General features: G+C 41.6%; 2 protein-coding genes across 11 annotated transcripts in view; both read right to left on the bottom strand.

Moving 5' to 3' along the window:
• Nucleotides 1–5,160: 5,160 nt before the first annotated feature.
• Sh3glb1 (SH3 domain -containing GRB2-like endophilin B1) lies at nt 5,161–39,192 on the bottom strand. Of its 9 annotated transcripts, XM_017590681.3 has the most exons (12): nt 38,723–39,143; nt 31,579–31,720; nt 28,690–28,818; nt 26,142–26,275; nt 25,018–25,110; nt 21,774–21,860; nt 19,870–19,893; nt 17,530–17,619; nt 17,020–17,120; nt 12,046–12,274; nt 11,608–11,682; nt 5,161–5,406 (listed from the first exon to the last, which is right to left on the bottom strand). In XM_017590681.3, the coding sequence occupies exons 1-12, from the start codon at nt 38,792–38,794 to the stop codon at nt 5,404–5,406; spliced, it is 1,179 nt and encodes a 392-aa protein (XP_017446170.1). In that variant the 5' UTR covers nt 38,795–39,143; the 3' UTR covers nt 5,161–5,403. The 9 variants fall into 9 exon arrangements, with proteins under 9 accessions (XP_017446170.1, XP_017446171.1, XP_038957804.1 ...); XM_017590682.3 differs by lacking the exon at nt 11,608–11,682; XM_006233433.5 differs by lacking the exon at nt 5,161–5,406 and having other exon boundaries at nt 7,168–11,682; nt 21,822–21,860.
• Nucleotides 39,193–50,889: 11,697 nt separating this feature from the next.
• Nucleotides 50,890–72,089, bottom strand: part of Clca5 (chloride channel accessory 5) — a 22,298-nt gene continuing 1,098 nt past the window's right edge. Inside the window, 13 exon segments of one of the 2 annotated variants that reach the window (NM_001013202.2) lie at nt 50,890–51,809; nt 54,734–54,973; nt 55,705–55,872; nt 57,310–57,580; nt 57,928–58,152; nt 58,604–58,704; nt 60,130–60,307; nt 62,139–62,363; nt 65,972–66,199; nt 66,394–66,571; nt 69,648–69,756; nt 70,087–70,234; nt 70,855–70,995. In NM_001013202.2, coding sequence (NP_001013220.1) covers nt 51,469–51,809; nt 54,734–54,973; nt 55,705–55,872; nt 57,310–57,580; nt 57,928–58,152; nt 58,604–58,704; nt 60,130–60,307; nt 62,139–62,363; nt 65,972–66,199; nt 66,394–66,571; nt 69,648–69,756; nt 70,087–70,234; nt 70,855–70,995 — 2,553 coding nt within the window. In that variant the 3' untranslated portion in view covers nt 50,890–51,468. 2 annotated transcript variants of the gene reach the window in all.

Here is a 72,089-nt window from a genome sequence, read left to right on the forward strand (position 1 = left end):
ATATCATCAATGGTCCTTCCAGCCTGGAAGCAGTGAGCAGATGATTTCTCTAAGTTCAGCAAACTCTCTAGTACAGCATTGCTGGACTAGGAGGAAGTCCCTATTCCAACAAAACAAACCAACCACAGGGCCAGTGTGATGGCTCAGCGGGCAAAAGCACTGGCTATGCAGGACTGAGTTCAATGGCCTGGGAAGAATGTGAGAGGCAACTCCTGAAGGTTGTCCTCTGACCTCTACGAGTGCAGTGTGGCACTCATGCACACATGCCACACACATGTCTACATACACACACACACACACACACACACACACACACACACACTAAAATGAGGATTAAACTTTAAAAAATGATTCAAATCCACAAGGTCTGTCCAGCTCAAATTTAATAATTGAATGAGTTCTATGCTAACTGTTGTGTAGGTCAGTGGAGCAGAAACCTTAAGCTATTTGCACATCTGATCACAAGTAGCTAAAATTTCCTCTTGCCTGATCGTACTGAAAGACCCCAGCTTAGCAGCAGTAACGCCATTTTGCAAGGCTGTACTTAAGATGACTGGTTCAGGGAAAGGTTAGAACACTGAGTACACAGCGGCTGCCAAGCAGGATGTGTTTGGTTGAAGGCCTGGCAACAGGACGACTTCGGTTGAGCACCTGACAATGAGAAAAGCCCCGGGAGAGGTCCCACACCCTGGTGGGGGGGCCGAGTCAGCCGTTATGTTCCAAGAAGGTAGCTAAGAAACTTGCCCCCGGGCTGAACCCTTGGGGGGCCGAGTCAGTCCTTATGTTTCAGGAAGGTAGCTAGGAAACTTGCCCCCGGGCTAAACCCTTGCCATATTAGAATCCACCAATTATATCCCTGTAACCATGCATCTGCTTCTGTATGCTTGCTTCTGCTCCCCAAAATCCTATAAAAGCCCATCCTTGGTTCCGTGGGGTGCGCCAGTCCCCCGAGTGACTGTAGCGCCCGCAGGTGCCTGTGCCTGTGTATCCCGACAATAAACCAAATCCTCTTGCTGATTACATCCTGTGGTGTCTCAGTCTGGTCTTTGGAGTTAGAGGGTCTCCATCCCGAGGGAAAGTTCTCCCTGAGAGCTTTTCAGTACCTTCCACTGTCTTCTTTTCTAGGTGTTCTGGGCTCTGGTCAGTACTGCTGTTGAGCCTTTCCCATGTCTTATTAATCTTTCTTTCCTTCTCAGGGACATTTTTGTCCCTTAGTCCCCATGCATCCTCAAGTTTCAGCAATCTCCCCTTAGTTAAAGGAACAGTGAGAATAGGCCGTGACGTGAGTTCTAGAGCCATGACTAGCATCTGACAACCTATGGGAGAACAAGAAGTGTTAGCCTCCAGAGGAGAGGGAGGGATAGGAGAGACAGCCCAGGACACTGTAAGCACCAGGACACTCGAGCAGAGAGGCTCTTTATTAGCTTCAGGTTCTCATCTGAGCCAGAACTACAGTCTCCAGCCCACAGCGCTGTTACAGGATGTGGTTAGAAAACGTGTGTGAAGCAGTCCAGCAGTGGCTGGCACCCGGTTCATGCCATGGGGCTTGACTACTTTCTTTCTTTCTTTCTTTTTAAGATTTTATTTATTTAATGTATGTGAATACACTGTCACTGTCTTCAGACACCAGAAGAGGGCATCAGATTCCATTACAGATGGTTGTGAGCCACCATGTAGTTGCTGGGAGTTGAACTCAGGACCTCTGGAAGAAGAGTCAGTCCTCTTAACCACTGAGCCATCTCTCCAGCCCACAACTACTTTCTTTTAAATGACATACTCCTATTCCACTGTCTTAGTCAGGGTTCTCTAGAGTCACAGAACTTATGGGTAGTCTCTATATAGTAAGGGAATTTGTTGATGACTGACAGTCTGTAGTCCAACTCCCCTACAATGGTCAGCAGCAGCTGTGAATGGAAGTCCAAGGATCTAGTGGTGGCTCAGTCCCACAGGGCAGGCAGGTGAGGGACTCTTCCTTCTTCCAATGTCCTTATGTTGTTCTCCAGCAGAAGGTGTGTTCCAGATTAAAGGTGTGTACCACCATGCTGGGTCTGGGACTTCCTTTGTCCCAGATAACCTTGAACTCAGAGATCTCTTTGCCTTAGGCTTCTGGGATTCATAGCCCCTATGCCTCAAGATCTCCATGCCAAAATCCAAGTCAGAAACTTGTATCTCCTAGCCTCAGAATCAGGATTACAGATGAGTCTTTTAATTCTGGATTGTAGTTCATTCCAGATACAGTCAAGTTGACAACTAGGAATAGCCACTACGCCCACTAAATAGGGCAGAGCAGTGCTTTACTGAATACTGGCAATGAACAAACAGAATTCCCCCAACAAACAAAATCCCAGATTTCATGTTTTCATGAGAGGCAGAGAGAACACTTTTCTATTCGGGTTGACTGTTAGAATGAACTTTTTTTCTCTCTTCTGGGGAGATTGCATTGTGTGTAATCCTGCTTGCTGCTCAAGGTGCTCATTAGAGATTGGTCTAGAGAACTGATAGAGCTGGGACAATGGTGTAGCATTTCAGTTTATGGCTGGAAGCGGTTTTACAGGAGAGACAGAAAGGAAGCTTTACTTCTGTGAGCTTATTTAAACAAAATGTTCAAGTATATAAGCACATTCCAGCATTAAACATACCCTTATCCATTCATTGGCCTGTGGACTAATGATATCAACTCTGAAGTCCAGCTACATGGTAATTTGTTCTTCATGCCTTGACAGCTATGCCGAGTCACAGCATCCTAACAATGAATACCAGACATGTGACACCGAAGTTATGCTGGGCATGGGATGGTTAGACCAATGCCACCCAGATGTCTAATTTAAGGAGACTGTATGGGTGACAACACATTTAGTGGTCCTGAAGTGAGAACCAGATGTCCAATAAAGTTTCACATTAGCTGTCCCAAGTTTAATTGGCCAGGAGTGAGAAGGGGGCATGGGTAGGCCACTGGTTGGTTTCATGGAGAACAGTAAATGAATAGACTAATAAGGGGAGGGGATACTCCTAGAGATTTGATTAAAATGGTGTCTGTAAGATTATGTCTGAGTACATTCATATGTTGGCTTATAATAGTCCTGTTGTTTATGCTATTTTGTTGAATGTAGGGTTTAGTCTAGAATATTGAATTTATAGACATGCTTATATACTAGGGGAAGATACTCATGATCCTTTCTTTGATTTAAACCGACATTGCTCTTTCAGATGTGGCAGCTAATGAGGTCCCCTGTTGACTCAGTGGACTGTAGGTATTTTTAGTTTAGTTCATAGTTAAGAGCAACACATTTTTTGCCTTATAAAAAGTTCTAAGCCATCTGTATAGAAAATAGATATTGGCCATGTTTTAGGAGCATAGATAAAAACATTGTAAAAACATGAGCGAGGTGGCTCAGTGGGAGATGATGCTTGGTACCAGCCCAATGACCTGAGTGCCATCCCAAGGAACCACCTGGTAGGAGAGAATTGGCTCCTACAAATTGTCCTCTTACGTCCGCATGCATCACAGCATGCATCTTTCTTCACCTGTGCACACATGCAAATAAGTGTTAAAAAAAAAAAAAGGAGACAAGACTGTTGAGTGGGAAACAGCACTTGGCTCTGCTGCCCTCTCACAGAATGGCTCACAATTCTCCTGTCTGCAAAGCAGGGGCAGACATGCCTTCTTGTTGGGTTTAAAGAAGAGAGTGTTCTTTAACAGTAGGTCAAATGTTAGGAATACTGTGTATTATCAGTATTTTCAAAGGGAATACAGAAATATATGATCACTGCCACTGTTCATAAAGGCTCATTAGAACCACTACAGAGTCAGCATGGCGTGTGTCCAGTTCCTCTGAGGTGAAGTCTGGTCAGTCCTGGTTGAGAGGGATTTCCAAATGTCTACTGGTTACTTACCAGTCCAGATATTCTGACTGAACAGCTTTGAAGTTTAACATATGAGGAAAATAACTCCACCCAACAGCCAGCACAGTGCATACTGCTCAGGTGAGTAAGTTTGGTTTAGTTTAGTTATTACCAAAACCTGAAAAACTTGGGCTTTTCTCAAGTGTGTTGGGATACAAGAGCTAGAAAGATGTTAGTGATCTGAATTTTAATGTTTTCCTTTTATTGGTGAGAAATCCTAGGGCCCATGAGGTTAAGTGAATAATTTGCCTTATTAACCAGATTTAATTTCTGCTGGCCTCACTGTCCAGTGCTCTCTAAAAGAATGGGTTGTGACAAGCTGTTCTGAAGTCACCATTTAGTCTCCTGCATGTAATTGGTTTATATCCAAATACCCTGTGTTGAAGTAAATTCATTTAGTTTTCCAGGTTACATTATGAAATGAATTTGTTAGGCAGGTTCATGGGATACAGTTAGTCCTGGTATGCACATATAATGAGATTTCTTTAGAACACACCATGTAATAATGTGTGTTGTGAGCAATTCCAAACATGTTGAAGCTCAAACTCTCCCACTTATTCTTCCCCTGTGGTGGAGTCAATTCTGAACTGTTTTCTGAGCAAAGTCTCAACCCTCCACTAATATTTCTCTTTTATGGAGGTAGGATTGTTTTATATATAGATCTCTGTGGTGTTTTGAATAGGACTGGCCCTCAGAGGCTCATATATTCGAATATTTGGTCAAGAGGGAGTGATACTACCTGACAGGGATTAGAGTGGGTGTGGCCTTGGTGGAGGAAATGTGTTATTGGGGGGTGTTATTGGGTCTTTGGTGTTTCAAATGCTCTAGCTAGGCCCAGTCAGTCTCCCTCCTTCCCTCCCCCCCCGCCCCCCGCCAATTGAGATGTAGAACTCTCAGCTAACTCTCCAGCATCATGCCTGCCTAGGTGCTGTTATACTTAGTACAATAATGGACTAAACTTCTGAATATAAGCTAGCCCCAATTAAATGTTTTCCTTCATAAGAGTTGCTGTGGTTATGGTGTCTCTTCACAGCAATGGAACACTGACTAAGACCATCTCAATTACTAAAAATTGCCATTCTACCTATGGTGAAAGTGTAGGGATGTGTATTCCATAGGCTCATCAGAAATCTTAATCTCAAACTTTTGGCTGTCAAATTGGCAGTTATGAAAGGGACATAAAGAAATTTCCTTGTGAATGGTCCATTTCATTACTTTAGCAATTTTAGTAGTGTTATTTAGAAATTAACTATGATGTGAGAGTTGCATGAATTCTTTTAATTTGCACAACTGTGGTTCACCAGGTTCTACATGCATCATGTTCCCTGAGGGTTTGTTAAAACACACGTTGCTGTACTCCACCCTGGAGTTTCTTATTCAGCAGGGATCAGAGAGTTTGCATTTCTTATAAATTCTCAAGTGGTGCACTGCTGGCCAGCGAGCTGTTTCAGAAGTACTGCATGCTTCACATCAGGGAGGCGGTACACGTCAACCTGTGTATTACTTGTGAAAAAACAAACAAACAGGAATTAAGGTCATATAATTTGTCTAAGACATAGGGTGGTAATAGTGCTAGGTTTGAAAAAATTGCTTGATTCTATAATCTATATTGTATTCCAAAGTCTATAGTCTTAATTTCTGTGCTAAGTAGTTTTAGGACCTACCTATTCTGTCTAGACAGAATAGCAGTATGGCTGTGTTGTAGCAATAGCAGTTTGGGTGGATCCTAGTAATAAGGCAGGTCTCTACAACTCTCAGTATTATGGTCCAAATATATTAAAACATGGATGTTGTGATACGGTCCTAATCAAAGCCAGTGGAGGGGACAGTAATATACTCCCAAGAGAAACTTCCTTATGCAGATAGAAGTGAACAAGGGGAGCATCCTTCCAAAGGATATGGGACAAAAGGAACCCTGGCGACATGCCTGCAGTGTCCGCTTATGACATTTATCTTTTTGTTGTTGCTTACTTTTGAGACTGTTTTAATTATTCTTCTCTTTCTTTCCTTCCTCCAAACCCCTCCCTGCTCTTCCTCACTCATATCCTTAATCGTTATTGATGCAGTATATATGTACACTGGCACACACACACCTCCATATATTCCTAAGTATAACATGTTGACTCCATATAATGTTACTTGTATGTTTTCAGGGCTGACCATTTGGCAGGGAACCCCTACTAATGTGCTCCTTCCCGAGGCCCAGCTCTCCCTCTCCCAGCTTTGTTTAGTTGCCTTTAGTTCTTTGCACAGGGCTGAGGCCTAATGGGCTTTCTCCTCTGGCCTGTTTGCTGGTGTCCTCTGCTCATGCCTGGGCAGACACACTGGTAAGACTTTACGGATGCAGCTTCTGAGTTACTAGGAGACGCAGTCTCACAGCACACTTCCCGATCCTCTGGCTGCTACAGTCTTCCGGCCGTCATCGGCGATGTTCCCTGGGTCTCAGGTGTTCTCCTGGAGGACTAGGTTTGTGCAAGATTTAAGAGCTTCTGTGCTAGGACTTGAGTACAGCAGTCTAAGGCAGTAATGAACAGGCAGTGGGTGGTGGTGGTGTGCAGCGGTGGTGAAGGGATGGGTCAGGCCTCAGTAAGTAGTGTGCGGGCGAAGGTTCTGTCACTATGAGATTGCTAAGGCAGGGGGCTCTCATTAGTGCGTGTTCTTGTACGGGAGAGTATGAAGGAGGTGTGTCACAACGGCTGGGTGGAGCTCTGCGGACTTGACACTTCGGCTCAGGACAGGGCTCCTACTTTGGTCTTAGTTGCTGCACACGGCAGGTTGGCAGGCGAGCTAGGTTTTGGGGAAGTCTGTCTCCATCTTCCATGTCTCTGCAAAGACACTGGGATTCCAGATGATTGCTGCCATGGTTGGCTCTGAGTGATGCTGGGGATTCAAACTCAGGTCCTCAGGCTTGCACAGACATTTCACCAGCTCCTCTATTGCTCTTTCATCAGCTAGACAGAGTGTTACTAGGTAACGGAGGAAAGATTCTGAGTGACGATGACAAACATCTCGATTTCCACCAACAGTCATTAAAGGCACCTTCCACACCCACTTCTGTAAAACACGGAGGCCAGTAGTGCTCAGCTTTGCCCGTTCCTCAGCTTCAGTGCCAGGGGCCATAGGGAAGGACTGAGACGGATGGAGCAGCATCCCCACGAGCAGGTGGAGGGAAGTGGAGGGAAGGGAGGGTTTACTTGTGAGCCTAAGCACATACAAGGCTTCTAGCACATAAGGAAATAGGGACACAAAGAGCTAGCTGCACAGTGTTCTTCAAAGCAGTTTATTAGTGAAAAACTGGAAACCTAAAAATTCAACAGTAGTTTAACAAAATGTGGCACATATGAAGAAATATCATGCATCCATTAAAAAAGATGTAGAAATACATATGACACAGTAAGATAGGCATGGCACTGTTGAGTGAAAAAGTTACAAAACAGCATGTATAATTTGATCCCCATTAAAAAAAATCTGTAAGTGTACAGAGAATCTGGAGGCCACACCTCAGACAGCACTTCTTAGACGATGGAACTGTCGCCATGTTTTTATTTTTACCTCTAAAATTTTTTTGTCAGTTTATTATGACTTGTATTAATAAAAAAGTATTAATAATTCTTAAAAAGTCTACTGCCGTAGAAGTGAGCTTAGGGACTGAGGTACAGAGGTGTACATACATTAGTCTAATATGGCCTCACTGGCTTCTCAGGGTGTCTCGAGGCTAAACCCCAATTCAAAGGCACTGTGTGGAAGTATGGTGGTTAGAGCTCATCTTTGTTTAAGCTGCGGTTCTTAGCCTTCCTGGTGCTGTGGCCTCTAATCCAGTTCCTCATGTTGTGGTGACCCCAACCATAAAATTATTTTCATTGCTACTTCATAACTTATTTCGCTACTGTTATGAATCATAATGTAAATATGTGTTTTCTGATGGTTTCAGGCGAGAAAGGGGTTGAGAACCACTCACTGCTTTAGACGATGGGGCCACATTCCCAGAGACCTGTGTCACCCAGGTCCTGCTGTTCTAAGCAATACTTTCCTTACTGACACTAAATGTATCCTTCTACCTTCATACCCACTTCTTAGACTGGTCTGAAAGAACCTCAGCCAGTTACAGTGGTGGTAAGGCTTACAGAGGCAAGGGGAAATGTTCAAGTGTTGTCAAATTGTAGGCGCCTGAGGGTGAATGTCCACCTCTGTCAGCTCTGCAGTGCCTCTCACAACTGACTACTGCAGGACCATGCAAATGGCTTACTGTACAACTGAGGGGCCCTGCTTCCAGAATTTGGCTCAGTAGGTTTTGTGGGGGAAGACACGGGTATTAGCATTTTTCCCTTTTACCCAACAAGTATTTATTTAGCATATATAAGAGCTGAGTGCTAAGAGTAATTTATGATTAACAGAATTATAGTCTCTATCTTAGAAAGGCTACATTCCAAAGTGACAGTTACATGCTAAATAAATAAATTATAAAAATAACATAATTACAATTAATAGTTAGGACATAGTAACGAAAGTAAAATTAAGTTTTTGTCTTAAAATATTAAAAAGGGGGTTGGGGATTTAGCTCAGTGGTGGAGCGCTTGCCTAGCAAGCGCAAGGCCCTAGGTTCGGTCCCCAGCTCCGAAAAATAGAAAAAAAAATATTTAAAAGGCTGCCACAGGGGAGATTAATACTACTAATCCACAGGCCCGTGTAGACAGAAGTATAAATAAGGTAGAATATTTGAAAGCATCAATTAGCATTTTCAACAAGTTCCCAGCAGTGCCGAGACTGCTGGTTTGAAGTCTTGTACTTTGCCGACATTCCAATTAGGACAAAGTGAGGAAGGCAGGTGTGGAACTTTTTTAACATCAGAGTTTTATGGTGCAACAAGTGCACAGGGAAGCAGAGAGCTTGGAGCACACCTGCCTGTCAGCCATGCTCCCCTCCACAGCTCTGCACTCTGGCTTGTGCAGCTAGACAATTCATTTCAAAGTTTCAGGTGTTGGAATGGTGTGTGACAAAGCACAGCTGTCTTGAGACCTCTCTGCATAAGCAAGTCTGTCCGATCCTCTCACCTTCTCCCTGCTACTTCACCTCAGAACCATCCTTCCTAACTAATGCTGGCTTCCTTTTGCTCCTGTTTGGAAGGTACCCGATTGGGAGGATGGGCTGTAGCAATCTGGGGATGCTGGCCTTAGGCTTATTTTCCTTGTCTGTCAGTGTGAGGTACATTCTCATTTTAAGAACCTCATCTCTTGCAACGTGAATTTTTTTGATTAGCACCATGAAAAAATGTTTAACTATAACCTTGTAAGTTAGATTACTTTAAGGACAAAGGTGGCTAAATTTTACTTCTTTTTTAGTTTGTAGAGGGCCTATAAATATCTCCTTGTTTATTATTTCACAAATATACGCAACTTCCACTCATTACTGTGCTATTGAATTATGCTCAGGGGCTGAGGGTTGATTTAAATAACTGTGAATTGCACCATGAATTAATTGGCTTTCTAAGAGTTTTCTTCTATGCTTAACAATTTCCTTAGGTCTTTACCTGAGGGGAAACTAAACCCATAACTTTAAGTCAAAACCAAATAAACAAAACATCCAACCAAACAGTAAAGCTCATTAAAACAAAAATATTAAACAAAAGAACATGCCTAAACAATAGACAACGGTACAAGTAGCCTTTGCTCCTGTGAATATTACAGTGTGAATCCTCTTGTATCTAAGGGCATCCATCTTTAGTAGCAGCACTCTTGCTGGAAACAGAATACTGCATGGTGTCAGGGAATGAAAAGGGGCATCTGTGCTTACAAAATGTTTACTATATGCCAGGTCTTTGCCTAAATGCACAAAACACAAAGTAACACCTGTGGACTAGTCTCCTGTCAGGTGACATACTTATCCCCATTTTACTGATAAAAAAATGGCAGCTCTAAATCTGAGTTGAATTCCAGGAAGTCCAATATGTGAGGATACAAACACAGAATCAATTCAGCCCATATTTATATTTTCCCCTGTACTGCTCTAATTCCCTAAAACTTAATTTGATGAACCAAGCTGCTGTTTTAAGTCACCCACACTTTTACAGTCCCTTAAAAACTAAATATGGACAAATATAACAGATGGCATTTAGGCTATGAGACTTCCTTTCTGAGGGAGAAAAACACCACCAACAAAACTGCATTCACTTGATTCTCTAGAACACTAGCATCCCAAGCTGTTTTTGGAGTTCCTTAAGTATGTAACAAGTGTGAGTCAGAGCTTTACAGAACTAGGAAACTGCAGAGGAATTGATCTGACAGCAAAGAAATAAAGGGGTGTTAATGCTGGGACCAAGAACTAAATTTCTCCATGTTTACCAAGCTCTTAGGCACTCTTAACACAAATAGATGCTCTAAAGTGCTATTTAAATACTACTTCAGAGCTCAAGAGTTTACGATCCCAGAGTCTCTGAGTAAACACACTGCACTTTTGTACCTCATTGTTAAGCTACTCTGAACGGATTGATGCTCTCTTGGTTCTGGGCCCAACACAACTTTTCCTTCTACCTGGTCAACTTCTGACTTCTCAGATCCAAACTAGGTAATTCCTAACACAATGCTTCTATTTCCTCCATCACAACATCAGTCCTATTAGAGGTTAATGTTTGTCTTCTTTAAGAACATCTTGTTCACAGAAGTATACTTAGTTGATCAACAAAGTACCTGGTCCTCAATAAATGTCCTTTGAATGGATGGATGGATGATGAATGAATGAGACCTGAAGACCTAACCAAAGAATTCCTCACCTGGCAATGTATAGCAACTTGTGCTATGGATAGCACAGCCCTTACAGCACTTCTCCAGTTCCAACTGTGTCATTAGTCATCTCCAGGGAGCGACAGTATAACCGGAGACCCTGATGAGGACGGACTTCACCCACTGCATGCCTACTTGGCCTGTAAGGAATGCTGATGCACTACCCTGTGTTTTACACACTTCTTGCTCAACAACAAACCGTTACTGTAGTGTAGTATCTTCTCAATGTTCTGATTAAGCAGCCAATTTTAGCAACTGAATAATCTTAAAATTATTCTTAGTGAATGAATTTGTCCCCGGTGTTCTACAACCTTAACAAAATTATGAAATAAGGTAATACTTTTCAAGACTCAGGTTTAGAAGAAACTATCCAGTAGTGTATTAAACATCAATAAACTGAACCCAACCCAACCCAAACTCCAAAGCCAGGAGACCCTACTAAAGCCTAGCACTTAAGCCATCTGATTTCTACTGGGCAGCAAGGTGAAAAGGGGTTTTTATTCTTTGGCTATTGTACCTAATAAATGAGTCACTGGCATCATGCACAATAAATTTATTTTGCATAAAAGAAAAAGCTCGCCGTTAATGAAAAATTCAGTAGAAAAGAATCCTTTTGTTTTTAAGTTGGGACTCAAAAGTAGAACTTGTTTGTTAGTGAAACCTCAGTAGAAAGAGAATTGTTTAAGAAAACATTCTTGTCATGAAATCGCTAACATAAATTCTGTAATGAAGGATTAACCATGCAGGTTTATTGGCAAACAGCCAGTTTCTGATGGCTTGTAATTTTTCTTTTTCAGTCTCTTGTGACTTTAACATTGAAAGTATTTAAACCTGCTTTAGAGTTATTTATATAAATATGGTGTCATGATGGGCAACCTCTCATGGTCTCCCTGAATTAATTGAGAAGCTCTAAGTAGGTAATTGGCACCTTGCCCTTCTGATTTCCTCTCTCCCCCATTAGCCAGTCGGAGTCCATTCCAACGACACTGAACACAGTGATTACCTACAAAATAGAATATTTCCAATTATTAACTATATTAAAAATAGGCATATAGCAAATATAAGATTTGTATTAAACATTTATTCACTATTTAAAGACTTAAAATATCCATTTAGCTGAAAAATTATGGAATTTATCAGTGGCAATTCTATGTATAAATAAAAGTTTTACGTATAAACATTTAAAACATTATTTCTATTAATCTATTATATAAAATAAGAAGTTTGAGGTGTCAATATAACAACTGAAATTCATAAAGCCTTCATCATAAACTATTCCCATTAGCAGCGAGGGCTTTACACTTTGCTCTAATGGCAGACACGGTGTGCCTGGAGGTAACTTCCTTCCTACACAGCTCTCGCTCACCTCGTCTGCCAGGAGTGACAGCTCCGTACTGTTGGCAGCGTCATAATCGTACAGCACCCTGGCCTTCCTGGTGCTGCTGGAGTCTTTAAGGTCACTGAGGTTAGGAGGACAGGTGATTACCAGGCTACCTGTTGAAGCCACAGCAGAAGGACCAATGGTATTTGACAAAGTATACGGCACAGGTGTCCCAGAAGTCTGATTGTTGTTAGAAACATAATTGGATGGAAAACTGTTGGGAAAAAAAGAAGAAGAAGAAGAAAAAAAAGAAAGAAACTTCACTTATCTATTTTCAAGTGATTAGGTTCCTCACTATCACCACTTGGTGGCACCATTTACCAACCTTCCCATGGTAAAGATGCAGCTCAGTGAGGAAGGTCTGTCTTTCTCTTCCCTCTGAGGCAGCACTCAAATATGAAATCCTTGAAGGTTTACTTCAAAGCTGTCTCTCTCTGTTGACTTAAATTTAAAGAACACTTTGGCCAACATTCCTCTCTGGGGTATATATGTGTGGATGTTTATTCTTAACTACTGCCAAGAATATATATGCCATTTATATTTTTGTACACACATGCACGCACGCACGCATGTATATAAAATCAATGTCTTTTCCTCTGTGAATTGTTAAAACCAAGAAAAGCTAAACAGTAGGCAGTATTGTAAAAGTGTAGCCTCCTTATTATCATCATTATTATTACTATTGTTATCATTTAGAAATATTTGGTTGCCTGAGCTCTGTCAGGAAGCCAATACATCCCATTCCCCTACAGCTGAGTAACGAGTACGTACTGTCTAACACCTCAGCACTGCTACCTTAAGAAGAACCAATGTCATGACTACTTTAAGGGACATACAGACTGACAGAGAAAACATTCAACTTAATTTATTATGATTGATAATTATGACGAAATATAAAACTCAATAGGAGAATATAGCATATTTTACAAGGTAATTTTTCTATTAATTTTAAAGGAAAAATACAAGTCCTACTATAAACAAGTGACATAGTGTAGAGTTTCCAATGTGTTTAGAACTGCCTGTGCTTTACACTGAAACATGAAGCCCATGCATGCTAGGCAGCATGAACTCCATGCCTCGGGAAATAACAGCGTCCTCACAGCTTTCCTATTTATCTTACGTTATGCATGCATGCGTGTACGTGCACTACACACGCCTGTTGGATGCCCTGGACCTGAGGTTAGATGGTTCTGAGCTACCTACCATGTGCGTGTTGGGAATCAAACCCAGGTCTGATGCTCAAGAGCAAGTTCTCGTAACTACTGAGCCGTCCACAGCCTGAAGAAATTCTCCTATGACCACCATGCTGCCTAGAACCAGTCAGCCACCAGCACCAGGCCTATTACTCTTACCTCCTGCATCTGACTGCAGAGGCCAACAGTGCTCCCCAACAGTGCTCCCCTCCTCACCCTTCCCTAACCAGCTCTCCAGACCTGTACATCAGCCATACACTGTCCACCATCTTTTGTTGCAAATATCTGATGGTAGATATGTGGAATGATATAATATAATTCTTATTGATTTTAATAGCCATACAGACAATTTGCCTTAACCTTTAGCCTCTTACATGCATGGACTTCTTCTGTGTTGATTTTTGACTGGGTCCCCGCAGCTGTCTGTCCTCAGCCTCCCTCCCTCTAGACCTCACTAATCTCAGTAGACGTAAGGTGAGGAAGTGTCTTCTTTGATCACATTTCCTCTGGTAATCCCACCGAAGCAGCCTGCCAGTCCACACTTGTGTCCCTCATGTCCACTCAGTCACCCTGAAGCAGCCTGCTGGTCCATACTAGTGTCCTTCCTGTCCAGTCAGTCACGGTGCCCACGCTGTGCCCGCAGCCTGCACTCTTTCACATCACTACACTCACTTGGTACAATCTTCCCAACACTCCGACTCAGTACTAATGTAGCCACTGTGTGGGAAGAAGAAGGAAAACTCTGTGGCTTTGTCTTACATTTGTGAGCAGAGCCCCCTAACCTGGTCCACAGTGCTGCCTGGCACTGTTAATTAGATCTAGGCGATTCACTTGTTTTCCTGGTGACCATTTTGTAGTCTCTCATTTACCTTAAAAATGGTAGCCATTCTCCCCAAATCCTTGCAGCCGGCTGATGCTGACAGACTTACTCCTTTTTAATGAGGAGGAAGTCAAGGGAAGTATGCCTAGTCTCCTACTGCCAAGGGCTGACTGCACTTGGCGGCTGATCCTGCTCTAGGTACCCAGGACTGCGTCTTGAGGGAGAGGACTCTAGTGACCCCTCCCCTCTGTCCAATACAACTGCATGCTCTCAATCTGTTTTGTCATTCTCCTGGGAGGCCACTGTGATTTCTGAACTTAAGGAACATACCTGCAGATGCTCTTCCCTTTGGCTGTGCTTTACGGAGAACTACCTGGAACCTTTGCTCAGTCTGCTGTCCCAATTCCTCTTCCAGCCTCTCACACAACAACGCCGACGCCATGGCTAGCCAGCTGCTCTTGTTCACTCAACTGTCTTCGATGATTGAGACTCTAGAATTCTCTCTGGCTTGCCATCGCACCACAGAGCCCAGACTTACATATCTTTTATTTGTAAAAAAGTGCTGAATGGTTAAAGCCTTTTAATTACCAAAAAATTAATAAAAAAACCCACTAGCTTTGTGCCTGGTGTTTGTTTCCTTATGTATGGTTTCCTGACAGTGTCCATCCTGTGTGGTGGTGAAGACAGCAACGTCTATGCAAAACGCTCAGGAGGAGTCTGGAGAGCATGTGGGCACAACGAATGCCCTTACAGAAGTGACAGATGTTACTCAGCTACTCCGACCAACACTATCACAGCCTGGCTCTTCTCTCTAGGAACAGCTTTGGGTTGGTTAGTGTGGTCTGGAAGCTTTGTTACTTGTTACGGTCTGCATATCCAAACCTACAGTAAGTAAGTAAGTAAGTAAGTAAGTAAGTAAGTAAGTAACTAACTAACTAACTAACTAGGTGGTGTTTCTCTGTCAGGATGGCCCCCCGCCAGTCCTACACTTGCAGGCATGTGCCTTACATCCCATCCTTTCCTGAAAAAGGATCTTGGAATAAACGGAAGGGTTAACATCCCCTTTACTCCTAATCACAGCAATACAGTCTGTGAATGTAGAAAGGCAAGATTGACTTTCTTCTCTAGGACAGCACTGGTTCTACTCTGTAAGGTGCTTGAAGAGTACAGAGATGTGGCTGGGTTTCCATGGCTGAGTGCCAAGGACAGGGTAGCCTAAGTATGAATGACTAACAAACAGGAGCCGTCTGCTACACTGGCAGCCTCAGGGCAGGTAGGAAGAAGTGTTTAGGTTTCCTAGGTTTAAACTGTTCTGCATTCAGACATGAATACTACCACCAAAACACCAAGCATGTAGACATGTAAGCCAGGCAGATCCTCCAGGAGACTAACAGTAGGCCACTGTATTCTGAAGATCTAAATTACCTTTGTGATGCTGCCTAACGTTAAGTGTAGGCCTAAACCTGAAGGATAAATTTGCAGGATGAACACTGCAGCGGCTCTTTTAAAGCTGTTTTTCTTGAGACAATGCTCTGCTGTTTTTCCTTCACATGTAAAGTGTCACTGCTCTTGCTCAATGGTTGTACAGATACATGACTCCTTACCACAATTTACTTTTAAGGCCATTCATGCTACAACTCTGTCACACCTCTAGCTGCACAAACAACTCCTTACCCACTAAATCACTGCTCTCACTGGAGTGAAAGTATCGCGGTGTCCCAGACTCGCCGCCTCTCTCTTGCGTATCCTGGTTTGCCTGTAACATTTACCCTTGCCTTGTTCATCTAGATGACTCTCACTAAAATAACTCCATCTGGAAGCTCAGCTAGAATCAGCAAGGCCATAATTAGATGTCCTCACTGCACCCTGCTCCTACCATTTTACCGAGTATCCACGGCTGATACTCTTACACTCATGCACGCATTGCTAAAACGTTACCTTACACATGAGCGTCACCAAGCACCAAACACCTAGCTTGTTTGCTTTTAAGTCCAGAATATATTTGGGACCCAAGGCAGGGACACTGAATATTTGATAGATAAATGATTCAGTTATGTGCTTTATGTACCATTTGCTTTAAGTATATTACCATACTCAAAATAATTATATAAGGGGCTTGAGGTCTTCCAAAGTTACAAACATGAATTAGCTTACCTTTAAGAATAAAGTGTTAATGTGGCCTCTCTCTCTTCCTCAACAAACAGCAGGAAGTATTCAGTAGTAAAATAAAAGTTAAGCCTCAATATCTTTCTTTATATGGCATTAGAAAACTATTCTCCTAATTATCTTGTCATCTCAGGTAACATCCTTTTGTGCTAGAAGAGCTAAAAATGTTCCTCAGAAGTCTGCTAATGACAGTAAGGCAACTGTAGGCAGCCTAAGGGTCCTTATCTCTTCTAAGTCTCATTCCTGCTGTTGGGTTATACATAAAATCTTAAAGTTTTAAGATTAAATTTCATTTATTTTCTGTGGTATGTGTGCATGTGCCATGGTGGGCATGTGGAGGTCATGTGCAGGTCAGAGGAGACCTTTCAGGCGTTCTCTCCTTTCACCATGTGGGTCCAGGACATTAGGCTTGGGGCCCGAGACTTTACCCAATGACAGTCACAGCTCCCATATATAAGCAATCTGAACGCCTTTCATCAGGACTGAAACAAATGGTGTCTTCTGCTGTTGTCAGTGAGCAGAGCAGATGTAGGCACAGGGCGTGTCATGCTTTGTCTCAATCATTTCTCTCCCTACTGCCCTCCCTCATGACTGGCTGGCTGGCCTGCAGAGTGGACTCTCTTGCTTTGCCTCCCCTCTTGCTGCTGCAGTGCTGGGGTAATAGACCCATGCTGTGGTGTCTGATACCCTCAGGTCACCATGCTTCTGTGCCCAGTGCTCACACACTAAGCCTGTGCTCCACCTTAATCATGACTTTCATAAGTAAAAGGGAGATGCTACCTTCCCAGTTGTTTTTGTAGGTCTAACATGTACTGGTAACATTGTGCATAGTAAGTCATCTGGGCTTCTACAAAGTCATTCAGACAGCGGAGATGATGGGCCTGCAATGGAAAAGGTACAGTCAGTTCTCGGAAGGTCAAGAGGCAGGAGCCAAGGGGAACAACGGGAGAATAAGCTGTAGTAACCTACTGTAAAGTTTAGTAATTGGAATATTCCTATCAGGCCTATTAAGACGAAACTACTGGTGAACAGTATGTTGACAAACTTCATTCAGCCAATGGGAACCAGCAGGAGGATTTATGAAGTATGCAAATGCGTGGTTGAGAGGTAAGAGAAAATGAACACAATTCCTCAGATCCTTGTAAACTGTCTTTACCTTGCCTCGAGAGGTAACTGCTACAGGAAGCCCTCCTTAAACGCAGTACCTCAGGGCGCCTTCATCACATGAACTCCTCCTGAGCTGCCTGGCGCTATCTTAGCGTCTTTTGTTGGAAATGATTTAACACTCACGTGTGTACTGCTGATTCCTTCCAGCAGAAGACGGGTAATCTCTGCCTGACGATCAAATTCACTTTGAGTTATTCTTAATTCCTGTTCAGACTGAAATTTGAACATACTGTTAGGCTCTCATTAGAAGACTCAGTCCACTTTACATATACCAAAATGAAAAAAAGAAAAGAAAGAAATTTCCCCAATGTACTCCAAATTAGAATCTGATGATACAAACTCTTTTGTGTGTCTTAAGTGGTTTTGAGTTTCTAGACCTACCTGTGCCACCAAACACAACTGACACAACTGATTCCTTACCAACACTCGACTCATGCCAAAGCATTACATTAAAAACCTCCAAATTATTACTGTGTGCTTTCCCTTTGTACTTAAAGTTAACAACAGTCTTCAAGTTGGAGTAGACAATTACAGAGTAGAGCCCCAGGCTTCCCACCCCGTGTCAGGTACCCAACACTGATGAGCGCAGGCTCTCAGTTCCCTTTAGGATTCTCAGCCCTAACTTTCCTTTGCAGTGTTTCCCAAGCTGTGCATGATAGGCTTTACTCACTAGCATCATAAGGTCAGAGCTAAAGTCTTTCTCCAGTTATATCTAGTCTTGAGTGTTGTGCTAGTACACCCATTTCAAAGGGAAACGGAAGTGCTCTAACATCCTGATTTGCATGATATAAATACCCTCACTGGGGCTTGTTTCAAGTTACCAAGATGAAGTCACTGACTTTGGAAATGAGAAGCAGGTGCCATTATTGACTTCTGTTTAGTGCTGGAACAAAATCATTCACAGAAAAATCAACAAAATCTAAATATACTAAATACTGACATTAAACATCTCCAAACTGGTTAGAAGTAGTTCTTTAGAGTTCATCTGAATAATGACCTTAATCCCACAATCGGAAGTGATGGCAGGTGACAGACTCTCTACCATAAATAACCAGTCATATGCGGACACTCAACCTCATTCCCAAGATGTCATAAAGCAAGGTCAAACAGTCTCCTTGCACAGCCTTCTTTATCCCGGTGACCCTTGTGGCTCCATGAACCAGTTAACAATGAAGCACAGGGACAGTTGCTCCAGAGTCCTACCTCAGAGTCCCCCTGTCCTCTCTCTGCTTCCTATGACCGATGAACATGTGACCAGCCAGCTAAGACCACCAACTCTCCCTCCAGAATGATAAGCCACAGTTAACTTTCTACCTCAAGTTGCTTTTTTGCCATGGTGTTTTTATCTCTCCATCTTGATTCTATGTTCAGCTTATATTCTCTACACACTGTTCTGCTTTTTTTTCACGTTAGAGGTTCAAAGAAATGAGAAGTCAGGGTGGACCACAGTAAGTTAAGAGAGTCCACACAGGAGGATGAGACCTTAAGTCAAGCATTTCACACGTTGTGCTGACAAACCACACAGTCAATAGTTCAAGAAGCGATGACTGAAACACACTTGTAGTCAGCAGCTTTGTACACGATAGAAGTTAAGGCCCATAGAGCTATCTAAATACCTGGGGCCAAGCTCACACCTGTCCTCACTGCTAACACCTTTGTTTGGAATGCAGACTTTGTAGGCCTGAGAGTAAATGATGAGTCCACGACAAATTTCTGAAGACCTCAAATAACATTTGAAATGAATCACTAAAATTATAATTTTCTTCTTTAAATTATTGAGTTATAACTTGATTTCCCAGCTAGAGAAAGTAAAAGATAGTAACAGAGGCAGAGGGACATCTGACTATAGGTGGAGACAGCTGACCACAGGCAGAGGGACATCTGACCACAGGCAGAAGGACAGCTGAACAGAGGCGGAGGGACAGAAAATCAAAAGATCCAATTGTCACATAGTATAATGATGGGTATCTGTAGTTATGATATTAACTATAAAGAAAACATATGCTATGCTGTGTAGTATGCAGCTTTAAATTATACATTTTGTGGCTCTTCCTACAAAATGACAGAAAAATTCATTTTGGTGCTCAAGAGAACCACCTTTAGTTTCCCCAGTTCTCTGAAGACATGGGGTCACAATATTTAGTATTCTTTACATTTAAAATCATTGAAACATAACCGTCAATAGATTAGTCAGGTATTTCTCCTGTCTTCTGGCAAGGCACTATATGAATACCACTCGCTTGACTCCTGTCTAGGGCTGCTCGTGGTGCGGGACGCGTCGAGTGCCATATGAACTGCTACTGTAACAGACTCGCTCATTTCCATACTCTTGAGAGTCTTAAAAGCTTTGTACCACAGGTCATAATGAGGAGTGGCTCCAGGCTGGGGCTCACCTAGTATTTATTAAGTGAATGACAAATTACATTTTTGTTTCCTGACCCAGGAGTTTAAGGTTTTACTTACTTTTGTCACTTCCTCTGCCCAAATCTAGCCAGCATTAAAAATTAGAGAGAAATATACAACATGAAATAAAGTTGGAATTTAACATTTTCTACGACTTAGTATAGAGAAATGTGCTTTAATTTAAATGGCATATTCTCTCCCTTACAAACTTAACACAGTAGTAATCTAAATCGGTGTAGCGGATATATTATAAAGTCTGCCGTTTACGTATATCAACACTACCAGTGTAAACATCATATAACTCTACAAAGGAGAATGGCCACCTCCTCAGATTGAGGAGTCCGCCCTATCATAGAGAACCCAGTCTCTCATGTGAAATGAAAGGTCTGAACTATATGATTTCTGACTTCTCTTTGAGGTATAAATTCTAAAATTTTAGAAAATAAAAAATACATCAAAGATATATGGACCCTGAATGCTACTGATACAAATATTTTTTGGGAGAAACAATCCCTTTGAAATATAATCATCTAAGATTTCCAGTTTGTTAAATATCATTGTAGATAGATGATAAACAGCTATAAAACGAATGCTTTTAATAAATCAAGCACAGTCTTCCTAATTGTTTAGGTTTTTTTACCACGGACAAAAGGAAACTATGATTTTCATAAATTAAAAATGACTGAAATAGTCTCAGCCTTCTCAATTACCTACAGACAAGACAATGGGAATAAATAAGTGCATTCTCTTGCTATCTAAGGAAAGGTACAATTTTGTTAGGGCTCCAAAAAAATCAATAGGTTCAAACAATAGTTAATACCAAAACATCAGGTTTTTTCCCTGCTTTCAGCTCAATGCTAAAAGAATAAAAGTAATCAACAACGATCCATTAATTATTAAGTATACTGTTGCTTTCTTGCCACTTTTAATGGAAGTGATTTATTTAGAATATAATTTCAAAAATGTTTTTGTGTGTATTATATGCACTCATTTGTGCATGCGTGTGTGCCTGTGTGTGTGTGTGTGTGTGTGTGTGTGTGTGTGTGTGTGCGTGCGTGCGTGTTGGTACAGAGATGTAGCAGGTAGAGGTTGACTACATGTGCCTTCCTTGATGCTTTTTGCCTGATTCTCTGGTCTGTCACTGAAGCTGGAGCATCAGCCCCAGGGACCTCCACCCCTGCCTTCAGGGTTGGGGTTACTGACGGGTACTGCAATACCTGGCTTTTATGTGGGTGCTGGGGAATCCAACCTCAGCTCCTCATGCTTGCAGGCCAGCACTGAACTGACTGAGACATGTATCCAGCCCAAGGACTATCAATTGCTATAAGCTAACATGAATGAACTGTGTCTATATTCACAATTTTACTTCATTAAAGCAAACAAAATCTCAAAAGTGTCTTCAATTTGAGCTCAATTTGTATGAACATTAACTATTGTAAACAATTTCATTATCTCACTCCAGGCTATCCCCATGCTGAAATTTTAAGTGAGTTAGCACTGGGTATGGAACAGGCCTGGCCACTGGGATCTGTGTCACCCAGGAATGGCAGAAATAACAATTCTATGTTGAATTTCAACAGTAATACAGTAAATAATGAAGTTACTAAGCAAAACTGAAAACCCAAAAGACTTTAAAAAAAAAAAAAAAACCCAATTTGTCTATTTTCGCGTTTTTCTAAGTAAGGTAAATCTTACTAATTTTCATCACTAAAAGTAACTATGAAATTTCAGCCTAAACTAACACTAAATGAACATCTTTTACTAGATGAAAAGGTGCATTACCCATGGTAACGCCTCTGTTTGGCACGGCCCACACATCTGGCTGTTGTAATGTGCTAGCTGTTCTTCCAACTGGCATTTTTGCTTGGACATAATCAGTGCTAACACCAGCTACTTAGATACGCAGCTAATAGCAAGAGAAGGCATTTTATGTAAGATGTAGAAAACACAGTAGGCCAACAAACCTTCAGCCATTTTACATGCAGGAAGTTGAGCATGTAAGAGAAATTTACCATAATGTTATCTCCTTCAGGGCGGGCCGAGTTTAGTTGCTTAAGTGCATAGGTGAGAGACAAAGAACACATTATACCCAGGAACACACTGAAAGAGTTACTTCTGCACAATAAAACACAGGCTGAACAGGCAGTAAAGCTCTTTTACTTAAAAAGAAACAAACCATACTGTTTCCTGCACAGGTCATGTAATAGTGCCTACCCAGACACACACAATTTTCAAGGCAAAAGCCATTGATTTCAAATCACTCATTTATGGGAAATATACTCTTTAAAAATTACAAATTAACACCATTACATTTTCATCTATGAAAGCCTATTTCATACCACCACATTTCGTTTTTAAAGCTCATTTCTATTCTGTGAACTTTTGGCATTTGCAACCATGTTCTCAGCCAGACCTTGCTTATTTATACATAATAAGCAATCCCTGTATTTCTAGACGCTGTAACTGCAAACGTGCGCAGGTGAGGTTAAGGTTATGACGGGCATGACCTCCTGCGGTTATGGGCAAAGGTTAAGACTGCTGAGGGAATACTTAGGTCACAGACACAATCCATGCTATGGAATTATCTGAAGGGACACTTCCTCATAGAGTCCTTTACATGCTAAAAAACACTAAAACCAATTTCTCTCCCAATTAAACAAAAGACTTTTTAAAAAGCTAATATTATGATTAAGTCACCAAATATGGGTGTCTTATAATTTAAATGCACTAATTCAATTTTCTCCTCGATTCTCTGACATGAACGTTTACTGATGTTTTTGTTTTGTTTTGAAAGTTTCTCACTCACTCCACACTGGCCTCAACATCAGAAGGCAGCTGAGGGGCTCTCAAGGGCTGGGATTACAGGCCTACCTATGTCTGCTTTTCTTTATTTAGTGGTGATGGGAACGGAATCTGTGGCTGAGCCACGGTCTCAGTGGAAGTCTTACTGTAGCAACACTTTTCATATTCACTGTGAAACGCTTTTAGTCTTGCTGTGCTGGCACATTTTTTGAGAGATGCTTCTGATACCCTTTTACCACTTTTCAACCCACAAACTAGTAGAGAGAAGTTACTCATGCTGGAAAGCTGGAGACAGGTGGATTTCATTTGGCTTTTTGTTTTGTTTTTTACTGATATGGCTAAGTCTAATCTACTAATTTGTGAATTGAATGTTGCAGGAATTTTACAGTATTAATGAAAGTAGAATACATTTAACAAAATTAGCATTCAATACAAACAGAATTTAAAGAACAAGAACAGGAGAACAGTAAATGAAATATTTTAGAAAGCAGTGCTGAGCCTCCCTCCCCGACCTCCCTCATCCAACAGTGGGTAGTCACAAAGTAACCCATGTTAAAAAAAAACCAAACAAACCAAAATCCAAAAAAGCAGTGAAATTAAACAATATCTAAGCTAAAAAGACCCTCTTTACTTGCCAGCTAAAAACCAAGAAATATAGCAGGGCAGAGAGGTGCGGGGCGGTGGGGGAGGGGGGAATCTAAAGTCCCAGTGGTTCCTCGTTTTCATTTACTTGAAGGACAGGGGACAGAACACATCTTACTAGATTCCGCATGCCTCAAGACGACAAGCAGTAATCAAGTAAGAGGACTTTTCCTACCTAATGGGATTCAAATTTATGGCAATGTCTGAAGAAGAATGAGTCAAGTACGGAAGAAAAATAAAAACGGAATTTTTGTTTGAACTAATATTTTCATTATTTGGCTACAGATAAATTTTGTTTATGTAATGCAGTAATTCTAGAAACCTTAAATCAAATTGCTGGGCTATTACCACCTGTATCATCTTTTAATTTTGAACATATATTTTCATGGCTGTGATAACTGCCAACGACTTTCCAGAACTATGTCTTATTTTTCAGAAGGTGTCGATTACACTTAGTTCCTCTCCTAAGAGCAGTGCTACAGGACCTTAGCATCTGACCACCACGTCTGGGCTGCCTGGCACTTCCCTAGGTTACAAGCAGACCATCCTCATGCTTGGTTAACAAATGTTTCAGTTGGAACCTGGCAACTCTATTTACTCTTATCCCACAATCGTCACACTTTCTTTTCTACTCCAGGTATTTATTTTCCCCTTATTGAGGGAATAATGATCCTTGTTAAGATTATCCTAATTATAAAGTTAGAATCTTAAAAGTCAACCTACACTAACTTACATAACAGCCAGAAACTAATAAATTTATGTAGGGTCTCTTGGCATCTACTGCATTCATTTATAAAATTTTAATTTGTTAAAATTGGTTTGTTAATGGAAATTACACTGTGGTGATGACACTATGATAAACTGAGAAGTGAAAATGAAAGTGAATTACTGTCTTCTCAGAGCTAGCCCTTCCTAGCACTCACTAATACAAAGTATAAATTTCACGATACAGTAAATTACAACCTTCCTTTCTCCAAAGGAAACTACACAGGACATCCCTGGAACCGTGGCTGTGGGCTTACTAAGCACTGACTGGCTGTGGTGGCGAGTCCTGACAACATGCCTCTTAACAACACGCATCCATCCCTATGCTCAAACTAAAATATTTGTTTATATTATACTATTTTTCAAATTGTTACATTCTGGTTTAAATACTGTATGTAATAAAATTATAGACAGCTTATCAATAAAAGTTATACTTAAAAGCACTGGACTATCATATTTAATATGCAGACTATTAAAAAAAAACTATTTTAAAGGCTGGTTTTCTGAAAAATATACCCAAGCTTATTTCTCCATATGGGTTTCTTCCTTTTCAGAGGAGCCTCCTGGGAGGCCACGCTTACACTACTGACCCTTTTGGGAACTATTCTTCTTGACCATTCCTTTGAGTTTGACATGGAAAGAAGACTCATTTACTTTTTAAGTCATAGGCAAATATTTTCACACTTGATTCATTTTACCTTAATTAAAATCCTTTCCCGTCCCACTGTATCTATCTCCTTTTAAAGCATATCGGCCGTGCGCACTAAGACTAAGGACGCGGCACCTCCACATTGGTGATTAAGGCCTCTTGGTAATGGTTATTTTGAATTGGCTGGGATGTATTTAGTTCTGACCAATCCGCTTTATAATAGAAATATGGCCTGCTTGCAGACTCTGTAATCTGTATTTTACATGGTGCATTAGTAAAATACTTCACAGTCTTTGATGTTACTAAGCTGAAATAAGTCTATTAGATACAAATAAATGGACACTACTTACTGAACTTTTAGTTTCTGCAGCTTTTGCCTTTTTTAGTCTTGTTTTTGCAGCATCCAAATCCAGTCTCTTATTCTGTAATAGCTTCCTTTCTTTCTATAAATAATCAAAAAGAATAAAGTAAAGCCAAGGACGCTAAAATCTGTAAGACCACCCATACACTGGGCCAGCTGTTCTTAGTAGGTCACAGCAGCAAACTGAAGTCTAGCACAACAGAACGATTTCCCATTACAGTCTGAATAAGACAGACAGTGCACTGGTCTTAGTAGTACTTCACGTTTCTACACAATGCTTTATATAAGTGTAATGGAGTCTACTTTCTTTATTTTTATATTTCATATATCAGATTCCATCCTACTGACACATTATTAGTAATTTTTTAATGGAGGGGACTGAACCCACTTCTATCATGCTAGGCAAACACTCCATTACTGAACCATATTTTTGGCTTCTGCTAGTATCCTTTTTAGTAAAGCCCATAAGGTATGGCGAGCATACTGAAAGGTCCTCAGACACTCTGCAGTATGGGAGATGCAGTATGCACGCAACTCAGAGCTGTATGTACAACGAGGAGCTCTGAGCAAGTCTTATCGAGAAACAGTCACCTCTATTCTCTGTCGGCAATAAGACAAGCTTTCTGGACTAACAGTTTTTAAGATTAAGTTTATAAAGAAAGTGACAACATGAATGTTTATGCTTCTGCAATTAAAAATACACTTCTTGGAATATAGCTAAAGCACAGAACAAAAATACAATTTTCGATAACTAGGTTTCTAGTTAGTTTAAATTAACATGCAAGTATACTACAGTGAATATTTTACTTTCGTAATTATTCCAGGAATTTCTCCATAGATTTATGTGTTAGTAATGCATGAAAATCAATGTGCAGGCCTATCAACATCAATGTAGGCCTAAAAAAGGGGGATTATATTCCTAAAAGCCCTTTCTTGAAGTTTAGTTTATGTTCTGGTGAATATGCACCTGTTTAGAATATTTAAGCATTTAAATCTGCAACATTTACCATAACTAAGAGGGTAGATTATTCATTAAAGACAAAGCAGAAATCTAAATCACACAAAAGGAAAGAGATCGAACTCACATAACAAACGGACTGCTCTCCTACTTACTGCGATTGTCTTGTAATCCCCTTCTATAAAGTTTCTTAAAGGAGTGAGGAAATTTAAGGCTGATGTTTGAATCAGCTCTCTGTCAGCTGTTCCAATTCGCTTCTGTGTTTCTCCACATTTAATAAGGGCATTACCTTCAAAGGAACAAAAAATTGTGTCTTTTTAGTGGTCTAGTAATATCAGGAAATTAAGGTAATTTTCCTGCTTGATCTGCTTAAAAGTTCACTGTCAGCCTGTTTACATCAGCAAAATCAAACATAGTTTGAAAGGTGCACTTATTTAAATTTAAGGCAGTATCTAACAGAACGGACAAGAATGAACTCGGTGCCCATCATGTCCTGACTGTGCTCTCTGACAGGCACATGGGGACATAAAGCCAGCTTGGGGTGTAGCCCAGGCTAAGCACAGCTGTTTACTGGGTGGACCAAGTCAGTCGCCTTGTGCTTTATCTACACACCTCAAACTCCCTAAGGCTTTACACCTTAAGAAAAGCTCATATTGAGGCCCCAGGAGTAGTCTGGAGCTATTGGAAAACTGAGACCAAATGGAACTCTGGGTCGGCCCATTCCCTAGGCTAGTGTCCATGGGCAATCAATACCATGGACCTGTGTGTTTTTGGTTTTGCTTGGTCCGAAACAGGGGTTTCTTTCTACCTTTTTGAACTTACTAGACTGTCTCATGGCTCAAAGGAAACCCTATACATCAAGCCTGAAAATCATGAAGACATTTCAAAAGCTTTGTGTGAAATTCCTAGTAGTGTTAATTGTCAACAGGACAGAATTTAGAGCTGCCTGGGAAAGGCCCTCTGGGCATGCCTGGGGCTGCAGTGTTAACTTAGGTGGGACATACACCTTCTTTGTGCATGGGACTGCAAACGTGAAAAGGAACCCTTGGAAAGCAGGTTCATCTCTGCTAGTGCAGGTGCAATGACGAGCTCTCTTAGGTCCCTGCTGCTGTGACTTCGCAGCCATGACCACACTGTCCTCTGGGTGCCAAAGGAGCCTTTTCTCCTTGCAAAGAGAGGGACACACAGACACACACAGACCCACACATACACACATACACACAAGGGGGGGGGGGTTATCACTCACTCACTCACTCACATCTCACCAGAGGCAAGCCCTGATATGTAAACAATAAAGTAGCTAAGCAGAGGTAGAGCGTAGGGCCACAGGAGGGAGCCCCACAATCAGGATTCTATCTCCAGTTCTATCCGCAATAAGCTTGGGCTCTGTGGATCTTACTCCTTTTATGTTAAAATGGGATTAGACCCAGCCTGGCCAACAGTCAGAACTCTCGTCTGTGGATGCCGACTTCTGCATCTGAAAGTCACCAATGTGCTCACAGACTATTTAGCCTCTTCAAACCTAAATCTGCTTTTTAAATGGAAACAATAGAACTTCTACCATTGACAGTATTACAGAGCAAGACTCTCTCAAAACTCCAAGACATTAAAAAAATGAGGATTTATAAAAATTCCAAATTAGATTATTAGAATTAGATTCTTAATGTCTAGTTCCAATTACCATATATGTTCACCAGAATTACTAGAAGTGCAAATTGGTTAAGAAAAAGAGAAAATCTAAAATATTTTAATATTCATATTCTCCTAGAATCCCCTACCTATCTTTGATAAAGAGCCCAGCCCAGAACAAGCAAGCAGTACGTCATGAATAAAGCATGAAGTTTTTCTAAAATTTGCAGTTATTATTAGCAGTAAATTTAATTTCAAATTTAATCATTTCAGATTTCTCAAAAAAAATCAAATATACTGCAAATATTTCAATGTTACATATATAAAAAACTAATTTGTTATTGGCATTATATAACATTTTTAGAGTATTAGTCAGAAGTCTGAAATAGTCCTGTGTCCTAAGAGAATTAGGTCTGATAATAGAAACATGTTGAGGTCCGTATAGACAGGTAAGGGCGTTTGCTACCAAGCCTGACAGCCTGAGTTTGATCCCTGAGACTCACGGGTGAAAGAGAACTAATTCCTGCCAGTTGTCCTTTGACCTGTGCATAAACACTGCAGCATGCACACATTCATACAGGCACACATGTTCACACGTATGCACACAGACCAAAAACAAAAAAAGTAAAACAAAGCTGGCACAGCAACCCACAAAGCTGTGGGCTGTAAACTCACGACAGGAAACACGAGCTAGAGATGCACTGCATCCTTCCAATGAGGACGAATCTACTAAACACTCTGGGTGCTCACACCCAAAGGTAAACAAAAGCAGGATGGTTGGGCCTTATGTATCACGTGTGAAGTACTTTTTATGTAAAATAAATAAGCCCTGGAAGTTTTAATCTAAGTTATCACTTTATAACAATTAGTCCTACAACAGAGGTCATGTCAGACCAGTAAGAACATGAAGTCACTTAAGTTTCTAAGAAAGATGTGAAGGCTCTATTTTTTCATCAAAATTTTATCATAGTAAAGTTGCTGTTACAACTGATTCAGTACTCATGTGTTGACAAGTTTAAACAGTCAGATCTAAATACAGAAGTACCTCCATTCAGAACCTTCACTCGGGCTTACCATAAGCTGTCCCTGGGCCAAACTCAGTGCCTGCATCAATCATATACTGTCCCAAAAGTTCTGGGTTGTTTATACGACTTGGCGCTTTTCTGTCCAGTTTCTCATAAACAAATTCTTCTATCCTGGCATCTAGGAGAGAGGTTAGGAATGTCAGTGTTTCAGAAGAGCACAGGAGCCAGGCGTGCACGCTGGCACAGGGCCTACGGCTTCAGCAATGGGAGGACGGGGATGCTGCCACCCAAGGCTAGAGTTCCCTGCACAGCCAAGACCTTTACTCCCCAAACAAGAACAAATGCAAAGAATTTAAAATAAAAGAGCAAAATTATTTTAAAAGTTTGTTCCCCTTCCAGCCTCTTACTATTTTTGTAAAAATACAAAATTAGCATTTATTCGAGTCTATGTCTTTAAGTCTAATTAGATGTTGGCTATTGTATAATCTCTAAAACTTTATAGTTCAGAAACCTGGCAATATAGATCTCTGCACAAAAGCAATTATTCTAAAGTTAAACTTGTTATTTGGGTATTTTTTTTAGATTTTATCTTTAGAAGAGAAATTTATAAATTTAATATATAGTGAAGTTGCCTTTAACCTACTCTGAAATTACATTTATGATTTTAAAATCAGGGATATGTAGCTAGGGAAATATGGATACAGAGTATTTAAGGTCTAAGAGTGATACTTGACAACCTTTGGCATGAACATGTAATTCTCTCGTACAGAGTCTAAACATAGACACAGAGCTTAAGGCCTTGGAACAGTCTGCAGACTGACTGGCAGTGTTGTCCACAGCAGCTAACGTCTTTTCCTTCCAGTGGGCTGGGGTACACACATGTGCAGATGCATGCAGTACCAGAGCTCATGTTTGGGTTCTTCCTAATTACAGTGGACAGGTTTGGGGTTTTGTTTTCTTTTTTTTCGGTTTTTGTTTGTTTCTTTGTTTTGTTTTTTGAAAAATCCAAAGGTGGTAATGGAAATACTTCAGAAGTTGGCTAAAATGTTAATTGTAACACATAACAGGGTTGGTTTGTAATATAAAATATATAAGTTAGAGATTGTCAAAATAATACTGCTTTTTTGGCAGTCTCCTGCAAACCCCCAAGAACTGCAAAGCAGAACCTAAAACCTTTTAGTTGGCCAGGAGCATGCCTTTATCTCAGAACTTGGGAGGCAGAGGCAGAAAAGTATCTGTGAGTGTGAGGCAAGCCTGATCTACTTAGTCAGTTCCAAGTAGCCAGAGCTAGACAGAGAGAGCCTACCTCAAAACAAAACCAAAACTAAAACCTTTACTAAAACCTAATTGAGTCATTTTGAATTATCTGTCCATGAAACACTGACCAGGTTCCTAATTGTGATTTTCAGCTCTAATTTCTTTTTACCTAATAAGTCAAGAGTTCAAAGGTGATAATCCTGCGTTGTTTTAATTCAGTAAATAAATACGTAGTATATTAGCAAACATTGCTTTATTTCATTAAGTTATTCATGAGCTCTGAACTTATGCAGGCATTTCTGCTATGATATTGTATATTTATGCATAGTTTTTTAAAAATATCTAAATTGTAGGACTTTGAGGAAAGATTAAAGGTTACTTTATCCATGCAATTTTATAACTAGAGCACAAAACAACCACCCTGACTTACTTCCTGGAAAACAATGGAGAAAAGGCTCGAGCGGATACTGTGCCATACGCCTCCACTCGCCTGCCCGCCACTCACTGAGCTCACTTGTCATTCAGAAAACCAACTGCAGACCGACTCTTCTACACGTGTGTGGCCGGGGTAGAAAAAGATCCAGTAGTAGTGTTAAAGTATAGTTGTGCATAATTTAAATGTTAGTGAATGATCAAGAAATGCTGCCCTGCGTGTGTGGTGTCCAAAGACAAGAAGCCTTCCTCAAGGCTTGCATACTTAATTTTTAAAGGTTATAACAATTTAACTACAATGGCACACACAGGATTATTAGTATTTTTATAATACTTGAAGTTTAAGACAATGAAAGTTTATAGTGTGCTCACAATAGCACTGGGGAAAGGAAAACACACACTGTTACCTTTGCCCTTTGGTTTTGATATTTATAGAGCTCCTTAACCCAACTAGGAGAAGGGAACAGTCAACTAATGGACTGGGGGCTCCCAGAGACTGAGCCACCAACCAAAGAGCACACGTGGGCTGGACATAGGCCCCACCCTATATGTAGCAGCTGTGCAGCTTGGTCTTTGCGTGGGTCCCCCAACAACTAAGGGGGTGGGGTGTGGCACTGTCCCTGAGTTTGCTGCCTGCCTGTGGATCCTGTTTCTCTAACTGGGCTGCCTTGTCTAGCCTCACTGGAAGAGGATACACTTGGCCCTGCAGTGACTTGATGAGCCAGGGTAGGTTGCTGGGGGTGGCGTGTGTGGGGGGTGTCCCCTTATCAGAAGAGAAAGGGAGGGGAGGAGGGATGGGGAGGGGCTAAATGAGGTGGAGACTGGGAGGAGGGGCTACAGTCAGGATGTAAAGGGAATAAATAAATGGTGGGGAAAAGGACTAGATGCAATCCATTTGGTTGTAGTTCAAACTCCACTTCAGACAGTCTGCTATGCTGCACAAGAGGCTCACTTAGCAATTCCACTCTGCAAACTAGTGCACAGCTCATCTGCAAGGCTGATCCTCAACACTGTGGTTATCTAAAAATCAAGTTCAAACTTAGGGGAAAATAGCAAACTGAAAACAGCCTCTTCTCTAGAAAGGCCTACATAATGTTAACTGTGGATCTGTTAGGGGGTATGTAGAAGTGTGCATCAGCTCTTCTAAATCACATACATAAAAGCTACAGACCCTGAAGACACAGAAGACACCATTTTCAACCTGAGAGCCATGGGCTGCAGCACTCAGGGCGGGAAGTGGGGGCCTTACTTGGATTTGGCTGCAACAGCACCTCAGTCTGCTTCATTATCTTCTCTGTCCACACTTTGGTGCACTCCGCCTTGCTGAGGAGATTTTCCAGGTGAGCATCCAGTTCTGTCTTCTCTGCTTGGCCAAGCTTTTCCTCTGTGAACTGTCAGCATTTAAAACACGAGTGTAGTATATCAACACACCTCACATACACAGGACACAGCCAAAGAGTAAAAGTCAAATCCAAACGATTCTAGACGTGCAAACAGGTCCACTCCAGGCTTGTTTATAAGTCACTGCTTTCAGCGCTGTTTGTGTCCGTGGTCACTTATCCACCCTCCTACATCCTACCACAGGATTTACCATGACTATCTCATTCCTCTGATAAACTGCATGGTCTGACTCGGACTTCAGACCCTGACTGTATGCTAATCGACACAGGCAAACTTTTCAGAATTTCCCCCTTTTGTATCATCTATCATAAAGGTGACACAATGAACATGTACTTTTAAGATGAGGTTTTACTGTGCCGCTCAGAATGGTTTGCACTTTTATTGTCTCAGCTTCTCAAACAATAATTGTTTTAAGGATTAAGTATGACTGTCTATAGAAATAAATCTCTCTGCTTAGAGCCTTGTAATTATTATTCAATTTTAGAATATTTTAATTCTTTTATGACTTATGTATTATTTTTAAGTTTAACTACACCCAAGTTAGACTTTCATGGGATCCTCTGAGCAGGCATCCTTTGGGCTTTTCTTCAGGGTTTGCTCCAACAATGTGTTTACAGGCTACTTTCTGCTATGATATTCACACAGCAGAAGTATTCTTTTTTTATAAGATTTATTTTTAAAAAAGAATTTATATGTGTGTGAGAACATGAGAGTGTAGGTGCCCACAGAGTCCAGAAGAGAGCACTGAAGTCCTCAAGTTGGATTAGTGGGAGTTGCCGGTCACCAGACATAGGTGTTAAGTATTGGAATCAGGTTCTGTCTGCAAGAGCGTAAGCAGCATCTTAATTCGCTGAGGTCTCTCTCCAGCCCCAAAGCGTAGGCGTTCTCTTTAAAAACCAGGAAATGTGGGGTTGGGGATTTAGCTCAGTGGTAGAGCGCTTGCCTAGCAAGCGCAAGGCCCTGGGTTCGGTCCCCAGCTCCGAAAAAAAGAAAGAAAACAAACAAACAAACAAACAAACCCAGGAAATGTGGTTGAATACATTCAACATACCCACTTTGATCATACAGGCAGTGTTAGCTAAAGAAAGGCAGCCACATCTATATAATAAGAGATTAAAGGTCTGCTCATAAGGAGCCTTCTGGATACTTTCAGTTAAACACCAGACATGTTATCCCAGGCACTATGTCATGTGTAATTTTCTCTAGAATATATGGCATTTTTCCTTTAATGTAGGAAAATCAAGACTCAATGGTTGGCTAACTCACCCCATCCCCTCCCCTCCCCTCCTCTCCTTTATTTCTGAGTTTTCCATCCATCTCTTTGGACCTCATTCTTCCTGGCTTAATACATCGGAAGGACTATCCGCACTTAGCTGGTTGGCTCTCATAGTCTTTCCCAAAAATTCTACACAGGCCAGAGGTGAACTCAGTGAGTAAACTGCGAGGAGCAGTTCCAAAGCTATTGCTGTAAGACTCCCAAGCTTGCCAACTGCTGTGCACAGGTGGTGGGTGACACAGCCACTGTAACTAAGGTCTGGGCGGCGAGAATGGCAAACCCTGATGCCAAGGTCAGCGAGTAATCTGTGTTCTCCTTAGGACAGAGCTGGAGTCTTGTTCTTCGGGATTCTAAGCAGCAGACCTTCTGGAGAGGCATGTATTCGAATTGTACCGGTTAAACTTTACCCCCCAACGGTCAGGTAAGACTCAGAGCACAAAGGGAAAGGAAACACACTTAGGTGATCAATATCTTTAAAGGATGATCAAGAAAAATTTCTCTTAGCTTTTAAAATATATGCCATTTTCCCCTTTATCTATTCACTCCTCTAACAATACTTTTTCTTTTAAGATGTAAAGTTACATTTTATTTAGTGTGTATGTGTGCATGTGCATATGCATACAAGTGGCAGGAAGTTAGAACACAGTCTGCAAGAATTGTTCTCTCCTATATCACGTAAGTGATGGTGACAGAACTCAAACCTCAGGCTTGTGACAAGGGCTTTACTGGCTGAGCCCTTTCCCTGGCCTCCACAGCTATGTACGTGCTAGTACCAGGCTAAGCACTCAGATTTCTAATGCAACAGGCAAAGCCTTTGTTCTTAAGAGTCTAATATTTTTATAGGGAAGAAACAAAACGTAAACGATTTGGGACTAAGGATGCAAGGGTTTAAAGATGCCCAACAGAAGGTCAGTGTAGGTGACTTCTTTTCTTTCTGCGTGACATAACAAGTCTAAGTCCAAAAGAATAGTTATCTGGAAGAGGAGGAACCAGGAGAGCTGAGGATGCCTGCACTGGAGAAGAAATGAGCCTGAAGAAGCAGGGGTGCCTGGGATGGGGGTGGCGCAGAGTTTTAAGTGTGGAGGGTGTGGGGGATACTGTGCTCCTTCTGATGACTGCAGTTGCTCTCTCCACAGGCTGACTAGTACCACTCTGTGCATATTAAACATTAATTCCTGTAAAGAAATCTCTATTTTATCTAAAAACAGACTTTCAAAGAATAGATTAATAAGAGAAATATCACTAATTTTTGTGTGAGGTACTCTTATAAGATTTGGTCTCTGTTAAAAGGTAGAATTAACTGAAATGTACTATCTAAGAATTATGAAAATACAGGCCCCCTTTTTAGTATGTAAAATGTCAATTTTGTCTAACATATTTAGTGATACTAGATGTATAGGTACAGATTAGGAACTATTAAGACATGTTTGTGACAGTAACTCAAGATAGAGTCACCGAGTGTACTGAGGTAAGTCAGGATTCAGGAAGGCTTTGTGACAGTATTTCTATGATTAGAAACTTAGTGGCTATCAACTGTGAGCTGTAAGATTAGTAAACCCTTCCTTTCCCAAGTTGGTTTGACTGTGGTGTTTATCACAGCAACAGAAAGCAACCAGAACTGACTTGTACAGCAGGAATCTACAAACATAGTAGGTTTTGTTTTGTTTTGTTTTTTAGTTCAGAAGACAATGAACAAAACAAACAAACCCTCGAAGACTGTAACAGCAAACTCCACATAGACAAAAGGAAGCGTTCCCTGAGAGTCTGAATGTAGATGTTTAGTTCTGGAGGAGGGCTCTCAGGAGCAAGGTGTTCAAGAAGCAGGAAAAGCTCTACCTGTGTTCACACTCATTTCCTGTTCTCACTGTACTCACACCTATCCATGCTTTGCAGTTCAGCAAACATGGCCTCGTTAGTTTTCAGAGTTGTTAAACAATTTACTACTGTTGCTGCTGTTGTTTTTGTTAATACTGAGGCAGACGCCTGCGGTATGTACACCCAGGAGAGCTTTCAACTCAGTTTTCTCATCTTCCTTTCCTGAGTTCAGGCACCGTGGCATATGCACCACACCCAGTTTATTTCTAAAATGGTCCCCCACCCCCAGAATAGAATGCATCTTTGTTACGCTTCTGAAATCTCTAGTGTCAGGGCTTAGTTTGTGTTGAAAGTTCCATATACTAAGGTATACATTTTCTTTTATCAGACATGTTCAAAACCTTACAGGTAAGAACAGTACTTCTGTGACAACTTGAGGATTGGAATGACTAACACTATGTCTAAGGTGTCCAGTATTGGGATTGAATAATTACTTGTTTGACTTATGCTGAGCTTAAGAAGTTAGCAGTTTTTATTTTACTACCATAATTCAAACACGCCACACGCCGTGCTTCCTCATGCTGTGCATTTGTTCACAGTGCTGTAGACCTAGCTTTGCTTCTTCTGTACTCAGCTAATTACCAAGGTGAGGGTGGCTTAACTGCTATCTTGGATTTAAAAAAAAAGTGAAAGCCAGGGCTGGGGCAGATATAGTCATACTGCTAATTTTGTATTTCTAAACTCAAGTAATTAAACTTCTTTACACAAATGTAAACTTATAAAAAATAGGATTATTTCCCACGATCTTATATTTGGGGGCCCAACTTCTCAAAAAGCATAATCTGAAGTTTTTCATATTATTTCATTGTAGCACAGTAAAATGGCGCGAGGTCTGAACATTTTACTCCTTTATAAATCTCCACACCCTGCTTTAAGAAAGGGATTGCTTGAGTTTAGAACATTATACTAGGCATTGTTCAAGGTACCAAGACTTATCTACCTATTTATATAGTTGACTAGTCTTGAACTCATGTTTCCATCTAAAACCAAAGAATAATTTCCAATAGAATGTCTGAGTATATGTGCGTACCCATAGAAGTTGACCAGAGAATGGTCCGCTTTTAGAGTACAATTTTATTTGGAGGGAAGTTATTTAGAAATGAGGAAGCTTACTTCCCTCTACTACTCTTGCTTATAGAGTCACTGACACAGCTCTTAAAGTACTCTTGGCATGAAACGTGGCACTGGACAGACATCACCATAGCTCACAGTAGTGACTCAGTTATTGATGACATGCTAGAATAAGATAACAGTGCCTTATTGTAAACTAATATTCCAGCATTCTGGATTAAATGTTTTATTTTAGAAACACAACCGTTTTTCCTTGTAAAGTCAGTTGCAAAATACTGTGGGATGTGTCAAACAAACAAAAACCTAACAGTATAGTGAAAAACAGCGTAATGAGACTTCATAAACCCTTACCCACAACTCAGCTTCGACACTATCCACATTCTGCTAATCTGCTTTCAGCTACCCAGTCTTTTCCTCTGAGAACCTGTAGAGCAAGCCTCACACTCTTAGGTTTGACCATAACTTTTCAGTATATAATGTTGACAGACAACATAGAAAGACACACTTAAAATCTCAGTTCTAATTCCCTCCTTAATAAGTGGTTGAAGCCACAATCCAGAGTCTCTCTCACAGTCCTTTTCTCCTACTCCAGGGCTAATCTGACAGCAGACACTGTCAACTAAGTCACAAACACCCTTAGCTGGTCCTGTGGACACAGTTCATTTCCTTCTGGTCTCTCCGTACTCTGAACTTGTTTCTTTTGTCTGGAATAGCTTTCTTCCAAAATAAAAACCAAACAATGAAGAACCACAAGTACTTGTGTCTCCATTACTTTTTGAAGGTCTCTTGGTGCCTCATCCTATTAGAATGGAAAGCCCGATGCTCCTGGCACTGCAACACCTCCAAATCCCCTACTAGTACCACCTGTATGTCGTCGTTTCTATGCTGCTGGGCCGCAGGGCTCATGAGGAAAACCTTTTCTGATTTTATATGCTGCCAATCAATGAAGCACATGGAACATGTAACTGAGTAACACTGAAGAGAAAATGATTTGCTAGTTCACATGTTAGGATACAACTTAAAAAACCTTTTTGAAAAAAGCACTGAAAACAATTAGCAATTAAAACTCATTTGGGGAGTGCAATTTTTATTAATCTTCCTAGATTTACTTTTTAAAATTGAGTCTTTCAATAATTTAGATGGAATCACTATGTATTATGTTTCTGAGACATAGTTAATCTTATTAAACTGTGGATTATGTAGTGTTACATCCTCAGTAAATACCCGGAGTAACAGGTAAGCAACACTAAACAGAAGTAGTCACTGCCTCTGGTCCTCTACTGAAGTCAAGGTTAAGTCTAACACAGTTTCATCTCAGCCCCCATGACTGAATCACACCTTTCTGGGGAGGAAGGAGGACAAAGGGGAATATGGCTGCCAGCTTGTCACTCAGTACATCGGTCCAGGGAGTCAAACACCAGATGGAATTTCCCATCCCTAAGAGTTACTCACTGTTGATAATAAAGTGTTCATATTTACCAAGTGATCATTAAGTTCTTCTGGGGTCCCATCATAGTGCTACTCTACATACCTTAACCCTGCAACGCTCCTTCTGAGAGAAAAATCAGCTTCGAGTATAGTAGTGGGTCAGAGGGCAACTTCGGTTGTATACTAGCCAAGCCAGTCAAGCGAGTTATTTACCCTCTCTGAGGCTGCTTCCTTTTTAAGGGAGGGTTAACAATGCCTCTCTGGCAAAGTGACAGAAAGGGGCTGCAGCTAACATGTTCAATGCACAGCAAAATGACTGTCATACTATTTTTTTGTAAGATAGGCAGTCGTTACCTTGGGGAGCTGTTCAGACTCTTTTGCTAAGGACAATGCAATATAAAGTGCCCATAAAATCAAAGGAAACAAGAAATAAAGCAACACGTGAGATTTCCAGTTGGGTGTGATTATGGCACATGGGATATTACTTTTGTTTTCTCCTTACAGAACAGAGAGGGCTGTTGGCTACCCTATGTCACTACCTTCAATACCAGATTGTTTACAAGCTGAGTTGTGAAATTTACATCTGCTCTGAGATTTAACTGAGTTTGCATTATGGGTGTTGTGGGTGTTGACTGTAAAAATCTGCCCAAGTTCCCTATTGCTGACACTTCCTTGATCACAAAATAAGGAGATGCAGTGAACTTTTCCCCTCCAAGTGTAAGCGTGCTCGAAGCATACCAATGTGACCAGGGACACAACAACGTGAATCGCGTCCTCCTCTCACCCCTGCCCTATAGCCTATTTGGGGACGGGTCAGAGCACCCCTAATCCCTGTTGTCCCAAGTCCTTGGTGAAGTTAGGGCACCGAGAGGGACAGGCAATCTTCACTTTCCCCTAAGCTCTGGGACAACCCTTCCAGGGCCAGAGAGGGCTGGTGGGAACAGAGCTGGCAGCTCCTCTGCGTTGAGGGGCAGGAAAAGGAAACTCCCTTCTCGGTTGGACACGGCCCGGAGGGCGAGAGCGAGCGCAGGGAAGGGTGGGGGTGGCGCAAAGGTGCTCGGCTTGCCTTGCCTCGCCAGCTGGGACACCGAGGCCTCCGCCCCGGGGTGAACCCAAGGTGCCCCGGACCGAGGACGCCCTGGGCCGCGTCCTGACTCGCCTCGCCCCGCGCGGGTCGCGGTGGGGGCGAGCGCGGCGGAAACGGCCGGCGGGGCAGGGGCGCCAGGCCGCGCCCATCCGCAGGCCTGGGTACCCCGACGACGCGGTCCCCGACCGGCCCTCCCCTCGCGGTCCCCGGCGCCACCACCCCCGGCCTCAACCGCCGCAGCCGCAGCCGCCGTACCTGCACGGCCCGGCTGAGGAAAGTGCCCGCGTCGGCCGCCAGCTTCTTCACGTTGAAATCCATGATGTTCATGCTGGGCGGCAACCGGGCAGAGCCGCCGGCTGGGCTAGCGGAGAGGCGGGGAGCGCCGCGGCCGGGCTGGGGCGCCGGGCGACGGCCGGGCGGACGTGGTAGGTGGCGGGAGGCGGCGCCAGCCCCGCGCAGCTGTCGTTTCCTGAGGGGGAGGCGGAGGAGGTGGCGAGGGGGAGGGAAGGCGGCCGGCGCCGGCGCGCGCCTCGCCGCTCACGCGCCGGGCCTGTCGCGTCGCAGAGCAGCTGCGAGCCACCGGGACGGAGGTCGCATCCGAAGGAACCCACCCCGCCGCCCCGCGACAGCGCGACCGCGGTGGAAAACAGCCGGCCGAAGGGGCGTGGCCTCGGCGCGGGCCCGGGGTGGGGGCGGGGCGTCCTCTCGGGAACAGCGACCCCTGCAGGATGGCTGGGGATTCACCACTGGGTGGAGTCGCTGCTGGGGCTCTACTGGGAACAGCGACCCCTGCAGGGTGACTGAGGATTCACCATTGGGTGGAGTCGCTCCTGAGGCTCTCCCAACAGCGAGCGAGCTGGAGGCTCACTAAGCGACAAGCCAGAGTCAGAGCATCAGTGGTGGTGGTTAATTCTTACAAGAGCTGCGGCTCACCTCACCGTGATTCTCTCCCAGGGCTTGTAGGTGGGTATCTGTGACAGAAACGAATGGACAAAAGTTCCTGAGAAAAACATGGACAAAAAAAGTTCCTTAGAAGGAAACAGAACCGACACTATAGAATCATTGGCTCGGATTTCCTGTATGGGGTCTGGTGTCAAGGTCTGGCTATTGCTTGGGTAGACACCTAGCCAACCATTGCTGAACGGGATTATCTTTACTGTCCCCTACACTATTATACCTTGACTCATTGTTGAGGACATACTGTGTGTCAGGCATTGAGTAGGTGCTGAAGCCACTAGTCCCTGTGGTGGCTTGTGGTCATCTGAGACATATTGAGAAATATCTCATGTCCCCTGGGAAGGTATGTGAGAGCATTTCAGAGAGACAATGGAGAAGAAAGACAAGGTTCCTGCCCAGTTACACTCATTCACTCCTGAGTACCTACTGTGTGGCAGGGCCTCAACCTTCCAATTCCTGGCCGTGGGATAAAGGCATTAACCCCCGGGACTCAGCTAATTTAGTTTTTGAGAAATGGCCTCGTGTGACCTAGTCTGGCTTCAGGTACCCGAGGATGGCTTCAAACCCATCCTCCTCCTGTCTTTGTTTTTTCTTTCTCGTTCCTTCCTCCTTTTCCGTCTTCCCCCTTCCCTTATCCTGGGGACCAAACCACTGTATGCCAGGTTCTGTTTTGCAGTTCTTGTCATGTAAATTTCATTTTGATGCTTCAAGATGCCTCCAGAACCATTAGGTATCACACATATATTCTCCGACTTAAAAAGGAAATGAAGGGTAAAGGCAAAAGCACACACTACCTTTAGTGTGTCCTTTCTCCTTTTGAAATTAAGCATTTCCCATAATCCCCAGCTAGTAAACTTTCATTGTCACTACATAATCGAGACCTGGGCCATTTAGGTCCTCACAATGGCAGTTGGATCTAATAAATGCAGTGTGCCCTGTTAAAAAACTAAGCATCTGTGAGAGAATAGTAGCTCTTATCTTTAACAGTACACATTGTTATCTTGAACAAAACAGAGCTTGTGCTGGCAAAGAAGGAGAGAACAGTTCTAGGATGGGCAACTATTAATGCCTGCTCTGCTGTTGTGTAAGAACGAAAGGAGCTTATGCTCCCCGGAACCTCTCTTCAGGTTTCTGGTCAGTATATAACTGGAAAAAATCAGGAGGAAATTCTGAGGATGGAGCTCAGTGGGTAGAATTTTTCCAAGCGTACGTGTTAGGTCATGGGTTGTGTTCCCAACTTAAAGAAAACAAAACTTACAGGAAAACTTACAGGGGTGTGGAGTGGGTGGCTGCATGTCACCCCTGTTAAAAGTCGATACAAGAAACCATCATTTCTTCTGTTGTCTATCTTTTGGCCTGCGACAATATTTTTTTGCTATTTAATGCCATTTTAGACAAAAAACTAAAAAGTTGAATTATTTGTGTGAATTTTAATATATATATTATATGGAACAATTATATATATATACACATATATATCATACAAGAGTATCTGTATCTTACATGCTATAGAAAGATTTTTGCGTTTGTATCTTTCTCTCCTGCTTGTGTTTTCACTTTCTGCTGGTGTCTAGGTTTGTCTGACATGGATATGTCTTAGGTGAACATGTGTGCGCACATGCCAACACACTCATAACATTTCTGGCTTATATTTACTTTTGGATTTTAAGACAAATACTTTACCGACCTAATGGATATAAAATGCAAGGCCATTAAAATATTCTAACAGGGCGAGAGCAACCAATACCTCAAATCCTCAGAATTAGCCAATGGAGAAATTTGTTATGTCTTTCTCTGTAAATATAGAGGAAGCATGAGCGACCCGGGTCCAAGTGTGAGAATGAGAGCAGCAGAGTAAGAGAATGAGGCGGGGACAGACAGACAGAGGTATGGGTGGGGAGAGGGGAGGAGAGGGGGAAGGGAGGAAAGGGGGCAGAGAGGAGAGGGGAAGGAGAGGGAGAAGAGAGGGGAGGAGAGGGGAAGGGGAGGGGGCATACAGTTGTTTTGTATGAGGTTTTTCCTTTTTCCCTTTTTATTTATTTGTTTGTCTGTTTTGGAGACGGTGCCTCTCTAGCTTAGGCTGGTCCTGAAAATGTAATCTTCCTGCCTAGTCTCCTGAGTGCTGTGATCCCTGTATGTATTTCTCAGATTCCACTTCTGTTTCTTTTCCAAACTACTTGTTTTAACCTTACACATCACTGTCTTCTCAGCCCAGACAACCGTTCTGTTTATTCCGGGGCAAGGAGCACGTGACGTCCTTTCTGTCCTGCGTATACTTGTCACTCCCACTTCTCCTCTCTTGCCACTATAAAAACTTCCTCTGTCGTGAGCGATCAGTCCTTTCCCCCAGTGCCCTGAATTCTGCCTTTACCACTTACTGTAGAACGTACTTATTTCTGTCATTTTCCCCCTTGCCCACGGAATCCTTACCAGCATCTGAATATGTCCTCCAGGACCTCATCTCCCTCACTGTCACAATCACAGACACTGCCACTGGTCACCCTCATGACCCTGGCCCTTCCCACAGAGGTGAAAGCCTTGAACACAAGGTTAGTGATTGCTGCCTCACTGCCCATGACTCTCCGTTTGCCCGGATCACTTGAACCTTCCACCACCGTTTTTTCGGTTTTTTAGCAGTTGTTTTTCTACACTATTTTCATCTCAGTCTTCACCATAAGACAATGTGTTGAGAATTTACCCACGGACCGGGTGCTTCTTTGATGTGTTAACTTTGCATGCAGTTATTTCCTTTAGAACCCTCTCCTGCTTTGCCTGCATGATGTAACTCCTTCTGACAGTCCTACTGCTGGAGTAGCACTTCTGCTGTGGTTTCCCCCCACTATATCCCCATTTTTCTGGACTGACTCTAATGGAAATTTCTCAAGGTCTCACTTGTCATTTCTTTATTCTTTTCTGTAACACTATTGCCTCCATCCAGGGTCTGCTTATGCACAGATGTCATAAAATTTCCTTTCACCTTATCCATTAAATCTTTAAAAGGTATGAACTTGGGGTTGGGGATTTAGCTCAGTGATAGAGCGCTTGCCTAGCAAGTGCAAGGCCCTGGGTTCGGTCCCCAGCTCCGAAAAAAAAAAAAAAAGGTATGAACTTTTTTTGTTAAATGTTACTATAATACCATTAATATGTCTGAAGAAAAATTAACAATATTTCATCAGGGTTAGCAAATAGCCCATCAAAAGACAACTTTCCAATTACCGTAATTATAAAATCTTCCAAATTTAAACAATGTCTTCACCAAGTTACTCCTTTGCTTTCAACCATTAATGTCTTTTCACTAATCTTAGAATAAAGAACAAAGTCTTCCACCCTTCATGAAAGCCATGCATATTTTATTTAATGGCTTACCCAGTCACCCAGATCAATGGAAGACGTATAGAAATCTTAAGTGATATTTCATGTTATCTTGAGCTGATAAACATCCTAAAATAATAAAAAAATCTCAAAGGGCCAGGTGTGGTGGTGCACACCTCTAATTCCAGCACTTGAGAGTCGAGGAAGGTAGATCTCTGTTTAAGGCTAGCCTAGTCTACATAGAAAGTTCTAGGCTAGCCAGGGTACTAGTAAGACTATATTTCAGACAGCAATGCCAGCAGCACCAGCAACAACAAAACAATTAGCCAAGAAAACAAAACATTATTAGTGATTAAGTCATTAGTCCTTCACTTAGAAGGCTATTAGTTTTTTAAAAAAATACATGGGCATATTTTACATATTTTGAATGTCTATGACGATTCTACTAGATAGACATCAGAGTGGCCTGAACAGTTAATTGTTTTACAATTAAAGTGTTAAGTCAAGTTGCCGTTAAGCCATTGTAAGCTTCTACGTTCGTCTAAGGAAGAGAGAGAATGCTTTCGTCAATCTGTTTGAAACAGGTCCTAGGTGTTTTGTGGTTGTATATTGGGTATGAAAGCTAGAATTCTCTAGTGCTATAGAAGTTTGGGTTTCTCGTTAAGCTTTAAACTCTATGAACTGTAAAAGTCTATGAGACATAAGAGCTAGTAGCATTTTACTGAGTACCAAATACAAGACAGATACTTTACTAATAATTTAATGTTGCATACTGTTTATCCTCAAGTGATTGCAGTGAATAAAGGCATAGCAAAGGCTGGCAAGATGGCGCAGGCAGTAAGGAGATTTGCTCTCACTCCTGATGGCCTGACTTCTCAGGCCCACAGGGCGGAAGTAAACCTGTTTCTATAAGATGCCCTTTAACCTTTATATTTGCTTGCACACATGCTTACACACACACACACACACACACACACACAGACACACAGAACACACACACACACAGAGGGAGAGAGAGAGAGAGAGAGAGAGAGAGAGAGAGAGAGAGAGAGAGAGAGAGAGAGAAAGAATATCTCAATACAATATTCCAAGTGAGATAATTAAGGACATTAAATAACTACAAACTTAAAACTTTAACCCATTATTTGTTCTTATTTATAAAAACACATTACTTCTAAAAGCTAAAGGTATTTTGATAATGAAAGAGTTGTTAACACTCAGGATTTTGTTTAGGTCAGATGCTGACGTGAGGAATGGATCAAAAGGTCATGGAATGAACACAATGTTTGTAATTATACAGTTCGTGGTTGCCAGCCACACCCTTTGAAGTCTTCTTTTAAAATTTTTTTATTAGATATATTTCTTTACTTACATTTCAAATGTTATTCCCTTTCCCAGTTTCCTGTCCATAAGCCCCCATTTCCTCCCACTCCCCCACATGGATATTCCCCCCATCCATGCCCCTTACTGCCCCCCCATATTCCCCTGCACTGGGGGTTCAACCTTGGCAGGACCATGGGCTTCCCCTTCCACTGGTGCCCCAACAAGGCTATTCTCTGCTACATATGCAGTTGGAGCCCTGGGTCAGTCCATGTATAGTCTTTTGGTAGTGGTTTAGTCCCTGGAAGCTCTGGTTGATTCGCATTGTTGTTCTTATGGGGTTGCAGTCTCCTTCAGCTCTTTCAATCCTTCCAATAATTCCCCCAAAGGGTGTCCTGTTCTCAGTTCAGTGGTTTGCTGCTGGCACTGACCTCTGTATCAGACATGATCTGCATGTGTCTCTCAGGAGAGATCTATATGGCCCTTTCAGCATGCATTTTTAAGCTTCATCAATCTTAACTAGTTTTGGTGGCTGTATATATATGGGCCACATGTGGGGCAGGCTCTGAATGGCTGACTTCTCTAGATTTTGCTTCCATATCCCTCCTAGATTTTTTCCCCCTTTTAAGAAAGATTCCTTTATATGAATCCTTTTTATGAGTATAGTTTTCTCTATCCTGGGTTTTTTGTTATTCCAAATGAATTTGCAAATTGCTCTTTCTATCTCTATAAAGAATTGAGTAGGAAGTTTTACGGGGATTACATTGAATCTGTAGATTGCTTTTGGCAAAATGGCCATCTTTACTATATTAGTCCTTCCAAACCATGAGCATGGGAGATCTTTCCATCTTCTGAGATCTTCCTCAATTTCTTTCTTTAGAGACTTGAACTTCTTGTCGTACAGATTTTTCATTTGCTTGGTTAAAGTCACACCAATTTATTTTATATTATTTGGGACTATTGTGAAGGGTGTCATTTTCTTTCTCAGCCTGTTTATCCTTTGAGTACAGGAAGGCTACTGATTTGTTTGAGTTAATTTTATACCCTGAAACTTAGCTGAAGTTGTTTATCAGGTTATGTAGTTCTCTGGTGGAACTTTTGGGGTCACTTAAGTACACTATCATATCATCTGCAAATAGTGATATTTTGACTTCTTTTTTTCTAATCTGAATCCCCTTGATCTCCTTTTGTTGTCTGATTGCTCTGGCTAGAACTTCAAGAACTATATTGAATAAGTAGGGAGAGAGTGGGCAGCCTTGTCTAGTCCCTGATTTTAGTGGGATTGCTTCAAGTTTCTCTCCATTTAGTTTGATGTTAGCTAAGGTTTGCTGTATATGGCTTTTACTATGTTTAGGTATGGGCCTTGAATTCCTGATCGTTCCAAGACTTTTATCATGAAGGGGTGTTGAATTTTGTCAAATGCTTTCTCAGCATCTAATGAAATGATCATGTGGTTTTGTTCTTTCAGTTTGTTTATATAATGGATCACGTTGATGGTTTTCCATATATTAAACCATCCCTGCATGCCTGGGATGAAGCCTACTTGATCATGGTGGATGATTGTTTTGATGTGCTCTTGGATTCGGTTTGCCAGGATTTTATTGAGTATTTTTGCGTCAATATTCGTAAGGGAAATTGGTCTGAAGTTCTCTTTCTTTGTTGGGTCTTTGTGTAGTTTTGGTATAAGAGTAATTGTGTCTTCATAGAAGGAATTCGGTAGTGATCCATCTGTTTCAATTTTGTGGAATAGTTTGGACAGTGTTGGTATGAGGTCTTCTATGAAGGTTTGATAGAATTCTGCACTAAACCTATCTGGTCCTGGACTCTTTTTGGTTGGGAGACTTTTAATAACTGCTTCTATTTCTTTAGGAGTTTTGGGGTTGTTTATATGGTTATTTGTTCCTGATTTAACTTTGATACCTGGTATCTGTCTAGAAAATTGTCCATTTCCTCAAGATTTTCCAGTTTTGTTGAATATAGGCTTTTGTAGTAGGATCTGATCATTTTTTAAAATTTCTTCAGATTCTGTAGTTATGTCTCCCTTTTCATTTCTGATTTTGTTAATTTGGACGCACTCTCTGTGACCTCTCGTTAGTCTGGCTAAGGGTTTATCTATCTTGTTGATTTTCTCAGAGAACCAGCTCCTAGTTTTGTTGATTCTGTGTATAGTCCTTTTCATTTCTACTTGTTTGATTTCAGCCCTGAGTTTTATTATTTCCTGCCTTCTACTTCTCTTGGGTTTATTTATTTCTTTTTGTTCTAGAGCTTTTACGTGTGCTGTCAAGCTGCTGACATATGCTCTCTCCTGTTTCTTTTTGCAGGCTCTCAGAGCTATGAGTTTTCCTTTCATCACTGCTTTCATTGTGTCCCATACGTTTAGAAATGTTGTATCTTCATTTTCATTAAATTCTAAGAAGTCTTTAATTTCTTTCTTTATTTCTTCCTTGACCAAGTTGTCATTGAGTAGAGCGTTGTTCAGCTTCCATGTATATGTGGGCTTTCTGTCGTTGTTGTTATTGAAGACCAGTCTTAGTCCGTGGTGATCTGATAGGATGCATGGGATTATTTCTATCTTTCTGTATCTGTTGAGGCCGATTATATGGTCAGTTTTGGAGAAGGTTCCATGAGTTGCTGAGCAGAAGGTACATTCTTTTGTTTTAGGATGGAATGTTCTATAAATATCTGTTAAATCCATTTGGTTCATAACTTGTTAGTTTCTCTATGTCTCTGTTTAATTTCTGTTTCCATGATCTGTCCATTGATGAGAGTGGGGTGTTGAAATCTCCTACTATTATTGTGTGAGGTGCAATGTGTGCTTTGAGCTTTAGTAAGGTTTCTTTTTACGTATGTAGGTGCCCTTGTATTTGGGGCATAGATAGTTAGGATTGAGAGTTCATCTTGGTGGATTTTTCCTTTGATGAATATGAAATGTCCTTCCTTGTCTTTTTTAATGACTTTTGGTTGAAAGTAAATTTTATTTGTTATTTGAATGGCAACTCCAGCTTATTTCTTCAGGCCATTTGCTTGGAAAGTTGTTTTCCAGCCATTTACTCTGAGGTAGTGTCTGTCTTTGTTTCTGAGGTGTATTTTCTGCATGCCACAAAATGCTGAATCCTCTTTATGTATCCAGTCTGTTAGTCTATGTCTTTTTATTGGGGAATTGAGTCTGTTGATGTTGAGAGATATTAAGTAATAGTGATAGTTCTTCCTGTTATTTTCATTGTTAGTGGTGGAATTATGTTTGTGTGTCTCTCTTTTGGTTCCATTGCAAGGAAATTATATTCTTGCTTTCTGTATGGTGTAGTTTCTCTCCTTGTGTTTGAGTTTTCCATCTATTATCCTTTGTAGGGCTGGATTTGTGGAAAGATATTGTTTAAATTTGGTTTTGTCATGGAATATCTTGGTTTCTCCATCTATGCTAATTGAGCGTTTTGCTGGATACAGTAACTTGGGCTGGCACTTGTGTTCTCTTAGGGTCTGTATGATATCTGTCCAGGATCTTCTGGCTTTCGTAGTCTCTGGTGAGAAGTCTGGTGTAATTCTGATAGGTCTGCCTTTATATGTCACTTGATCTTTTCCCCTTACTGCTTTAAATATTCTTTCTTTGTTTTGTGCATTTGGTGTTTAACTATTATGTGATGGGAGGAAATTTCTCTTCTGGTCCAATCTATTGAAGCTCTGTAGGCTTCTTGTATGTTTATGGGCATCTCTTTCTTTAGGTTAGGGAAATTTTCTTCTATAATTTTGTTGAAGATATTTACTGGCCCTTCAAGTTGTGAGTCTTCACTTTCTTCTATACCTATTATCCTTAGGTTTGATCTTCTCATTGTGTCCTGTATTTACTGGATGTTTTGGGTTAGGAGCTTTTTGCATTTAACATTATGTTTGACAATTGTGTCAATGTTTTCAATGGTATCTTCTGCCCCTGAGATTCTCTCTTCTGTCTCTTGTATTCTGTTGGTGATGCTTGTATCTATGGCTCCTTGTTTCTTCCTTTGGTTTTCTATATCCAGGGTTGTCTCCCTTTGTGCTTTCTTTATTGTTTCTATTTCCATTTTTAATTCCTTCACTTGTTTGGTTGTGCTTTCCTGTAATTCTTTCAGGGATTTTTGTGTTTCTTCTCTAAGGGCTTCTACTTATTTACTTGTGTCTTCCTGCATTTCTTTAAGGGAGTTTTTTTTTTATGTCTTTCTTAAAGTCCTCCATTGTTATAAAAAATGTGATTTTAAATCTAAATCTTGCTTTTCTGGTGTGTTTGGATATTCAGTATTTTCTTTGGTGGGAGAACTGGACTCTGATTATGCCTAGTAGTCTTGGTTTCTGTTGCTTAGTTTCCTGGGCTTGCCTCTAGCCATTGGGTTGTCTCTGGTGTTTGCTTGTCTTGCTGTTTCTGAGTGACCTGACCCTGCTGTAGGCCTCTTTGTCAGCACTCCTGTAGAACTGTTTTCCTGTTTGCTTTTAGCCTTTTCCGAGAACAGGTGCTCTGATTTCAGGTGTGCTGGTGATCCTGGAGACTGTCTTCCAGCTCTAGGCACAGGCAGGAATTAAAGGGTCCTGCCCCTGCTTGCTCCTAGGTCCTTGCACCCAGGGGGCACATTTGGCACTAGGTGAGTCCCTCTTGGTTCTGGACTGTGGGCAGAGCATAGACTCCTCTGACTTCTCAGGAGTGTCCACACTTCTGAGGGTCCAGCTCTCTCCCCCGTGGGATTTGGGTGCAGGGTAATTTTTCCTCTCTTATCGGAATTTTTAACTTCCTAGTTTGGAGGTGAGTTAATGGTTCAGTCCGTAAAGCCCCTCCCTGCCTTGCTGCAGTTCCTCCTTCTGTCTTCCAGCTTCAGTCTCTGGTGTCCACCCTTTGCAGTCGTAGTTTGATGTTGGGGAAGTCATTTCGTATCTCTGGTCTTTAGTTCTCTCACCAATGAAGTGGAAATATAGCCTGAGATCTGCCTGTGATGAGGAATAAGAAAATACATGCTATCTGCTGTAGTGGCCATTTATAGTTCAATAAACCTGTGTGTTAATTTTGTGAATCCAAGAGCGGAGCAAAGTTAATATGGATAAAACCTGTAATATTTGCATCATGGTGGATGACCCAGTGTCAGTTCCTGTATATGTCTGCATGTACCAATAGACAGTTTACATATAAAGACCCATATTTAATTTTAAAAATGAACAACTATGCTTTCTTGAAAACCTAACAATTAACAATAATTTATTTTGCACTCAACCAACATGTAGAGTTAAAACATTACTTGTTAAGTCAAGGAAACAAAACCAATATCATTATGGGTTGGAGAGAGCATTTGCTGCTCTTACAGAGGACCAGAGTTCAGATCTCAGTTCCCCTGTCATGTGACGTCCAACCTCCTGTGACTCCAGCTTCAAAGCATCAGATATCCTCTTCTGGCACTTGTCGACAGCTGAGCTCTAGTGCTTATAACCCCTTCCCAACACACATAATTTCAAAATAAAATCAATCTTAAAAAAGTCCAGTGCCATTAGCTTAAATTGCCCTCTTGTCTCTGTCTACAGCATCTCCATGAGGAGTTTAGCGTGCTTCTTGCCTACTTATAGTCACAAACAAATGTGGAACTGTTTATATTTTAATTTGTGCACATTACACAACACCTTATCTGTTCTTCTGTAATTTTCCTTACTTGGTATTGCATATTTGAAATATGTTTAATGTATTTCCTTCAGTTATGTATATGCTGGCAAGATTTATTTATTTATTTTTTGTCAACTTGATGCAAACAAGTGTCCCCTGGGAAGAGGAGCCTCAACTGAAGAATTCCCTCTATCAGATTGACCTTTGAGCTTATCTTCAGATGACAGATGTGGGAGGGGTGTCACTCACAGGCAGAGGGGGAAGAGGGCGTTGTATGCCCTAGACCTGGAGTTACATAATGCCATGAGCCTCCATGAGGGAGGCAAGTGAACCCTGGTCCTCTCGAGGAGCAGCCCAGTGCAGAGGCACCTCCAGCCTTCTGGTTTTCATTCTGAAAACTAATGTGCAGTTTGTTTGCTATTTTGAGATGATGTCTTACCATGTAGCCCACACTGGTCTCAATCTTGTGATCCTCCTGCCTCAGCTTCTCAAGTATTGGGATTACAAGCCTCTACCATCATATCCAGATCTAGCCAGCATCTTTCTTCACAGATTCTGGAACACACCTGTGCATGCATGCATGCACGCACGCGCGCGCGCGCACACACACACACACACACACACACACACACACACACACACACCCTTGTGAACAGCATGCATGTTTTTGTACTTACCAAATACAACTCTCCCTCCACCAGAAAGTTTCTATTCCTTATTTTCTCATAAAAGCTTGACACATTTTTTTCAGTGATTAATGTGGCCATGCCATTTTTATATTAACTATCTTTATATTAACTAATTTTTATATTAACTAACTAACTCACTAGTAAAAGTCCACTTGGTAATATTGGTTTTTCTATGTTCTTTTGAGTTTGTTTTCTTGATTTTTCTTGATTTCATAGTGCTTCTTCCTTTTAGATATTTAAAAAGTTCTTGAAATCTTGCCTACAAAGAAAGGGCTTTCCTCTAATAAAACTCTCTTTCTCAGGAAGATCATACCATAGCAGCACTACCAGCTTCATTTTCATGCTATTAGCCTATACATCCTGTTGAGGTAATAAAGACAAGTAAGTAAATAAGAATTTTCTGAAATTTTATGTTTTAAGATTAGTTATAAAGTACACATTTTCATTTCTTTAAGTTCTCATATGACCATGACACTGTAGGGGTTTTGTTGATGTGGTTGTGGTCATTTTTCTCTTCGAGAGTATAAAAGCATTAATTATTTAACAAACATTTATTGAATATCTATTACATATCAAGTTTTGCTCTAGATGCAAGGGTTACAACGATCATTTTGTGCGGAGTACTCATAAAACACCTTCAGTCAATGACAAAAGACATAAGACTCATGGCTACTTTTGAACATTTTCCTTTACAAATTTCTTTCATAGTCCCTTTTGATTTCAGTTGAATAAACAGAAAGTATTCTTTATTAATTATCTTACAAATAATTCAACTATAAAATCATTTGCTGTAATATATGCATAATTGCTCTTGACTGACATATGCGTTTTTATTTTGTTAATAAAAAAAAGTGAACTTGTTTCACACTGTGAAAAGGGAATAGATGTCTTATTTTCACAGTGAATGGGACAATTAAGAGACCAAATGAGCAAATGTTCATCTTGATTTACATACAGCAGAAGAATTGGTGTTACTTAACTCAGGGAATTCCCGACTTTGAATATGAACTTCTATATTACAATTGTTGACAGGCAGACATTGAGTTTAGTAAACTCATTCTAAAGAAACACTTAGCAAATATGTACAAGATTGGACTTTAGTGTTAGTATATTTTCTAGTTTAAAATATCGTTAAGAATCACAGTTAACCCCCAAATTGTCAGACAGATTGCAGAAATATCAGGGCTGAGTGTAGAGAAACTATGTTCTGGAGGAATAAAGTTGACAGCCTGTGCGATGTTGGAGACCTTGGAGGTGAGACCGGCTTCATTGTTGGCCAGAATTGCAATGTAGATCTGGGTGCCGTTTTCTATTTTAAAACTTGCTGGTTTGAATTTAAACGTTTCTTCTGAGCCAGCCTCTTTAGGTATCAGACCGGAAGTATTCACTAAAGTAGCGTCGTTAAAATCTTGGAGACCAGGAGGATGCCGGCTCATTCTGATGACGTATCTATGCGCTGGAAGAGAGAGATACCATGCTGGTTAGAGTCGTGAGGATGGGTGTCTGCCTCTGCACAGCGCCTGTGTGGGAGTTCCGGGCAGCGCATGCGGGCTTTAGACTGAGAGCCCAGATACCGTTTGTGTCTGGTTATCCCATCTCACTGACTTTAAAACAAGTATACAAACAATTATTAAAACGCAAAATGTCCAGTTTCAGTATCACAGGAAAGCTTACTTCAGTATCATATGTGTGGTCATTTGAATAGGCTTAACCCTTGGGAAATTGACACTATTAGAGGGTGGCCTTGTTGGAGGAAGTATGTGGGAGGTGGTGAGCGTTGAGACCCTGCTCCTAGCTGCCTTATTCAGTCTTCTCTTGTTTGCCTTTGAAACAAGACATAGAACTCTCAGGACCTCCAGTGCTATGCCTGCCTGGATGCTGCCATGCTCCTGCCTTGATCATGGACTGAACCTCTGAACCTGTAAGCCATCCCCAATTAAATGTTGTCCTTTAGAAGGGCTGCCCTGGCCATGGCGTCTGTTCACAATGGTAAAATCCTAACTAAGACGGCAGCTGGGCTATTGCTGTGATAGGCCTGACCATGCTTTCCTCTGGAGGAATGTGGATTTTGGAACTTTGGAAAGCAGTGGCCTGCTTTAAGTGGGCTTAATGAGCCATTCTAGTAGAAGCATGGAAGGCAGTGGTGTTGAGGGTGATTTAAACTGTGGGAAGTGTTTTCTGAGAGCACAAAGAAGCTGTGTCCAGAGATACACATCGCATGGGCAGCTGGACTTGGTCATGTGTGACAGTCACCCGGATGATACTGGTTTTGAAGGCATGAAGGGGTCATGAAGAGCAGCTGAGGCTGGGCACTGTGAGAAGCCAGGAAAGGTCATTGGTGAAGGTGGAGCCTTAGTTGCAGTTGATGGCCCAGGACTGAAGGGGTCATGCAAAGGACCCCTTGGCACCATAAAGAGAGGCTATTGGTGAGGCCTAGTTCCAGAGGAGGACTCCAGTGTTTTGGAGATGCCAGTACCATAGGGTGACCACCAAGAACAGCAGCAGCAGTGGAATGGAGTCAACCAGAGCCTAGAGTGCTACAGAGGGCAGAGCTGGGGGATCCCAGAAGATCATGTGTGGATCCCAAACATTGGAACAAGAGGCTGTGAGGTTGAAGTTGCCTTGGATACTCCAAGACAGTAGAGATGCTGGATCCATGGGATATCTGCTGAGGAAAGCTGCTATCAGGGAGCGGAACCAGCTCAGGAGAAAGAATTGTGTTGCAGTCAACAAAGATCAAAGGAGTTGGAGATTTGAAGAGAGCTTTGACATCATATATAAGTACACTGTAGCTGTCTTCAGACACACCAGAAGAGGGCATCGGATCTCTTTACAGATGGTTGTGAGCCACCATGTGGTTGCTGGGATTTGAACTCAGGACCTCTGGAAGAGCAGTCAGTGCTCTTAACCGCTGAGCCATCTCTCCAGCCCGAGCTTTGACATCAGACATGGAGACACAGAGCTTGGAATTTGCTCAGCTGGCTTTTGGTCTTTCTTTGGTTCAGTGTTTCCTGACTCTGACATTTTGGAATGGAGATATATATAATATATATATATCCTGTGATGTTGGAAGTATGTGATTTGCTCTCTGATTTTATAGAAGATCACAGTTAAATGAGTTCCAGATTCTCAGAAGAGACTTTGAACTTTGGACTTTTAACATTGTTGAGACTGTCATAGACTATGGGGACTTTTGAAGTTGGACAAAATATATTTTGCATTATTCTATGGCTAGGTATGACCCCATAGACTCATGTGTTTGAACAAGCCTATGGGAGCCAGGGAGTGGAATGTGGTGGCTTGTATATGCTTGGCTCATGGGAAATAGCACTATTAGGAAGTGTGACCTTGTTGGAGGAAGTGTGTCATTGTAGGAGTGGGCTTTGAGGTCCTATGCCTGTGTTTTACCCAGTGAGGGAGAGGGTCTCTCATGGTTGCCTTTGGATCAAGACATAGAAAAGAGCTCTCAGCTCCTCCAGCACTGTGTCTACCCATGCACTGCCATGCTTCTCCCTCGCTGATAATGGACTGAACCTCTGAACTGTAAGTCAGCCCCAATGAAATGTTGTCCTTATGAGAGTTGCTGTGGTCATGATGTCTCTTCACAACATGGCTGTCTGAAATGCTTTTCCTTTAAACTATTGCTTTATCAGGGATGGAAAGGAGAAGGCTTATATGAGTGTTGACTGACACTCCGATGCTGACTTTAGTAATCCACCTCAGTCAGTGATATCGATAATTGATACTGATATAGAAAATATCTTCTTATGTTTTGAAACATGAGAGGAAAAACATCTAATGTCCTCTTTTGGCGTGGACCCTCTGAACTGACCTGGGTGCTTGTGTGTCTTTTGTGATTAATAGGTGACCGAGAGTAGAGATCGTCCCTAGAAACTTGACTGTGTCTGAAAACTCAACAATCAATGAACAGAATTTCCTAAGTATAGATATACTTAGAAAATTCTTCTTAGCAAGCACTGTAGCAGAAAGCGGTTTCGTTTTAAAGTAGTTTCAAGGCTACTCGGACAGTGAGCAGAGGATGGGGAGAGGTACTTAATCTCAGAGATGGGTCTAGAATTTTAAATTAAAAATACAGGAATATGGGGTTGGGGATTTAGCTCAGTGGTAGAGCGCTTGCCTAGCAAGCGCAAGGCCCTGGGTTCGGTCCCCAGCTCCGAAAAAAAGAAAAGAAAAGAAAATACAGGAATAACTTTGGCCAATTCCAGCTTTCTTGAAGCTCAGTTTTTATATTTATAAATAAATGACTAATGGCCTATAGTAGACACTCCATAAATTTTATAAGTGAGACACTGGAAAAACTTTAGGAATAAAAGCCAATGAAATTACATTTAGAAACTTTAAATTCACCATCAAACTCACCTCTTCCTTTATCGAGAACCTTGCCAGGGGCCGTCCAGGTAAGGTGAATATGATCACCTTTAAACTCGGCCTCCAGGTCTGTAACTTTACTGGGTGGGAACACATGAGCGTGGCCGCCATCAGGGGGCGCTCCGGACACAGTAAACGACTCTCCAGAGGTTAGTCTGCTGAAGTCTTCCACTGCAGCTTCTGTAGCTTCTTCTGGGACTTCCGGTCTGGGTGGATTCAGTATAATTTTACCTATAAAAAACACCCCCAGGTATTTGTCACTCTGATATTGTCAGTTCTCATGCTGACCTTACATCTGGTCAGGGCTCATGTAGATTGACAGCAGACACTGAAAAGCAGCACTAAGGACTGGAGAGATGGCTCAGTGGTTAGGAGAACTGGCTGTTCTTCCAAAGGATGAGGGTTCAATACCCAGCACCCACACGGCAGTGTCTTTAGCCCCACTTCTAGGGGATCTGACACCTTTAGATATACATATAGGCAGAACACCAATGCACATAAGGATAAATGTTAAAATAATAAGGGGAAGAAACGCTTGCTTAATCATCATTTTGAAATGTGGTAAGTTAAAAGTAATTTTTAACCCGTTTTACCCACCGCCTTCACGTGAGTTCTGGGGCAATAATATTTGTATTTATTCTGCTTGAGCATTTACCACAGGGATTGTTCTGTGAGGTCAGGAAAAGTATTTTTCATTGGAAATGAAACAAACTGAAGAAGATGTTAACAAAATATGTGGAAATGTCATTTATGCTAGGTCCACTGACATGAATATTGTTTTAAATCATATGGATGACTCCATAATTATATACTTGGTTTTTCCATGTATGTTCTATTCAGTGTATGAGATCTACCTATCATCTATCTATCTATCTATCTATCTATCTATCTATCTATCTATCTATCTATCTATCTATCTATCTATCTGCAGGTAACTACTAATCTGTTTTAATGCTACTTACCATTTTCAACATAGCCAGGTATATATAAAGACTTGTTCTTTTGTCTTAAACTTAGTCTGGCTTTGCTCTTTCTTGCCTGGACACGCACTTTTAAGCTGTATCTACCATTTCCGTGATAATCTGTAAAATATCTCGTGTAGATGCCATCATTTTTGACAGTGTCAGCACCTTGATAATGAAGCACAGAGATTAGCCATATGATAAGTTAAAATAAAAATTGCCGTTGTTTGTGCATTGGTGATAAGAGTTTCCCAGAGAGTATAGCACAGTTTAAATACTAGCTCATACTGTTTTGATCCAAAGCCTGACTACGTGCTAATGCTGATGTTTTACAAAATATAATTTGCAGTAGACATTTAATTAACATTAGCAGTTATTTTTATTTCGCAATAGAAACTTATCTGAAAATAACCCCCAGAACAGACCAAGACATTTAGCAAAGAAGCAAGATATAAAACCGATGTAAGAAAAATAATTAGCATCCAGCTTTTGTGGGATGACAGTATTGTAACCAATGAAGCTTATCTGATGTGAGGTTTTTACTGATTAAAGAGTCGGTAGCTTTCCTATACACCAAAAATAAGATGCTGAGAAAGAAATCGGGAAAACAATGCTATTTATAGCACCTTATAAAAGTTAGGAAGAACTTTAATCCAGGATGTGGAAGACTTCGTCAATGAAACATTTAAACCCCTGAAGAACGAGATGGAGAAAGACAAGACAAGGCAGAACGTCTTTCTGTGCTTACACAAGCGGGACTAGAATTGGGAAAATGGCCGCACAGCCCAGAGTGATCTGCAGACTCATTCAATCCCAATGAAAGGTTTAATGGCATTCTTCACAGGAATAGGAAAAATAAATGTACAATCCACACAGAAACACAAAAACCCCAGAATAGCTAAACCAATCCCGCAGAAAGAGAACAATGCTGGTGGCATCGCCATGTTTGTAAGTTATACTATAGAACCCCAGGAACAAAGTAGCGTGGCACTGCCCTAAGGACATCCCTGAGCACCATGTGCACGTGGAATGGACCACAGGACCCAGCATTAAACCCACACCTTTTCTCTCATTTGTAGCTATTGAAATTTATATAGATAAATAAAATTATCTCTCAAGGTAGAAGTGAGACCAGGATAATAAAGAGTATTGGTGGGAAGGGGTGGGGGGGAGGGAGAAGGAGATGGAGGGAGAGAGAGAGGAAGGGAGGGAAGGGGGGGAGAGGTGGTACAGGAAGGTGAGTGTGGTTAAATCTGTTAACATACACACATGGAAAGTCTATAAGTATATATAATGAATACTAAAGAAGAAGCTGACCAGAACAAAGAAAATATATCTGGACACAAAAAGCACAATGCAAAGTCCTAACACTAGTGAAAATGGAAAAATTGTACTCTCAAGTTCCACAGGAAACATGAAATTGATAACAGACTTTAACCAAAAGAGATGTGCTTATGTCTTGTTTTGTCAAGATAACCAAGTAAAAAGTTTTAAAGACACTGTTACCCAAATAGGTTCGTAAGTATTTAAAAAAATGTCGACATCAAAGTTAGAGAATTCTATTGGAGAATTTAAATTCGGTGGTGTGGATACAGGCTCCATTACCTGCCCCGTTGTCCCAGAGCTCCAGGGTGACTCGACTTCCATTTTCAGATTCTATGACGGCTGTGACATTGGCTCCCAGAACAGGCAAAAACCCTTGGCTGACCCGTGCATACACAATCATCGGACTAGGGTACTGGGCTGTGCTCTGACTCATGTGAGCGGTGGCCATGAGGGGCTGTGTGGTGGGACTTCTGGCTCGAGTGGTCACTGTCACAGTTAGCAACTGAGGTTTGACCCCCTTATTGAAGAGGCTGTAAGTCCAAGTTCCTGTCTGGAAAAAATTTCTCTGTAAGAGCTTTGCTAATATTTTCCTGCTACTTGGGATGTACAATTGCTTGGAAAAATAAACAAGGTTAAAAAATTTGGGGTGCTGACTGTGGAACCCAGTCCTCATGCATGGTAAGCAAATGTCCTACGAATAGTAGAGACCTACATTCCTAACGTCAATAATAATTTTAATAGGTGATTGTTAAAAACCAATAGATTTGAATGCTTAGATACTCCACTAATTTTTAATGAAAATTATTCTGTCATTGTTTTTAATACTGTAATGTAACATGCTTTACTTTTTAAGCACAAGGATAGATTAATAAAGCATCATAAAAAGAACAGACTTACCTCTGCAGTGCCTGGTATTTGAAGTCGAGCAGATCGAATGTTTAGTTTATTGTCTTGGAAATCTGAGGTTGTATATTTTTTTCTTTTTGGATCTCGAAGAATAATTTCTGGCTTTTGGACTGTCCAGGTAATAACAAAGAAAGTGTCGTTGCCAATGGTACTGTCCACAGGTACTGTACCATTTATCCATGTCCCCCCTCCAATATTGAAGGCTTTGCTCTCCAACTGTAACAGAAATAAAAAGTAAACACATAAAACCCATTTATTATTTTAAGTAGTGGAATTTTCGAATTTAGGCAGTTCACAGTAATCTAAAACTCATATTTAAGGTTAAGTTGCAATGATGAAGATTTAAAACATTCTCTAACTCATCGATCCATCTCTCTCTCTCTCTCTCTCTCTCTCTCTTTCTCTCTCTCTCTCTCTCTCTCTCTCACACACACACACACACACACACACACACACACACACACCACGTCAAACTAAGAATAGAAGACTGCAAGAGAAAAAGTAACCACATTTTATATGCCATATAAAAAATTCACTAACAGTGTTTTTCATAATTTTTTTTGGCAAAAGAATGTTTTATTAGAGGAAGAACAGGTAATAAGAAGCGTAGTCGGAATTCATTGCAACTGTGAAGAAATATTGCAACGTATTCTCTCCTCACGCTGACCTGCAGAGCCTGCTGGGAGAGGTTGCCACTTGCAGAGGAAATCCCACTGAAAGCGTCCATCAGGCTGTTCACATCTTTGTTGGCATAAAAGCGAAGCCCTCCTAAAGGGGAGTTTTCAATGGGAAAACCAAATGTGCCGTCAGAGATTCAGTTCAAAGTCCACTTGCTATTTCTTTTATTATTAAATAAAAATTATATGTGTATGTACGTGCCTGTGCGTGTGTGCATGTGTGTGTCCATGTGTGTGCATGTGTGCATGTGTGTGTCCATGTGTCCGTGTGTGTATGCGCACATGTGTGCACGTGTGTGTGTGTGTGTGTGTGTGTGTGAGCACAAGTGCGTGCATGCTATACGTGCATGCATGCACACATGCCTGCAGGGAAGTCAGAGTTGCTTCTCTCCATCCACCATGTTGGTTCAGGAGTTGAATTCAGGCTGTGAACTTGAAGGGAAGCACCTTTACTCGCTGAGCTGTCTTTCCAGCCTAGAGTAAACATTCCCTTTTAAACTCCACAAAAGATGAGTTTCTAAGAATGGCATGGATATTCAGATTATTTCTGAACTTAGCCAAACCTATACTAATTAAAAATCTTATTCAAAATACATAAGATTTAAAGATAAATGGGAAAATGTAAGAATAAGGCAAATTTGATCATTTTATGCGAGTCAGCAAATAAAGTACAGCAGTAAAACTGGCCTAAGTACCCAGTGGCTCTATCAAAGTGAGCCTTAAGATGGCTCGGTATGTATGAGCCAGAGGCTGATTTCTTAGTTGGAACAAAACACACCTAGACTATTAGAGGATGGCCGTTTACAACAGATACGACATGGACAAAATGCAAAAAATAAATGCTGGGAATGAAAGAGAAGAGTTTTGGGTGCGAAGACTTAGGAAAGACTAGATCACAAAGCACAGGAATTAGACAAATGACTGTCAGAAAGGCACCAATCGGTGCATGTTAACAAAACTAGCAAATGTCAGGAAGGCCGACCGGAAGATCCTGGCAGTAACCCAGGCAGGGGACTGTGAGGGCTGGGTTAGGGCGCGGATGGGAAAACTCGACCGGAAGAGAAGATACGGAAATACTCCAAACTCAGATCTCGCGAGATGGTGGGAGCAGAGTGGGCTGATGGGAAGTCCGAGCTGGTGACCAGGGTTATAATTGAGGTCTTGAGAAAATCATTTGTAGTCTCCGGGTTTCCACCACCTCACCTAGAAATGAGACGTCTAACTCTTTACTGCGGGAGGGAATGGCATTTTGGGATTGAGAGGACACTTCGGACTTGTATTTGAGTAACCATGGAGACCGAAGCTTCCGTTAAGTGAGAGGAATAGAAACTGGGTGAAGGACTAATGAAAGCGGCAGACACTGAATAGTTAAAGGCGGTGTCATGTGAAGAAGTGGAGAAAGAACTGAACTTGAAGGTCAAGGAAGAGAGAAAAATTAACATTAAGGCACAGAAGTGTTGAAAAGCTTCCCACTTGACGAACGTCTGTCCCAACTCTGGAAGTCCCGAAGTTGTACCTGTCATATCCGACAAAGTCTCCAGTTCTCGGGCAGCTTTAGGCCCCAGGGCGATGGTGTGAATGACCGCACCGCTGTGTTTGACCACCTCAAAGCATGAACTTATTAGATCATCTTCCCCATCTGTTAGCAATACAATCTCAGAACCGGAAGTACTCTGGTCACTGGAGGTAATTGCCTGTGAAAAGCAGGATGTTAATGAAATGCTGTCACTTCTGAATAAACTTGGGAACACACATTTTTAATATTCTTTCTTAGCTGAGTTATCCCATGGAAATGAGCAAACACTAGACTTCTCAGTACTTTTAATCCTCCAGACGTACACACTTCGCTATTCAATTGAGAGAACAAATCTCCAAGAACAGTTTCTGGCATAGAGCAGCTACTAAACGGATAAAAATTAAAATTAATGTAAGTAGCTGCTGTTATTATCTCCCCCCCGAAACACTTGACGAAGACGCGATGCTTCTAGACACGTAGGTTGGCTTCAAAGTCAACAGCATTTGAAAAGTCACGACACGACCAAAGCAAGACTGAATTATTTGATATGTGACTTTTTTTCATGCATTTTATTAAGTTGCTACTAAAGGAATTTTATGATTTTCCCCCAAAACAAAACAACGTTGGCTTATCATGTAGGACAAAGTTGATACGTTTTCAGTTATAATCGGTTTTCATAGTTTTCTAACTTCTAATTAGTCTCGGTGTTAGGTACCTTGGTTGTAGGTACCTTGAGAAGAAATTGTTTTCTAACTCATGCTTAGTCTTTCCTGAGATTTTCCTACACACACACACACACACACACACACACACACACACACACCTCTTATAGATTGTTAGTGTAATGATCAAGTTTATAGACTGTAGAGAAAATGTCCTCAATCCTAGATTTGGCAATTGTCTTACAATCGATAGATTTCATTATTCTAAAGTTCAGCTTCATTTTGTGCAGAATGGCTTTAATAAGGTTACCCAATGCCTAAAAGTATAAGGGTACAACATATAGCTACTTTTTAATGATTGTGAAAGTAATACATTGATATGATTTCATTAAGCAAAATCTGTTTTTTTACTCACATTTTAGAACTGAAATGGACATATGATAATTATTTTCAAGATGGCAAACCTTTGTGGACAGTTACTTAGATAATTGCCACAATTAAATTCGGTAAACACTACTAACAGCCATGTCACCTGGGTCCAGGAAACAGATTTTCAATTCTGAGTCGCTTTCACGAGATCCTTTAGATAATACACAGGAGAATCTTGGGTTCTTAAAACCCATCTGGTTTCTGACACGGGTGCCATGAAGGAAGCTAAGGGATAGTGCGAGTCGGTGGTCTGCATACGACAGCAGTGTTGACTCCCACACAAGGGGAACGAGCCACGGGAATGATCTTCTGTTTCACTGGCTCAGACCATGACCATGAAATGGAGGCTGACTTGGGGCAGGAGAGATGAGACGGACACTGTGACCTCTGAGTACAGCGCTAGAAAAGAAGCCTGCATTTTCAGGTCCACAACCATGATTTCATTTTACAGCCACCCGCTTTTGTTGATTATTGCTTCCAGTAATGCCTCCTGTTTAAAGTCAGTGAGCTACAATGTGTAACATAGTTGTTACAAACTTCTCTCTACCCATTCGGTGGCACTATCTTCTATCCATACAAATTCTATTTACCGATGAGATCCCAGAGAAACTGTAACTCCTCAATGAGGTTTGGATAATCATTTGCCCAAGGAGAGTTCCCCTTCTCCACTCCCGGGCGGGCGCCATTCAGCGCCATTCAGAGTCTCACAGTTTTACCAGAGGAGCAATCGCCCACTGAGAGGGTGTGGCTTTAAGTTGGCGAAGCTCCTTTGCTTTCCTTTCAGAAGTGCTCTGTGTCATTCGGATCAGAATGCTATTAAATGAGAGAACTCTGAGTTCATGACCCTATTCAAGGGTCAACAGGGAGGACGGGAAGCAGTAAGCAAATGGTTAAGCTACATGAAATTGAAAAGATTACCTGAAATCCTGCTTCCAGTCCCCTGCAGATTGAAGTCCCCCCAACAGCCTGCTGAGGGAGATTTCCAGTGATTTTCTTGTAGTCACCGGTATTAGTTATTTTTATCAGGTAATTTTGGATTTGGGCAGTGCTGTCAAAAGTGACTAATCCAACCATAGATTCCTTTTCAACAATTTGAGTTAAGTACAGTTCCGCTGCTTGATTCATTCGAATAAGGCGGTCTTCCTGCAGGAGAAAGAGTATGAAGAAGAGCAGAGTCGGGGTTGGGGATTTAGCTCAGTGGTAGAGCGCTTGCCTAGGAAGCGCAAGGCCCCGGGTTCGGTCCCCAGCTCCGGAAAAAAAGAACCAAAAAAAAAAAAAAAAAAAAAAAAAAAAGAAGAAGAGCAGAGTCTCTTCGAATCCTGACAGATTAATGAACGATGGAGTCATCCATGGGCCATAGAACATGGCGATAAATAATGGACATCAAAAAGTTAACTCTTCTACACAGTGGAGTACTATTCAGTCACCAAAAACAATGACTTCATGAAATTCATAGGCAAATGGGTGGAACTAGAAAATGTCATCCTGAGTGAGATTACACAATCAGAGAAAAACACACTTGGTATGCACTCACCGATAAGTGGGTATTAGCCCAAAAACTCGAATTACCCAAGATGCAATCCACAGACCACATGAAGCTCAAGAAAAAGGATGACCAAAATGCAGATGCTTCAGTCCTTCTTAAAAGAGGGAACAAGGGTTGGGGATTTAGCTCAGTGGTAGAGCGCTTGTCTAGCAAGCGCAAGGCCCTGGGTATGGTCCTCAGCTCAGAAAAAAATAAAAAAGAAAAAGAAAAAAAGAGGGAACAAAAATATTCATAGGAGGGGATATAGAGGTAAAGTTTGGAGCAGAGACTGAAGGAATGGCCATTCAGAGCCTGCCCCACAGGTGGCCCGTATATATACAGCTACCAGAACTAGATAAGACTGATGAAGCTAAGAAGTGCATGCTGACAGGAACCGGATATAGATGCTCCTCAGAGGCACAGCCAGATCATGTCAAATACAGAGGCGAATGCTAGCAGCAAACCACTGAACCAAGAACAGGACACCCATTGGAGGAATTAGAGAAAGGATTGAAGGAGCTGAAGGGGTTTGCAATCCCATAAGAACAACAATATCAACCAACCAGAGCTCCCAGGGAATAAGCCACTACTCAAAGACTACACATGGACAGACCCATGGCTCCAGTTGCATATGTAGCAGAGGATGGCCTTGTTGGGCACCAATGGAAGGAGAAGCCCTTGGTCCTGCCAAGGTTGGATGCCCAGTGTAGGGGAATGTCGGGGCAGGTGGGAAGGGGGAGGTGGATGGGGAGGGGAGCACCCTTATAGAAGAAGGGGAGGGGGATGGGATAGGGGACTTATGTCCCAGAAACTGGGAAAGGGAATAACATTTGAAATGTAAATAAAAATGCAATAAAAGGAAAGAAGATAGAATGAAAAAAGTTAACTATTTCATGTCATTAAAAAGTTTAAGTTATTTAAACATTAGTTGTCGTGGTTTGAAAGCCTTCCGAGTCTATGCTGTATTACCCAATAGTTACCTATTTGGAAGTTTCTGCTAAGGAAATTATTATTTTTTTTGTCTATTTTTTATGTATGTGAGTACACCAGCACAGTCCTCAGGGCATCAGATCCCATTACGATGGTGTGAGCCACCATGTAGTTGCTGGGATTTGAACTCAGGACCTCTGGAAGAGCAGTCAATGCTCTTAACCTCTGAGCCATCTCTCCAGCCCAGGAAATTATTTTTAAAGTACATAAAAAAAATGCTCATTAGAATATATTTTTAAAAAGTAACACTGTGAATATATCCAAAATGTCCATTAATAAAGAATTATTTGAGAAGGCTATGGGACATTGTTTATATAATAAAACCATTCAAACTTGCATCTGTGCTCTTGATGGGCTATTGCTGCTTCCAGAAAACCTACATTATTAAAATAACTCCAGTGACAAGTGTGGAGGCTCCAACGGTCCCCAAGCAATAGACATCACTAACGTTACTTTTGACTGCTCTCCAGCCCAGAACTAGACAGTAAGACAACACATCTTAGGCTGGAGTATACAGAGAAATCAAGCTAGAGATAAGCAAGAATCGTCTTCCCTGATGGATAGCTTTCATGCTGCCAGAAGGAGCTATATAGGCCACTGGAAATAAAAGGTCATTGGGATGGTCTTATTTAATGGCGGACCCTGGGTACTACAATGCCCACCTGCCGAACAAAAGGTGTCCGGTGGTGTAATGGTCACACCATTGCTATGGGTGTAATCAACTGCTTTCTGATCGGAGGTGAGACCCTCTCTTCAAGAGAGAGGCTGAGCCCGAGGCTGGGGTGGTCGTAAGTGGTAGTGGGGAACCTACTACCGGTTTCCCCATGTTTTAAAATACTTACATTTTGCCTTCTAAGTTCATACCATAGATTAGTGCTGCTTCCAGCTCCTAGTTTCTGGGGCATTCACAGAAGCTTCTTTTTGCAGTGGGAAGTGGTTAATTCAGAGAACCATAACTGGTCAAAGTGCGGAGAACAAATGAGACACTGTATCGTGCCTTCTCCCCAGTCCAGGAAACACTCTAGAGAGGTGGAAAGAGCCTTAGACCGGCGCTGTGAGGCGCCCTCTTCTGGACATGACGTGGTCACTGTACTACGAACTCCGCTCTGGTTTCCTGCACAAGATCAAGTCCATCCACACCAACATCCCTGTGTGGATGGGGGAGAGCTCAAGAAGAGCTCTGGGCAGTTCATGGCAGCGGGGAAAAGGGATTCATCTTGCCTGTGCTTTCTCTATTCAGCAAGTCATTACTACAATATCCTTCAGAGTCGTAGGTATAATGACCGAGTTGGAGTGAGAGGTGGTAAGACACAGGGCAGTGGGGTTTTATATGTTAAAAATATACTACATACATGTATGAAATTATGGTAAGTATTTTACAATTTATGTCATGGCAATGGGCCTACATGCCTGCAATCCAAGCACCTGTGGGCCTGAGACAGATGGAAGGACACAAAACTGAGACCTGTCTGGGTGACATTGCGAACACCAGGCCACCTATGGTTCCATATCATAACTGGGTCTCAGAAAACCAACAGACAAAAAAATTAGTGTCAGAATGCATGCCTAGTATTTACAAAGCTCTGGGTTCAATTTCCATGCACACGTGCGCGGGCACGTGTGTGTGTTTGTGTGTGTGTGTGTTATTTTTCATGAAATATTTTTTCTTTTTCTTTTTCTTTTTGATGAGTGTTTATAGTATATTCTATAAAAGTTGGATTACAAACATCTAAAATATAACAATTTTGAAGAAGAAAAGCATATGCAGTAATAAAAAAACATGAAATATTGAATGGTGAAATTGTACATTTTTTCTTTTGTACTTTTTTTTTACTAGGAAGAACTGAAAGTTAAGGAGTAAAAATGACTTTTAATTCAATAAAAACATTGTTTTTGAGACAGGGTTTTTCTGTATAGCCTTGGCTGTCTTGGAACTCACTCTGTAGACCAGGCTGGCCTCTAACTTAGGGATCGACCAGCCTCTTCCAAGACCTGGGATTAAAGGCATGTACCACCACTGCTAGGTTCAATAACTTGTTTTTTAAAAACTTATTCTAGGTAATTATTTACATAAAATTGTTGGGTAGATATTCTTGGTCATGAATATATATATATATACACACACACACATATATTTGATCATGATATGTTTACTAGAACTAAACCTTAGAATAAATTATAATTCTGTATTTAGCTTAAATACTCAATTTAAGAAATTCAGCATATAGTGCCTTACTGTGTCCATGCTTCCGGATTTATCCAGCACCAAGCAGATCACTCGCTGTCTGGACTTGAGCAAGGAAAACGTGGGTGGAGGAGGGGCTTCTGTTCCTCTCATGGGAGGGGCCTGCTGAAAGTCAGCGGACTCCTTGATTACGTCCCACGTGCTTCTGCCATTGCATATTTTGTTTTGTAGGTTTGGGGCTTCCGTATTATGGGTTTTTTCTGTGCAAAATTCAACCACCTGAAAAAAATCAATTGAAACATGACATTGCATAGTCTACAAGGGCTCATCTTTTTTCTTTTCAAAGACAGAGTTATTTGTCATGGGCATCCTGAACAGGATTTGTCCCCTGACAATCCTGTTTATACGTAGACACTTCCCCATCTATTTTACGTGCTTTTAGTGGCAGTGAGGAAGAAACGGGAAGTACTTACGGAATTGAGATTTTGCATGAACATTATGGAGGCCCTGGCAGTCTGAATTTTGTCTGGGAAAAATTTACATTTGGGTTCATACAGCCCTGTCCTCGAGTCCCATCGGCATAACCTTGTCACATCGCTGCCTCTCTGGCGCTCATGGACCGCCTTAGAGCCCTTGATGTCGGTAGAACACCTATGATAAAAGAATTGGATTACCTTGGTGGTGCTAGGTATTGCAAGCCCTCTGCCATACCACTGCTTCCTTAGTCCCATGCTATTTATTTATTTATTTATTTTTATAAATCCCTATGTTTTTCAGGACTAGGAGTGAAATCAGCATCCTAAAGTCTGTGGCAACTGCGATTGGTCATCATCTACCAAGCCCTCCATTTTGACAAGAGTGGATACAGGGTGGAAGCCATCCTTGCTGTGGATTGTGATAGGAATGGTGGTTTTGAACCTTTATTATTATCTTTTAATGTTTCTGTATATGTCTGGTCTATGTGCTTCTTGTATATGTGCATGTATGTGTACATGTTGAGGACAAAGGGCAACCTCAGCTATTATCCGAAGTCATTCCAGTCACCTCCTTTGAGGCAGGGTCTCTCCTTGGCCTGGAACTCACCGATCGGGATAGACCATCTCCTACCTCCACCCCCGGAATCTTCCTTCCTCCCTCTCCCCAGTGCTGGGGTCGTAAATATGCACCACCATGCCAACTGTTTTGCGTGAGTTCTGGGCATCTTTCTTAGGTTCTCATGCTTGTGAGGCAAGTGCTTTACAGACTGAGACATTCCTTGTCCCGTGTAAGGAGAGAGTCTGATAAGGTCTAGTTTCCTTATTGGTTCTTGATTTGTCAATAAAGAAGGCCAGGAGCCAATTGTTAGGTAGAAGATACAGGTGGGACTTCCGTGGCTCAAGGGGAGGGAGAGGCAGGGAAGGAGAGAAGAGGCTTTTCAGCCATGCTTTGGAGGAAAAGGAAGCAGCAACCGTGTAAAACGTCGGGGGTAGCTAGGGCCTGTGGCTCCGCTATGGGGTTGACAAAGATGTATGGCAGGGGCTCTTTGGAACAAGCCAGTAAGTTTAGGGCAGAAAGAGAGATGGAGATAATAAAGTGGTAAGGGCATGCATCTGCAGGCAGGAGGTATTTTCACCCAGTATCTGTGCTTAGCAGGCAAGTTAAGGTAACGAAGCAGTGTGTGTCTTTCATCCTCGGATTCAAAGGCAAGCCGGGTTAGGGCTGGTTGCGATTGATCCTGGAGCAAACCCTCGTGGAACCAAAAGGGAGCCGGGAAGGGGCTCGGCAGCTCCTGGCAAGGCACCAGCGTGCTTTTAAAACTACACATAACAGTTGAGAACAGCGTTTTTAGTTCATACTCCTTATCGCCATTGCTTTGAACTAAAGATAGCAGTTACTGCATTATAACAATGCTGTAAAGATGAAATGAACTAAGAGTTATGTAACAATTCCTGACTAAAAGTTAAGAATTGTTTTTGGTGGAGTGTGGTGAGTCAAAATTATGCTTTACAATGAATAGCCTAGTTAAAGCACCAGTGGAAGGGGAAGTCCTTGGTCCTGCCAAGACTGAACCCCCAGTGAACGTGATTGTTGTGGGGACGGCGGTAATGGGGGGAGAATGGGGAGGGGAACACCCATTTAAAGGGGAGGGGAGGAGTTAGGGGGATGTTGGCCCGGAAACCGGGAAAGGGAATAATAATCGAAATGTAAATAAGAAATACCCAAGTTAATAAAGATGGAGAAAAAAATATGCTTTAAATTCTCTTAAATTCCCACGTATGATGGCACGCGCCCGGCTTTGGCTTTACAGTATTCTTCGCTTTACCTTTTGACCTACACTGAAGGAAGAGGTGAAGGTAATTAATTCAAACCCTTTGGACTTCGTGCCTAATAAAGGTAGTTGTCAAGGTCCCGGCAGAGCACGGGAAGAGGTAGAAGAACACGAGAAAGGAGCAGAGCTTACCTTTCTAGGAGAATCTCTCCATTTTTAAACTTTGTGATATTAGTTCTCTTCCAAGACTTAGCTTTAGGGCTAGCCCCGAACTTACATATCATGGAATTTCTAGTTACTGGCATGCTATAGGAACTCGGGGATATACTTTTTAATGATTGGTTTTAAGGAAACTCCTTAGTTTACAAAGCATTTATTGTTCGATAATTCTTTGTTTAGTTTTGCTTTTATACCAGGATCAATTCCAGGAGATAAAAAAAAAAAAGGACGAAGACAGAGAGGCCCACACCTGCTGCCTGGGAGCTTTTCCCAGCATTGCCAATCGATCAGACCTCAAATGGGAGGAGCAGAAAGATCTAGAGATAGTTTTGTGGAGTGAAAGTGGGAATCGGAGGTCAGCACCCTGCTCTCTGCTGAGCCTGAGTGCACTGGTCCAGTCCAGGCAGCTCAGCAGACCACAAACCGTGCAGGGGCGGGGTGGGTGTGGGTGTGGGTGTGGGTGGGTGTGGGTGGGTGGGGCAGATGTTTTCTAGAACCCTACTTCATCTGATAAATGTTCTTTCAAAGACTGGCTGCCTTGTGATATCAATTTCTATTTTTCTTAATACTTTTCTCAATATACTAAGTCCTTGCTACCTTTAGTTTGAAGGCTTAAATACCTACCAGTTTACACATAGAGTTTGATTAGATTTCCCCAAGAATTTTATTTCTTAAAAATAAATCAATGTACTCACGTATCCTCATGAGACCCACGATTTCCCACCAATTTAGAAGTAAAATATACTTCTCACAAAGCTGCCCAGCAACTTAATTGGCTTCCATGAAGTAGCTGTGCCCTTTAAAGTTTTGAAAGAAGTGGAATAAAAGAGGCATAGAATGGAGGGAGGGGCGGGTCTTGAGAGAAGGTAAAGAGGGGAGAAGAGACAAGTGTCACGTCCTTTTCTACAAGGAATTAATATAAAGTACACGTGAAGAAATCAAAGTGTAAAGTAATATTGAAAAGGTGAGTAGGCTCGAGTTGGAATTTGTTGATGTCTTTGGGCTTACCGATTTCATTTTTCTGCTGTCAAGAACCAATGTTTGTGAAATTCCAGTGTGTACTGATTTGAGGCCCTGTATCGGAATATCTTCATTCCAAGGCAGGGACACCAGAATTAATCGTATGTGCGTTAGTACAAAATGGTACATTTTGAATAGTGTGGTGAACTGTCTAGACACCCTGTCACTTGAACTGCCCGATACGGTCTGCTGAAGACCCTGAGGTAAGAAGTTGTGGAATCAGATAGTTCACACAAATACCTTGTCACTTCGATAGTGTTCTTTCCAGATATGTAGAAAGGCCGGTCCTCATTATACTCATCAAACACTCCCCACCGGAGATGAGCCCACTCATGGACAAAGACTCTGCCTGAGAGAGAAGACTGTCATCTACAAAACTGGTTAAAATATTTGGATACACTTTCCTTCTAGTTTTCAAACACTCTATTTCCCAAGTTGAAATTCTTACAAACTCTAAGAAATTGATAGTTTTTAGTAGCTCAAAATTTTGAATATGCTAATTACAAGTGACCCACTTTATATATAAACTTGAATGCACAAGTAGGTGGAATATAACTCATAATTTCAAACGTAGGTGTTAGTTAAGGCGTAATTTTCTTAAAGTCTTAGAAATCTACATTAATGGTAGTGGTTTGCTTTTCCCCAGTGGAACTAAGAAGAATAAAATAGCTATTTGTACCTCGGGGTCCATAGTTACGCACGTTATCAGTGAGCAGGAAGTTTGGAGTGAAATGTATGTACCGTCCTCTGTCCCCACACTGCCCATATTGAAGGGTGTAGGGATTGTCTCCATATTTCAGATGAGAATTGGCAACTATGACATCTGCCTAAAATGCAGAACAGCGAACCCAGTCAGATCCCAGGAGCCTTAGAATCCAGAGATTTTACAAACAAGGACTGTCTCACTTAATTGATAAAAGTTGGGGCTGAGGAGAGGGCTCTGTGGGTTAAGTGCTTTCTGTTTATACATAAGAACTTGAGTTTCAGTCCCAACACCCACTCAAAGTCTGGGTATGGTGATGTGTGTTTATAACCCCAGTGGTGAAGTGGCAGAGACGGGCAGACTCCTGGAGATTGTCTGCTAGTCTAGCCAAATTGATGACTCTCAGGTTCAGTAACCGATCTTATCTTAAAAAGTTAAAGGTCAAAAGCAAATAGAGGAAAACACCCGATACCAACCTCTGACTCCTACGTGATCACACACACATACACACACACACACACACACACACACACACACACACACATGCACACTGGGGGAGAGCATGGGTGCATACACACACATACACAAACACGTGGATGTATACACACCGTCCACATAATGTACACGCATACAAACAGCAAAACGTTATATTATGACTAACTTAACGATTAATAATTCTTAAACCTTGTGAATAGTCATTCGGGAAAGGCAAGAAACCGTTTAGGAGCTGGACATGAAACCTACTTTGTCATATGATTCTCGTTTTGGCATCAAGTACTCAGATTTTGACTTCCAGGTCATCGGGACTAATATGCTTACATTCCTGAAGTAAAACCTTCCTTGGCTGGCTTCAAACAGGTAAGTAGAGGCTTGAGTGACCATTTCCTGACAAAATGAAAAGTGCTTTGTGGTAGCAATCTCAAAACAAACGAGCATGAATGTCTATACCCAAACCAGAAGAAGCAAACGGGGGTTCCTCTTCCTCAAATACGTTTGCACAGAGTAACTGAAAGGAAATGAGATACATTTGATGGAATCTCTTCAATCTATAAACTCATTTCCATATGCCCAAAGCTAACCCTGACCTTCGCCTACCTGCCCACCCCTCCAGTTGGCTGTTAGATTGGAAATGGGGCTGCAATCTCTGAGTGAGGTATGAAAGCAATTAAGGTCAGAAGTGTGTTGTTCATCTAATCAATTTCCTTACAGTTGCCTTGTTTAAACTAACAGGGAACTTCATGTCTGGTAACTATTGTATTTTATGTTAATCAGGATTGTTTTTGCTTTATTTTGAGTTATTGCCCAAGCGGAGCATATAAATAAATGGCCAGATTATAAAAGAAACCATGTTTTTGTAAACTTTATATATGAATGCATCTACACCCTTCCCCCCATTCCTCCCATAACCTTCACTCTCCCTAGCTAATCGATGACCTCATCTTTAATTATCATTGTTACATATGTGTATACACAGCTGTGTCTGTAACCCACGGAGTCATTCTGGCATTGCTCAAGTGCTAAGAAGAAGGATAAGTAAGACTGCTTTGCTTGGCTTGCTAGTTGCTACAGTCCTACAAACAAAGAAGCCTTCTGCTCCGTAGCACCACATGGAGGTGTTGCAAGGACCTAAGGACAAAGTACACATTACACAAATGTCATTATTACACAAATGCAGTTAGGGACAAGTAAACTTTAAGTGTGTGTAAGTTTTCCTTTAAGGTAGGAGAGGTAAGGGTTTTCGGTTTTCCAAAGCTGAGCGTGTAGGAGCAGCTGGAGGAGTGCGCAGGACAAGCTGCGGGAGCTTCTGCGTACATCCGCTGTGCAGACTGTGCGAACCATTATTAAGATAAAGTATGAGAACTCTTCCCCACTGCTCTGAAGTCTATCACTTTACCTAGTTAATAAATTAACTGATTTTAATGTATGATAAAATATAAAGCTAAGCAGGTTCTCATCTTGACCCTAGATAATCCTGAAGA

Source organism: Rattus norvegicus, chromosome 2, assembly GCF_036323735.1.
Source record: "Rattus norvegicus strain BN/NHsdMcwi chromosome 2, GRCr8, whole genome shotgun sequence".
Taxonomy (NCBI): Eukaryota; Metazoa; Chordata; class Mammalia; order Rodentia; family Muridae; genus Rattus; species Rattus norvegicus.

Excerpts from the sequence above, each read along its gene's own strand:
- Sh3glb1 (XM_063281445.1), bottom strand. The coding sequence starts at position 38,794 with ATGAACATCATGGATTTCAACGTGAAGAAGCTGGCGGCCGACGCGGGC. Across the intron at positions 21,861-25,017 it reads CTGCAGAAACTAAAAGTTCA|CAACTAAACTCGGCCCGCCC; the intron begins GTAAGTAGTGTC and ends TATGCACTTAAG. Across the intron at positions 12,275-17,019 it reads CTACAAAAACAACTGGGAAG|TTTTCCATCCAATTATGTTT; the intron begins GTAGCATCTCCC and ends TTTTCCCAACAG.